Raw genomic sequence first — 70,490 nt, 5'->3', positions numbered from 1 at the left:
AACTGAACTTCTTTCTGTTCTCTCTTTCTCCCCTCATTGCCTTCCCAAATGCCAGAATCTGTCTGCTCGCCCTCCCCCGCTGCCCCCGGCCTACCCAACTCCTGTCCCGCTTCCCAGCACCTGTACCCAGCATAGGTAGGTTACAAGCCCTCACACTAAGGTTCTAAGTCCCCCGCAGTCATTGATACTTCCTCTCTGGTCACATTACTTAACCTCATCTTCCTCTCAAACTATAAGCAGCAGGAGGCCAACAATGGGCTTGTCCTGCTCATGTGTGTTCCCAGTGCCCAGCATAATCCTGGCACATAATGAACGTCCAGTGATACTTACAGAATGAATGCAAATGAATGAGGGGAGAGATGACACCCCCCCCCACCTTTGCTTGTGGCGAGGGTTTGGGGTGGTTAAAGAGCCAATGGAGCTGAATCTTAACCTTTTCTTACCACCACCAGTCCCCCCACCCCCCACCACTTCTTTCTTCCAAAGTTGGCTTCTCTGAGTCCCAACCAGATCCCAGAAGTCGCCGAGACAGAAAAGGGACTCTCCCTGCCCAACACTTAGAGTGGTCAACTTTATCCCCTTACCCATCACGTTAGCCAAATAACTATCGTTCATCTCACCATCCAGGGTAAGACAGAAGTACCCCCCTGCTGTTGTCAGAAACTCCTTTCGTTAAGGCAAAGTCCGGGATAATTGATGGAGTTAAAAATACGGTGCACCCAGAACAAGTAACTTAGATTCTCACTCTAGAATAAATTAACTTCAAAGAGGAGGTTCTGGAAATAGGAGTAACTTTTGCAGAGCAGAAGTTTACATTTGCATAGCATTATAACAACATCATCTATCAAATGGCGTCTCCCAGCAACCCGTTGAAGTGGGCCAACGCGGGTATTACTGACATCCCCATTTCACAGATTTTGAGAATAAAGGCTCAGGAAGGAAGATTACATCACTGGCTCAAAGCCACACACTTTGTACGAGTTAGATTCAAACCGAGCCGCTCTGACTTTTTCTGCCACCATCTGATCTCCCTGAGGCAGAGAGAAGAGCCGGTGTATCAAGTCCAGGGGTGTATCAAGTCCAGGGGTGGGCAAGGCCGTGAGAACCAGCACAAAAGACAGAACCGCTCAGGTCCTCTCCCCTCTCACGGCCCAGCCCTGCTTCGACCCCCCACAGGCGGCTTGTGGCGCTCATTTGCCTTTCTCCCACCTCGGGCCCTCGATTGGGCCACGTGGGGAGTTATGTTATAGTGCTCCCAGGTCAAATCCTGTTTTCTATCCTCCTCTAGAAAAATGTAATGAGGGATTTGCTTGTGAATTTTCAAATGGGGTATTTTGTTCCCGTGAAGGAGTGCAGGCTTTAAAGGCCGCCCTCAACCTCTGGGTCCACTGCTTACCTAGGGGTCTTGCCTTGATCTCCCCGCAACTCAACTTCTTGAACCTCTGTGACAAGAAAAGTGTGTGGTGCGAAAACATAGAAAAGGTCATTATTGTTATGTAGACTCCAGGATTAAAAACTCCTGGCAGGTCTGCTGAGGGGCCCTGGGAAATTATCTCCTTCTCCATGAATATAGACTGGGACGCCCCTTCCCGGGTTTGGGCAGAATGAGAAGATCTAAAACTGGAGATTCTTTGAAAACCTCTGAAAAATTGCATATCAAAGACTTCTATGTCCTTCCCTTGGAGCCTTTACAATAACTGAGGGGCGCCTGGGTGGCTCAGTCGGTTGAGCATCCGACTTCTGCTCAGGTCATGCTCTCACGGTCCGTGAGTTCGAGCCCCGTGTCGGGCTCTGTGCTGACAGGTTGGAGCCTGGAGCCTGCTTTGGATTCTGTGTCTCCCTTTCTCTCTGCCCCTCCCCCGCTCATGCTCACTCTGTCTCTCTTTCTCTCTTTCTCTCTCTCTCAAAAATAAACATTAAAAAAAAAAACTTTAAAAACAAGTAACACTGGGTGGGCATGGCTTTAGGTACTAGAGTGTAAGGAGGCATGGAAAGCCACTTGGACAGACCCAGTTTAAGTGTGTGATGACCCGAATTGCTCTTGGCATTCTCAAGACAAGAAGAGTAGACACCCGTGCTGGCTTTTTTGCCCTCCTTTGTCTAATACATTCCACTCAGACATAGAATCCCCAGAAACCCTCCTCCATTTTCCTGCGCCAGTCAAAAACGGAGATAAAAATGCCCCGCACACCCTGCCATTGTTTACTCTTCAACTAAAAGGTCGCTTCTTGATTCTGCCCAGATACTCCCCCAACCACTCCAAAGCCCTACAAATCTTGATATATGCCTCTCCTGAGATGTTGATCATATTCTTCCTTCCATTAGACCAACAATCTTAGTGCTATTAGAAAACAAAAGTTCAGGGACACCTGGGTGGCTCAGTCGGTTGAGCATCCAACTTCGGTTCAGGTCATGATCTCACGGTTCGTGAGTTTGAGCCCCATGTGGGGCTCTGTGCTGACAGCTCAGAGCCTGGAGCCTGCTTCGGATGCTGTGTCTCCCTCTCTCTCCAAAGCCCTCCCCCACTCGCGCTCTGTCTCTCTCAAAAATAAACATTAAAAAAAAGTTCAACTGAGTAAATTTTAAAGATCTCCTTGGCTTTATCTGATGATTTATGAACCAGGCAGCATCCCATCCAACAGAAAGGAGCTCCAAAGAGCTGTACAAAATAAAAGATATACAGGCAGAGGGGGCAGGAGGAGGAAGTTATTCACAAAAGCAAAGAATGGATTACTTGTGGCAAGGTCACCTTTCTTTAGGGGACAGCAGGGGTCTATCAGGCAGATACCTTAGAAGTGCTGACCAGGTAATTCCAAATTGACTGGTTTAAGAGTCCATTCCTGGAGGAGACTGAAATTATAATTAAGTCTAAATTTGGTGGCATGGGGCTTAGCACAAGTGACTCCATTTGGGGCCTGTTGTCTTTTTTTTTTTTTTTTAACAGTACTTCCCTCCTTTTCTAACTTATAATTAGGTTTTTCGACCTATCCCCCTGTCTGGCACTTAATAGATTATAATAGGTTACAGAGTAGAAATGAATGGCTGGGGGGGATGGAATGATTGAATTACTGCTCTAGGGAGAAGGAATTTCCCCATCCCAGTGGCCACAACAAAGGATACTAGAAAGATAGCTGAGGTTCCTGTCAGCACCAAGTGAGTCAGCCTAGTGAAGAAAAGTGAGTCCTTCCGTTGTGACATACTTTTATGTGTGATCCGGTCATTGCCGACCGCCCGATGATAGGGAAGATAGGGAAGAAGTATCTGGAAAGGACCCAGCCACTACCTGCCAGGAGCTTGAAGAAAGTGAAGACGCAGAAACAAAAATAGCAGAAATAATGTGCATATGGTGTTAAATTAAGTAAGGAATTAGACTGAAGTGGCTAATTCAGTCTAAGTTAAATTAGACTGAAGTGGCTCTAATGCTTTGGTGGCCGACGTGAGCAAACTGAGACCTAAGCCTGTAAATACATCAAGTTTAAGAAATCAAAACCTAGGGGCACCTGGGTGGCTCAGCTGGTTAAGCATCTGACTCTTGATTTCGGCTCAAGTCATGATCTCACAGTTTGTGGGTTTGAGTCGGGTTCCACACTATTAGTGCAGAGCCTGCTTGGGGTTCTGTCTCTCTGCCTCTCTCTCTGCCCCTCCCAGCTCATGTTCTCTCTCTCTCTCTCTCTCTCTCTCTCTCAAAATAAACAAATAAACCAAAAACAGAAAAAGAAATCAAAACCTAAGGATAACCCATCATAAATAGCCAACCAGGCTTTAGGCTGGAGCCAATCAACTAATTACCTTTTTTATTTTTTTCCTTCTGCACCTTCCCTATATAAGTATTTTCCCCGGCTCCCAGGAGCTCTCCTAACCACTTAACGTGTTGGTGCTGCCCAACTTGAGTTAACTTTTGTTCAAATGAACTCTTTTTTTTTTTTAATTTATTTTGAATGGTTATTATTTTTGAGAAAGAGAGAGAGAGAGCACGGGCAAGCAGGGGAGAGGCAGAGAGAGAGAGGGAGACGCAGAATCTGAAGCAGGCTCTGAACCGTCAGTACAGAGCCCGAAGCGGGGTGGGGGGGAGGGGGACTCAAACCCAAGAACCGCAAGATCATGACCTGAGCTGAAGTCAGACACACTTAACTGAGCCGCCCGGGGGCCCCCATTTTGGCTCCAAGAAACTCTTAAAATCTGTCCTATACCCCAGTTTATCTTTTAGCAACAGAAAAGGCTATGCTTTGAAAAAAAAGAAAGATGGTCAGTGGGTTTGGGGAAGGTGAACTGGGGAAAAGTTTTCACAGAACAAGCCGTTTTGAGCAGGGGAGTTTCAAGGGTGTGTCTTTGGACGTGTGGGGACTGGAGGGGGAGGCTGAAACTGCTGTTTCCAAGAGGAGCCGGAAGTTATTTTATGCATCTGAAGAGAATGAGGAAAGGCTTCAAGGGCAAAGGGTGGCGGCAAGGCAGGGTGTGGGCTCAAATGGGTAGGGTGGTGCCACACACAGGGAGGCTGGGAAGGCCAGGGGCAAGGTGTAGGGAGACCTTGAACGCAGTGCCTCACTGCCTTTTGTCAGCACCATTGTACAGGGTGGTCTGGGCGTGCCGGGCAGGCAGGGAGGCCTGAAGAGTGTCCTTCAATCACCCCTTTCACCAGGACCATGGCACATGCTCCAAACTGTCATTTGGTCCATCTACCTCCTGAGGCACCTGCTTAGCACATATGGGATCTTTCCCAAGGCACTAAGGATCCTACTCCTCTCTGCCTCCCATCCCTAAATCCGTCACAATTGAAATTCTGGGTGGTGTCATCAGCTGAATTAACACCTGTTATAATGATCATTCCTACCAGACTCGAGACTGCAAGCGCTTTTAATGAGGCCCCGCATAAAAAATTTTCTCTGAACCCTTAAACAAATTATATTAAATCCTCCACACCAACTACGTTATTGAAATGGTGATTAGCGTTTGGATCATACCAACTATCTGCTCAGAGGCAAACACCTTCTCATTTGGGGTTTGACACAATGCCAGAGTTAGAAAACTGCCTGACCACCTAAACCTGAGCGCTAAGTGAAAAATCCTTTCTCTGTCAGTGGTTATTTAAACAAGAACTCCAATGCTAAATTAGCAGTGGATTTTTTTTTTTGTATGAATTTTCTTTGCGTTCGAACATTATGTAAATGAAAACCCCAACGAAGTGCAAATTAAGACTATTCTTAATTCTAAAAGGCTGCTATTCTCTGATAATGACGCCATGGAATACCTCACAGTCTGCCAAGCACAGTGTGGGTTTCTGCCCCCCCCCCACCTGCCTTAGTCACCTGCCAGCAGGGGGACACCCACTGTGTCCCTTTTTCCCTGCCCACTGAAGTCAGATCTGACCCTACACCTCTCCTCCTCCTTAGGATTTCATCGTGCCGGGATCATTTAATCGCATAAAGGTAACAAGAGGTCGGTGCGCGCTTAACCCGCTTTGGGGAGCAGCGTGGGTAGACGTAAGGCATTGGTTTGGACATTCAGGAAAGAACTCACCTGGGTTTAAATCCCAGCTCTTACAGCAACCGGCTGGATCATCTCAGGCACCTTCTCAGAACCTAATTTTCTTCCCTTATAAATGAATTGCCAACCTTGGCAGGTTTAAAGGATTAAATGGGTTGGGCTCAAAACCTGAACAAAAGACTTGATCACTAAATGAGACCTATGGTTATTGTGAAGAATTCAGGTCAGGTATCGTTGCTAAATGAATCTGGGCCTTCGGCAATTGTCAGTGTTTTATTCGGGTTTCTGTGTGTCCCTTCGACCTCACCCCCAGGTGACACGTTGCTCTAAAGCAAGTCTCCGATCCGGCTCTATCACAGGCACGCAGGTTCTTAGCCAACACAGACAACACACACACCCAGATGGTCAGGCCCTGCTCTCTGGCTTCTCTCTCTCTCTCTGGCTTCTTCTTCTTTTCCTGCAGGAAAACCAGGGCCCCAGGAAAACGCAGCAGTGCTCTGAGGCCAGGGAGTCTACCAAACTCTTGGGCCACATCGGGCAACAGAGTTGCTCTTTAAGCAGAGGTACAAAAGACCAGACATCCCCCGGGCTGGAGTTAGCATGCCATTTGGATGCTGGATTCTTCTAGCTTGTCCGTGCAAGCCCATTCCAGCCAACCACCTTTCCGATACAGCACTGATTTCATCAGTGAAAAACTATTTCTGATATGCTAATTAGCGCATCATCTGATTCAGATTTAAATAATGATATTGCAAGTTCTTGGCGGAGGGAGCCTTCTCTGGAAGCGTGAATTCCTGCCCCGGGGCGGTGGTGAGGGGAGGTGGGGGGGGCTCAAACTGCTGATCACAGAGCACGGATTCTTGACTGGGACCCTTCAAATGTTAACTATATGTCCCCCACCATGGATTAAAGTTAGTTTATATACATGTACATGACGCTGTTTATGTTGAAGTATTTAAAAGTCAGTTACAGACAATATAGCGACTACGAGTAAGGAAAAGCTTCCAGCATCCATGGAATAGGAGAGCGATGTGAACGATTGTGATTTTATAATAAGAAATACATATTTGGGGCGCCTGGGTGGCGCAGTCGGTTGGGCGACCGACTTCAGCCAGGTCACGATCTCGCCGTCCGTGAGTTCGAGCCCCGCGTCAGGCTCTGGGCTGATGGCTCAGAGCCTGGAGCCTGTTTCCGATTCTGTGTCTCCCTCTCTCTCTGCCCCTCCCCCATTCATGCTCTGTCTCTCTCTGTCCCAAAAATAAACAAACGTTGAAAAAAAAATTAAAAAAAAAAAAAAAAAAGAAATACATATTTGATCTTCCTCCCGTTTCTGGCACACAGCTCCTAAAACCCTTGGAATTTCCGAAGTGATAGGAGCAGTAAATGTGTCTTTTGTAATGCATAACAAACGCCGTTCAAGCACCCCAAGAGTTCATGTTAATGAGATGACTTTTGGAAAGCCCCTAGGTAACCTAAGGACAGGACAGGGCTGGTTGCCGGGGGAACCATCCATCTAAAGTTAAAGGGTTGGAACTCTCAGTCCCAACCAGTGCGGGCCTGAAGATCAAATCAATCCCCAATGGCTAATGATTTAATTAATCATGCCTATTTAATGAAGCTTCCATGAAAACCCAAAAGAATGGGGTTCAGCAGCTTCCAAGTCGGTGAACACATGGAGATCTGGATGCACCCAGAGAGGACAAGGAAGTTCCACACCCTTCCCCCATACTTTGCCCAACGCCTCTCTTCCATCTACCTGTTCCTGAATGGCATCCTTTTGTAATAAACCGGTAACCTAGTAAGTGAAACGTGTTCCTGAGTTCCGTGAGCCAGTTAAGCAAATCTGAGGAGGGGGATGTGGGGGCCTGCAATCTACAGCCGGCTGGTCAGAAGCACAGGTGCTACAAACTAGACTTTTCGATTTGCATCTGAGGTTGGGGGTAGGGCTGTCTGAACCCTTGACCTGTGGAATCTGCTGCTGTCGCTCAGGAGATAGTGTTTGGACTGAATTAAACCCCATTGAACCACCAGGCATCACAGAATTGCTCGATGTGTGGAAACCCCACATAATCCGTGTGTCGTAGCAGTGTGTAGTGTGAAGTAACATATATGCGGAGTGTTTCTCCTCTAGAACTAAAGATCCTCCTTCAAGGGATACAGTCAGGCCTGTAATTTACTAAAGGTACTTCAGCCTAGACAATGAAATACTACTGTGTTAGTTTGAGAGCACCCTAAGGCAGTCATTTGCCCTAATCAGAAATTCATGCTAAAGGAGGGGGGGAGGGGAGGTGTCAGTTCCCATCCTAATCAGAAAGCCCATCCTGGGAGGTAGCTGTTACAAATGTTTTAGTTATTCTAATCTCAATCAATACAAGTGATTTTTTTCTCTTTTTTTTTTTTTTACTAATCAGCACACACACAAAATGTTAAAAATGGATTTTCATTACTGCCTTGCTAATTAGCTTAATGAGCATTAAAAATAGACTCTCCTGGGGCACCTGGGTGGCTCAGGTCCAACTTCGGCTCCGGTCATGATCTCACGGTTCAAGAGTCTGAGCCCTGCGTCGGACCCTGTGCTGTCAGCTCGGAGCCTGGAGCCCGCTTCAGGTTCCGTCTCCCTCTCTCTCTGCCCCTTCCCCGCTCATTCTCTCTCTCTCTCAAAAATAAACACTTAAATTTTTTTTTTTAAAAGGGGCTAACGTTAGTGAATTCAGAAGTATTCAAGAAAATGGCTTGTCACAAATATTTTATAGACACACCCATCCGTCGCACGAACAGGCAAACAGGTGTAGGGATACAAGTCCTCTCGCTCCAGAGACAGCAACAGAATCGTGTTCTGTAAATGGTCCTGTGTGCTTGCGTCTTGGGGATTCTCGTTGCCTGTTTACAGACCATAAGTTTAACTGAATGTTGCCGCCGGAATGTTGTCTCTGCACCTAGCAAAGCACATTCAAGTAAAGTATGGTGAGCTCTCCTAAAAAAGAGGAGAGACTTCATCTGCCCTGTTTCTAATAAATGATCAGTAAGTGCCTGCATGCATGGCAGAATCCATTGTGAGGTTTGCTGTCATTAAAATCTGGCAAGGAGGGAACAGGCAGGGTGTTAGTTTCCTTGGGCCACCTTAACAAAATACCACAGACTGGGCAGCTTCAACAACAGAAATGTATTTTCTCACAGATCTGGAGACTGGAAGTCCCAGATCAAGGGGGCAGCAAGGTTGGTTTCTTCTGAGGCCTCTCTCCTTGGCTGGCAGATGGCTGCCTTCTCACTGTGTCCTCACATGGCCATCCCTCTGTGCATGGCCACCCCTGGAGTTTCTTTCTCTTCTTATAAAGACACCAGACTTGGGGCGCCTGGGTGGCGCAGTCGGTTAAGCATCCGACTTCAGCCAGGTCACGATCTCGCGGTCCGTGAGTTCGAGCCCCGCGTCGGGCTCTGGGCTGATGGCTCAGAGCCTGGAGCCTGTTTCCGATTCTGTGTCTCCCTCTCTCTCTGCCCCTCCCCCGTTCATGCTCTGTCTCTCTCTGTCCCAAAAATAAATAAACGTTGAAAAAAAAAAATTTTTTTAAAAAAAAGACACCAGACATATTAGATGAGGGCTCACCCTAAAGGCCTTATTTGAATGTAGCCATCTCTTTAAAAACCTTGTCTCCAAATATGGTCACATTCCTAAGGTACGGGGAGCTGGGACTTTAATATATAAATTTGCAGGCGGGCACAATTCAGCCCATAACAGGAAGTAACTAACCTGTATACCTGCTCTACCTTGGCAGCTACCCTTTTCTATTAAAAAGAACTGATGATGAGGCAGAACCGAACTGACTGAGGTCAGTTTTAACGTGTGGTTATAGACTGGTCTGAAAACTAGGGTGAGGTTGGGAACAGCGGGTCACCCGATGTTCTCATGAGTTGTGATAAAACGTCAGCTGCAGGCCACGGAGACCCAAAACGATGCCCTTACGCAGACAGCTGAGCTCTCACCTTAGATGGTGTGCCAGCCTTGCTCTTGCAAAGTTGTCAGGAGTTCAGGCTTCTTCTGTGTTGTGGCCCTGCCATCCTAGGGTACCTCCTTCATTGGTCCACGATGGCTCACAGGCAGAGGCTCATTCCCGACAGTGGGAGGGAGAAAAGGCACAAAGCCGAAGCGCACACATCGCTTCTGCTCACACCCCCTTTGCCAGAGCTTGGTCATGGGGCCACACCTACCTGCAAGGGACGTCAGGAGGATCTGGAGGCCCACCTACAAATCAGAGGTTCTCTTCGCCGAGAAGAAGGCTGAGAATCCCCGGCCAACCTCCAGTACTGATGCTCTGATTCTAAAACCATTGAAATACTTGCATATCCATTGGCAAAGGGTCACTGCTCTAGCCTCTGAGCACCACCCCCAACCTCCAGTGTCCCAGTCCCCATGGACTTCCCCTAGGATCCAGTAAATAAAAGATCGATTAATGCTTGGTCCGCCACGGGCCCTGCAGATCCTGCCCAATGGCCTGTGTCTTCTCTTCTGAGAAGTCACTGCCCTTGTCTTACTGATTTTTTAAATATTTCAAATATAACTGGCGAGAGCAATGTCTGGAAATCATATTTTATGAAAAAGTTGAACAACTAGGGATATTTAACCTAAAATGGAGGTTTGGCAGGAACAGCTCAACCATCATCTTTAAATGTTTACAATAACAATCACTACCTTTAAACATTCTTTAGTGTCTATCATGTGCCAAGACCTGAACTGGGCTCGGTGCTTTAATATGTACTTTCTCGGATTCTCAGAGCAATCCTGTAGGGTGGAAATTATTTTCATTTCACCGACCAAGGCACTGAAGATCAGAGACATTGAGTTGTTTGTGGAAGACATAAAACCAGGGTCGACGATTAAACCCCTGGATGTCTGGCTCCAAAGGGGGAAGCTTTCTCCCCGGTGCTATGCTGCCTCCTCTGTGAAACAGGAAGTGAACATATTCACACGCCTCCATAGTAGAGCAAGACTAAGACATTACAGGAGAGCTGGGAAAGTTAAGTTCACATTTAAAAAGAACTTCTAAGAATCGAGCTATTCAAAAATGAAATGTATTGATGGGTTGATCGCAAATTTTTAACAGAAATGTAAAGAACCGAGAATAGCCAAAGCACTCTTGAGAAAGAACAAATTTGAAGGGCTCATACCACATGATTTCAAGACTTTCGGTACAGCTATGGTAATTAAGACAATGTAGTGTTGGCATAAATAGAAAAAAATAGAGAATCGAGAACTAGAATCACATATATAAACTGAGATGATTTTTGACAAAGGCACCAATGAAATTCAGTGGAGAAGAGGAAGTCATTTTTAAGTGGTACTTGTATAATTGATATCTTATATGGAATTAATGAACCTCAGCCCCTACTTCACATCACACACAGAAATTAATTTGAGATGGGTCATAAACCTAAACGTAAAGGCTGAACTATAAACTTTCTAGAAGAAAACACGGGAGAATATATTTGCAACAGGAGAATATATTTGCAAAGATTGGCACGGACAAAGATGCCTTAGAATACAAAAAATATATAGCAATAAGAGAAAAAAGGATTTAATGTACCTCATTAAAATTAAATTTTCTGATTATTGAAATAATTGTTAGTAAAAAGAATAGGCAAGGCACACACTGGGGGAAATACACATCTCTGACAAAGGACTCAAAAACAATAAAGAACTACAAATCCATAATGGTACAACCACTTTGGAAAACTGGCATTTTCTTACAAGGAGTCACCTGTTTTGTGATCTAGGAATTCCAAAAGAAATGAAATCTTATGTCTACAAACAGCAGTATGGGAATGTTCACTGTGGCGTTATTTCTAAAAGCCAGAATTTGGAAACCATGCCCACGTTCAGCTGTAGCAGAATGGATACACAAATGGAGGTAATTTAATTCATATAGTGGGATACTGACCAGCAGTGAATACTATTAATACACACAGCAACATAGATGAATCTCAAAAATATTACATTATGTGGGAAAAAAGCCAGACAGGAGTACAGCCACTGAATAATTCTACTTATGGGAAGTCCAGGAAAGGCGAAATTAATCTGTGGGAATAGAAATCAGAATTGGGTCTCCCTGGGGGAGAAGGGAGGCAGGATGGTTAACTGGAAAGGATCATGGGGAAATTTTCTGTGTGATGGCAATTTTCTGCATTTTGATCAAGCCATTGGACACACAGGTATATTTGTCAAAATGTCTCAAACTGTATACTTAAGGTCTGTGCGTTTTACTGTATGTAATTATACCTCAGTTGAAAAATTAATTTAAAGTTAAAAAGGACAGAATTAGTTGCCTCTCCCAGGATTGTGCTCCTTGGCATTGGAGGTATTCAAGCTATGTTAAATGCTTGTTGGAAATATGGCGGAGGGCTCAGATGTGAGAGTTCAGATTAAGTCATCACAGAAAAGAAAACATAAACTCAGGTTTCGAGACCCTGATGTACACGGTATTGAACTAATCATCTATTTCAGAAAAGAGAGTATGTGTCTTCACCATCCACTTTAGGGCACTCAACGTGGGTAAAGAAATTTGTGTTCCTAAAATGCTGAAAACATCTTTCAATGTTTGCATGACTTTCTTTTCTGAAATTCTTCCTATATCTAGCCTTATCTCAACTTCCCTCCTGACACCCAAGCCTTTAGCCATTCTATGTTCCTGTACCTTAGAACATGCAGTGTTTGCACATTTCCTTTGTTAAACAACCTCCCCTCCTCCACTTACTGTCAACTTCTGACCCTCTTTGAAGATTCTCTACAGAAGTGAACCACACCGAGAAGACTTCTCTACAAACGCTACTCCCTGCCCTTTGAGTTCTCTGCCCATCTTAGACTTAGCTGCAACGTTGCTTTTACCCTAGGCTAGATGATGCCAATGTTCCCTCCAGCTCAAAGATTTTAGCTTTTGGAACATGGATTCCAGACTCGAAGATTGAAGAGAAATAGGCAAGCCTTCAGTAATAGCATCTTCATCAGGTTCTATGTGAGGGAGATCGAATGGAAGAAAGAGACATGGGGCAACTATAGCTGATCCCTGAACAACGAAGGGGCTAGGGATGCTGACACCCTGTGCAGTAAAAACTCTGTGTGCTCCTTCCAGCTCCCCTAAAACTCAACTACTAATAGCCTACTGTTGACTGGAAGGAAGACTTACAGATAACACAGTCGATTAACACGTATTTTGTATGTTATGTGTATTCTGTACTGTGTTCTTCCAGTAAACCAAGCTAGAGAAAAGAAAATGTTATTAAGATAATGATAAGGAAAATACATTTACAGTACTGTACTGTATTTAAAAAAATCGTGTTTAAATAAACATTTAAAAAAATCTAAAAAAAAAGGGGGGGGGCGCCTGGGTGGCTCAGTCGGTTAAGCATCTGACTTCAACTCAGGTCATGATCCCAAGGTTTGTGAGTTCAAGACCCACCTAGGGTTCTCTGCTGTCAGCGTGGAGCCTGCTTTAGATCCTCTGCCTCCCTCCCTTCGCCCCTCCCCCGCTTGCATGCACTCTTTCCGAAAAATAAACATCAAAATATTTTTTAAAAATTAAAAACATGTTTAAGAGGACATGCGTTGTTCAAACTCATGTCGTTCAAGAGTCAACTGTACAATACTTTAAACTGGGTCAGAAATTGGGGCACCTGGGTGGCTCAGTTGGTTAAGTGGCCGACATTGGCTCAGGTCGTGATTTCACGGTTCATGAGTTCAAGCCCCAGGTCGGGCTCTGAGCTTGGAGACTGCTTCAGATTCTGTCTCCCTCTCTCTCTCTCTCTGCCCCTCCCCTGCTCGTTCTCTGTCTCGCTCAAAAATAAATAATAAAACATTTTTTTAAAAATTAAAAAATAATCGAATTAGGTCAGAAGCTACAGTATCAGCTGACTAGTGAGAGGTAGCTGAGACTGTGGAACTTGGGTAAAGCTGGAGACAGGCAGCTTTGGGGCTGGATACAAAAGGACTAAGCTCCATGGTTGCATGAGAATGGGTCTCTGTGCACATGCTGGGCATGGGGGCTTGAAAGGAAAGGATTAATAAAAAACTCGAGGCTAAATACAGAAGCTAATATTTATGGAGTACTTTCTCTGGTGCCAGGTTCTATCCTGAATACTGTGTTTCCATTAATCTTATTTAATCCTCATTATAAGTCTCTGCAGAGAGGTTAAGTGCTGTGCCCAAGATTTTGCAGCCGGTAAGTCAGAGAACCAGGTCTCTTTTCCGGGTCTCTTTGACTCCGAAATCCGTACTCTTCCTCACTGGGCTCTAACTGTACCCCGGAAAGACATTGCCCAAGTCCTCTTACCCTGTCTCTTGTTCCAGGAACCTCAACCGATCCAAACTGACAATCTCCTTCCCCGTTATTTTTTAGGTTATCTGAAAAGAAGCGTCTACAGCGTTCCCAAGTAACCTGGTCTGGGGTCTCTCACATCTTTATCCAGGGTGCTCATCTCTGTCTTTAATCTGAGTCCCCTCTTCTCTTGTTTTATCATCAGCACATGAGCTTGAGGCTCCAGTTATAATTTCAGTGGAAGAAGGGGGATGCGGAAACTGCTGGGGCGTCTGAGTTCTGCCAGGTTTCCCTACCAGCGTGGTCTAGAACCACAGAAAGGTGGCCGATGAAGGGACACGACGCGTCAAAAAGAAAACGCGTATCAAGGAGACTGCGAAATGGATTCCTTCTCACTAAGGGGTAAGCACAGGAGACCACGGAGTCTATCGTTACCTGAAACTGTGGTCTAGCCAAGGAGAACGCAAGGCACCACGTCAAGTAGTGGAAACCGTAGCAATGTGACGCTGAAGTTTTGCAATAGTCTTCTCCTCTTGGTCACTTTGTCTAAATAAACTAAAAACCGTGTCAGATAGACTCAGCCCTTGCTGGGAACTCATTTCTCCATCCTCTCTTCTTCCTCCTCAGTAGCACATGTGGCTGTATGACAGAGTAATCTTTGCTTCCGAAAACAGTGCCCTGAGAACCCAGGATACAGGTCCCGCTTGCTCAAGAGCCTGACCTCAGTCCTCAGAGATGCAACCCCAAATGACTCAGACCACTGAGCTGGTGAGTGGGAGGTTTTCAAGCTACGTTTCAAGAGCTAGTCGCAGGCAGAGCACACGTTGAAAGCCACGTCACTAACTTAGCAGCAATTAGGTTTTTCTTTTCATCTCCCCGTTTTTTCAGCCAGGTGTAAGAACTGAGACTAGAGCAGATAATTTTTATAGCGACGAGAGCAGAGAGAAACCAGCAACGCACAGAGTGTTAACCCAAGAGCCCAAGGCTGAGTAAGATGCAGTGGGACATCCTCGTCGAGGTGAGCTGGATAAGAACACACACGAGTAAACGAGTAAAGGATGAGCCGTGTGTGTGTGCAACCCCTGCGTCAAGTGGTTTCTCAGGAAGGATGAAGAAAGGAAATTGAACTGAGCCAACATGTTGACACTTTATCTCACCTGACAGCTTAAACAAACACGCTAGTTCCAACATCTCTTTTGGTTGCCTGTGCAGCAACCACACGTACTTTGCACAAGTCTAGAAACGGGAGCCAGAGTTTCTGGCTGTTGCTTAAACTTGTAACCTTTCCAAGCTTACCTCAGGGCAAGATATCTACTGAGCAGACCGGCGGTGAAATTTCCCAAGGAAGCCTTTGGCTTGAACAACAAACGGGGCCACCCCAGAGGTTGGTTCGAGGTGCGAATGCCGCGCTAGCCTTGAGCTGGGGGTGGAGGGGGACCTTCAGCACTCTGCACTCCACGGTGCCCGCCGATTAAGGAAGAACACCAAAGGAGACCAAAGCTGTAGGCTGGTCCCACTTGGGTCCGAGGCCATTTTGGACTGACACGACTGGAAGGAGGATAGAGACCAGTTACTTAGGCTGTTTCAGGGACCTACACTTGGGCAGGCTTGGAAATTCAGTTTTCTCAAGGCACGTACACTGATGTGGGCCATCATCAACTTCTTGGATGTTGTCCTTTTGCCTTTCAGACAGTCCCCACCCCCTTTTCACCCTGTCCTGTGCTCCCACATGCTGGCAGATTCAACAGAATCCTTGACCCTCTGGCTTTGGGATGGCTTTGAGGCACTGAAAGGAGATCACAGTGTAGCAAAGAAAGGCAGTCAGGGGGGGTTATTCCCCCCAGTCTCTTACTTTCCAGGTGGCTGTGGGTTAGCCACGTTGCTCTGATGAAGGCCCAGCGTGGGTGGGCAGTCCTTTTCCATACAGCTCCCCTCCCGGGGTTCCAGGAACTGCTTCTTTATGTACCTTCAAGGGGACAAGAGGAGGTCTAAGGGTTTCCTGCTGTGATTAATGCAGAACACCGCACTATTCCTTGCAGATTTGCCACACTTTGTAAATCGTAGCTTTATCAAACTCTCCTTAAAATATCTCAGAACACTTGTGATATTCCATCAACCTGACTTTCAATCAACATCCGTCAACTGACAGCATGGAAATTACGATGAGAATAACTGTCCCTAAGGGAAGTGTATATGCTGCCTATGGTTTTATCCTCTGGCTTCATTAGCTTGGATAGTTGCAAAGACAACTTTCAAAAACTCTTAATTTTATCCTGTGTGCCTTGCCTCCAATTTGAATAAGCTGCCTTCAGACAGATGATAGTATTGGGTAATAATCTTGTTAAATATGTATAGGCATTGGATATGCCTGATTTTGTTTTACTCTGTGAGAATATAAAACTATATTAGAACAGTAAGATAGTGAGAGTAACTAAATATTAATAGGCTATAGTATAGTGATTCCAAGTACAGGTTTTAAAGGCAGGCGGATAGGGATTCGAGACTTGGCTGTGTGGCCTTTGGAAAGCTACCTAACTTCTCTTGTTTGTTTGCTTGTTTTTTCATTCATGAAATAGTCATAGTAACTGTACCTGCTTTTTATGTCTGTCGTGAAGATTGAATGAAATATTGGACATAAAATAAAGGTACAGTGAGCACTTAAAAATGGTAGATATATATATATTTTAAGTTTATGTATTTATTTTTAGAGAGAGCATGAGTGGAGGAGGGGCAGGGAGAGAGAAAGAGAGAATCTCAAGCAGGCTTGACATGGGGCACAGAGCCTGACATGGGGCTCGATCTCAACGAACCCTGAGATCGTGACCTGAGTCAAATCAAGAGTCAGATGCTTCACCGACTGAGCCACCCAGGAGCCCCCAAAATGGTAGATATTATTACCAATGGTAAAATCCTGTTAAATTATTTTCAAGTATATCATTATTTTATCTCATTGGGTTGTTATAAAGGTGAAATGAGCTAATATCTTTTAAGTGCTTAGAAGGGTACCTGGCACATAGCTAAAAGTGACAGGAGTGTTAATTAATACTTAAATAATATTTAAGTGTAAACACCTAGGTATAATTTGATTCCTTTCTCTCTGCCTTTTAATTATTCTCAATCTCCTCGCAAACTACTTTTGGATTTCCCTCCAGGTTTAAATAGAAAATAACCTTCTAAGGTTACCCTGAAATTTCTCTTGTAGTCAAAAACCTTCCTGAGCACATGACTTCTTTTTTTTTTTAAGTTTATTTATTTACCTTGAGAGCAAGAGAGTATGTGCACACACATGAATGGGAGAGAGAGAGAGAGAGAGAGAGAGAGACAGAGAGAGAGAGAGAGAATATCCCAGGCAGGGTCTGAACTGTCAGAGCCGGATGCGGGGCTGGAACTCATGAACAGTGAGAGCATGACCCGAGCTGAAATCAAGAGACGGATGCTTAATGTACTCAACCACGCAGGCACCCCTGAAGTTCTGATTTCTAAGCATCGGGTCTGCTTAGGATCAGAAGTGATTTCAAGCCAAATTTTGAATATTTCGTTCCTTACACTCCTGAATGAGATCTTAGCTATCTTTTCGCCATGGACTGGCTGGATCAAGGTGGCAGGGGGGTAGGGGTGGGGTGCTGTTCCTATGACTCCCTCCTCCCGTTTGTTTAATTTCCTGGGACAGCTCACAGAACGCAGGAAAACAGTTTACTTGCTAGATTATTGGTTTCTTCGAAGGATATTGAAGGATACAAATGAACTGCCAGATGGAGATACATAGGGTAAGATCTGGAAGGGAGGGATCTGAGCACAGGAGCTTCTGTCCCTGTGGAGTTTGGGATGCACCACTATCCCAGAACATAGATGGGTTCTTGTTCACCAACACAGAAGTTCTCCAAACCCCATCCTTTTGGGGTTTTGTGGAGGTTTCATTAGCTCAAAGCATTAGCTGTTGGTGATTCAGCCTCTAACCCTTCTCTCTTCCCCGGAGGTCAGGGGGTTGGGGCTGAAAGTTCCAACCCCTTAATGACCGTGGTTGCTTCTCCTGGCAACCAGCCCAAATCCTTAGGGGCTTTCCAAAATCACCTCATTAACATAAACTCAGGGATGGTTTAAAGGAGCTTGTTCGGGATACAAAATACACCTTGGCCTCTCGTATTGCTTATGAAATCCCAAGGGTTTTAGGAGCTCTAGAAGCCAGAAATGTGGATGAACACCAAATGTACGTTTCTTATAATAAATCACAATTTTACATTCCTCTAAGCAAGAAGGCCGAGAGGTGACCTGAGTTTGACCCCAGCCGGGTCTTGGGGTTCAAATGACAACATAAGGACCACGGTTGTCACCACCTCTTACTTCTGCAGGCAGCTAGTTCTGTTGACTCCGGACAGATTTTCTCCAGGTGACAACGAAGGTGATCTCTGGTTCTCCCTGGTTTATATCCTCCTTAGGGGTAAAAAGAAGAGAGAAAAACCTTCCCTCCCTAGCATATCATTCAGTCCATATCAGTCCCTGAAGAGGACCGTAGTGAGGTCACATGCCCGTCTGTCTATATCCAGGATTGTTTAGCTGTAGAGCGATGTGCCCACCATAGTCCCACGGTGTGGAAAGAGCCCTTCTCCGAAGGAAGGCTGGGAGAACAGCGATCCACAACAGCCTCCAACTCCAGTTAGCTGGGACATTTTTTCTAAAATCTCCAAATGCAAAGCTGTTTTAACACTCGCGGAGCTCAGTCTATATTTGGTTTGGGAAGAGGGGCACTGTGGGTTTGATGACCTCGAAGGCAGGTCAGAGGTCATCCCTGCCTGCCCGGTCACTCTCAGAACTTTTTGTACTTCCTGGTGGACCACTGGTCGACGGTGATAATCTACCTAGCGATTACAGTCTAGATGTAAAACAATGAAACGGTCATTCCGTTGCACGGCCTCCCCAATTTACCCTCCTACCTCCACAGATAGTAGCTAAAGACGCACCTGTGAGACAGAAAAAGAAAGGGTCTTGGCACAGAATAGGTCACGAGCAACAGTCACGTTTATCTTTTCATACTCTCAGTTCCCCAATCTGCTTTTTCTTTCCGTTGGGGTAGAACCAAAAAGACAGAATGAGAAGACGTCCCCAATATCTATTCATCACTCCTCTGTGACAACTCCGCGATGCCTCCTTAGTTTTCAGCGAGGGGGCTTTTCTGACAGCTGGCTTTTGTAATTCCTTCACTAGATAGTTTCAATTTAACGATCAATTTTTAAAAATAACTTTTGTAGGCACCCTGACATTTCAGCCATTTAAGCAGAACATAATAGAGTTTTCCAAAGAAATAAATGGTGATTTCTTTATACAGCTTCTCCCATTCAAACACATTCGCAAGTATGGTCCACCTGAAAAGCTACAACTCACCATCTTAGACATGAGGTTCTCATTTTCCTCTTCCCAGAATCCCTGCCCCCCTTTATCAATACTCTTTCAAAACCTCATACAAATGATTCTCTCCAGAAAGTCTTCCTTGATTCATCACTGCCAGATCTAATTACATATTTTTTCATCATCTAAATATTCATTATAGGTATAGTTCTAATTAGATTCGCCTTCCTTTGTTTGTCTATGGATTTAAAGTTTCAAAAGTCTTGGGTTGTGAGTATAGATAGGTTCCACTTCTAGGAACACTTATAGGTTCCACGCATGGCGTGATCCCCTTCCCTTGGGAGTTGTAAGTAACAAAACGTCTTTCAAAGGCATTGACCTCTCTGTGTTGTCACTCAGTCACCTTTATAAATTAAGACCCAGTTGCAAATCATCTGCCCAAAACATTTTCCTCCCCTCTCCCTCTTCTTTCTTTGAGTCCAACATTTCCTTCCCCTTGTTCGTTCCCTAATGTTCTTGTCATGACTCACATATGGTTTCTTGGCTTGTGCAGGCTGACCCGTGTGTTTCAGGCTTTTGGAGCCTTGGAAAATGGATATGGGTTGGTTCTTGGTAGAACCATTTGTCTTTCTTGAAGTTCACTGGGTCTTAACACTGCACCTTGTAGATTGCAGGCTCCCTCTTATCTGCCTTTGGGTACTGGTTTGATTCTCCTTGCTTTTGATCGTCAGTCCTTAACACAAATCTAGAATATCTTCAGGCCACTGCTCAGTCTTAGAGATACATTTCCACTCTATTCGGTGCCTGGGAGAAGTCATCATGGCTAATGTCTGCACTTTAATGCTCCCTCTTGAGCTATGGTTCATCCAGCTAAGTCATGCTTTAGTGATAATTAGAAAAGAGGTGACCGACATGGGGATTAGATTCGAGGCTTAGTTTGTCTGGGAGATATATTTTTTTTTTTTTTTACTGCTAATTTATATGACAAATCTGGGAGGCACTCTTGGCTCGCATAATTTATTTTACTGGGATGAGAGGCTGTGTTTTTCTAACTCTTCAGCTGAGCTTGCTGACCTGTATAAAAGTCAGCAAAATCCGATAATATTGTTCAAGCATCCTTGTAGAATCTATGCTAAATACTAGCAATTGAGTTCAAGAGGAGAGAGTCAGTGTCCTTTGAATATTTATATTGCAAAACTGACACAAACATGAAACAGTTTAACATAATACCATGGAATGTGCTCACGTGTGGTAATGATGCATTCACACTTGCTTCCTAGCTAAACTTTTAACAACTAAGCGCTGAGCGCCCCCTCCTACCAGACCTGCTAAAATACACTAGAATTGCCTGTTGCTCGCCCAGTAACAGTGAGAATATTCAGTGACAGCTTCCCAAGTCCTAGGCTTGGTCCTCCAAATGTTTTTACCCTGGACTTCCCTCTTGGTGACTTGTAGCTTGGTGTTTTGTTTCGATATTAGGTTTCAACTGGCTAGAATGTGTTAAGGAGCTTGGTTCGCCACAGTGTACTTTAACTGAGCCTCTTCTTATCCTTCAGATATCCTTAAGAGGCCCTTCAATGACATGGAAAGGCCATCTGGTTTTGTGACACGTAGCTGCCTGCCTCCCTCAGGAGAGCTGTAGCCACAGCCTGAGCCCCTCCGTCTTTCCATAAAGCCAGTTGGAGCAGATCTTAACAACTTCATCCTGCATTTTATAGGTCAATTAGCATTTATCTGAGTAATTAACAAGGCCAGTTCCCCACTGTGCTAAACTTCTCAAAATCATACAAAACTGGACCTACAAAATCCTTAATAGGACTTCTGCATCCTGGCACAGAGCTCGGTGTCATAGCCACCCCGTGTGGGTTTATCCTTCAGGGCACAAGGGGAAAATCATTCGGACCTCCAAGAAAGAAATCTCAAGACAAGAAACCGAGGTTGGCAGAGAGAGAGATGCCATTGGTGCAACCACCAGAGAAAAATTTCAGGTTGCCAACTTCAGCTCTACAGGGAAATGGGGACTGAAGCCAAAGAGAGACAGATTTCAACCCCGTGTCAGCTGACATCTAACATGCAGTCATTCATTTGAACTAGGGCTTGAATTTATTTCTATATATTTGTGACTTTGAAGATCCAGTATCAATCCTGGTGCTATTTCTCTTGGACGTGGGGCAAAAGTACTTGAGAGGAAGGTTGCCCGTTACTACAGTAACATTTCAGGGAGGGGAGGCTGGAAGAGAGAACAATATGTTCCCACATTTGGAGACTTTCTCTCCTCCTTGTAACTGCTTTTTCTTACTCCTGTATGTAGGGATTTTGCAAATTAGCCATGGGGGGAGGTGGGGAGCCTATCTCTTACTCAGCTGTCAACTCGCACTTTGAAAAGAGGGAAAGGGGCGCCTGGGTGGCTCAGGCGGTTAAGCGGCCAACTTCAGCTCAGGTCACAATCTCACGGTCCGTGAGTTCGAGCCCCGTGTCGGGCTCTGGGCTGATGGCTCAGAGCCTGGAGGCTGTTTCCGATTCTGTGTCTCCCTCTCTCTCTGCCCCTCCCCCATTCATGCTCTGTCTCTCTCTGTATCAAAAATAAACGTTAAAAAAAAAAATTTAGAAAAGAGGGAAAAAAAGGGCTTTTACTAGTTTGACATTAACGAATTTATTTTTCTTTGTTTATTGGTAGATGACAGTACTTCTATAGATCGCGTATCTCCACCGTGGATCGCAAGCTTGGGGAAGAGCATTAGCTCTGTAATGGTTATAGCCCTACAGGAGCCGTGCCCATGAGTCTGTATGCAAATGAGAATTGACATCACCTCCCTTAGCCTGGGAGGTGATAGGCACTCATTCCCAAGGTGCTGCAATTGCTCAACTGATTTTGGAACTTTGCAAGGTGGCGGGGTGGGGGCGGGGGAGAGGGGTGGTTTCTAGCTCTCTCCATGTACTGCATTTACTTTGGATCTGGTTCCCAAGTCACCCCCACATCCGTAGGGATATTTTACCATCCTCACACTTCATTTTTAAAGTTTTTTTTTTTAAAAGAATTGTTTCAAGAAGTTTTTTAAAGAATTCTTTTTTATGGAATGATTAAGGTATAATTTACATATAATAAAACTCACCCATTGTAAGTGTGCATTTTCAATGATTTTTAGTAAAGTCACAGAGTTGTGCAAAAGTCACCACCATCCAATTTTTAGGACACCTCCATCACCCATTTCCACCCTTAGCCCTGACAACCTGTAGTTGACTTTCTGTCTCTATAGACCTGCCTTTTCTGAGTATTCCTTATAAATGGGATCATACGATGTATGATCCTTTGTGACTGGCTTATTCCACTTAGCATGATGTTTTTAGGGTTCATCCGTGTGGTGGCCTGTATCAGGACCCCATTCTTTTTTGTGGTGGAGTTATTAGTCACCGGGTAGATATATCATAGTTGTTTCTCCATTCATCGGTGATCCACACTTGAGCTGTTTCTAGTTCAAAGCTGTCTGAGCATTCACATACTGGTCTTTGTGTGGACTTGATTTCTTCTTTATCAGACAATACATCTCTGTTTTATCTTGCCTCTACCCGCACTAGCTTTGCAACATTGAAAATATCCAAAAGAGGGGCGCCTGGGTGGCTCAGTCAGTTGGGTGACCGACTTCGGCTCAGGTCATGATCTCACAGTTTGTGAGTTCGAGCCCTGCGTCGGGCTCTGTGCTGATTGCTCAGAGCCTGGAGCCGGCTTTGGATTCTACCTCTCTCTACCCCTGCCCTGCTCACGCTCTGTGTCTCTCTGTCTCTCGATAATAAATAAATGTTAAAAAAAAAAATAAAAAGAAACTATTCAAAAGACTATGCCATGGGATCTAGAGGTGATGCCCAAAGAAAAGATTTTTCGAAAATTCTTTCTACGGACAATACAACTGGACTAAGAAGGAATTGTTCTGAGGAAGAGCATATTCATCTGATATATAGGCTCAGGCGTATTGGTTAGGAAATAGTTAATCTCATGTGTATGGCTAAATGATACCTCACTCCTGTGAATTTGCAACAGGTTAGTTCGCACAGTACTTTGCAGATAGTAGCTGCTTAATAAATGTTGCTGATTGGTTTTTTAAAAAGCCCTCAGTAGTTCCCTTTGGAAAGTGACGTATCAAAACCTTTTATTTTTACCTGTTTTTCCATTTTGTGTAAACAACCAAAGCCCTCTGAGAGAACAGGACAAGCTATCTGAAGAGCCCCAGGTCACGATTATCTCCTGGGCAGCCATGCTGACCTTTTTTCAGCTCAAGGAGGAAGAGGAATTGTTCTGTGGGCTTGGAGAAGCAGGACGCATTTTTGCTGGGCCAGTGGGAGCACTTGGTCAGCCAATGCGTCATGTCTCCATGAGAAACCGTCACAGGAGACAAGCTTTCTCTTGGCAAGGGTCTCCCCTGCCCCCTTGCTGGCACATTTTCTTAGAAGGTTTCGATCCAACATTGGCTAACTTCCTCCCACTGGCTCTCTTGCACGCTGTTCCAGGCCTGTGTGGTCAGATCTGGGCTGTTAACTCAACAGATTCCAACCGCAAGGAAACTAGAGCCACTCCGTGGTCCTGCTTGGTGTCATTTTAGCTGTCTTATTAGCTCTGGACAGCCACTAATGCATATATGCCTTTTGGTCTGCGGGCTCTGGGGTGGCGCTTAATGAAAGCCCATCTTTAATTGGACAAATGAAGTGTCCCTCTCTGGGTTTCCCCAGTGCTCAAGAAAACAGTGCATTAGAAATGCAGTGCGAATGTCTGCCCACAGCACATGCCTCTTCCCAGGGAGCACTGCCAAGGACAGGAGAATGACAGGGTCTTTCAGCCAGGTTCTCCCACCTCAGCAGTCGGCATTGGTCCACTTTCAAGTGGTCGCAAGTTGTTTCCGTTTGAATTTTCAAAGCACCTTCTTACACCTATGAACTCAGCACGGGTTTTAGAACCTAACAAAAGATGTACTTACATGACTCTAATTCTTTTCCACCACAAAATCCTAAATTTCATTTTAGTACGTATCAAATAAGAATTCAATACACTCAACATTTTATTTCATTACTTGTTTACCTTAAAAAAAAAATGTATCTTATCAACTCTATTCTTATATCGTCGTTGTCTCTACTTTTCCTCTATTGGAATTTTTGGCTCACCCACTGTAGGGCACATCTGTTTCTGTTTGCCCAGCAACTTTCCCTTCTGGGAGGAATATTCACCTTCCTCCTGGTAACGCTCTGACCCACTCCTCCAGCTGTGTGATCCAAGTAGAGCTTTCCTCGTCTGACCTGGACCCAGAGGTAGGCAATGACCCAATTTGACCAATCAGAGCCCTTTCCTGGAACTTTTCCAACTGGAACTTAAGGAGAAGAGAGAGGACTTATTGTTCTTTGATCAACATATGCTCATATTTGCTGAAGCTACTCTCAGTTGGGTATTCTCACTTGCAACCAAAAGCCTGACTTAGACACATACTTCTCTCCTACAATCTTAGCCAGTCTTTCTGGTCCTAGAACCTTATCACACACTTTTTAATCAGCAAATTAAAATAAAACAAAACACACACCATGATACTTTTGCTTTGCCCTATTTCCGTTTCATAACCCAAGGATTTTGTTTGTTTTTATTAGTTTTAAGTTATTATTATTTTTTTATGAGGCAAGAAGGGATTAATGGACCCTAGGTTTGGTGTGTGTGTGTGTGTGTGTGTGTTTATTCTTAAGTTAGTTAACATACAGCATAGTCTTGGCTTCAGGAGTAGAATCCCACTTTTTTTTTTTTTAACCTTTATTTATTTTTGAGAGAGAGAGAGAGAGAGAGACGGAGTGCAAGCAGGGAGGAGCAAAGAGAGGAAGACACAGAATCTGAAGCAGGCTGCAGGCTCTGAGCTGTCAGCACAGAGCCCAATGTGGGGCTCAAACTCATGAACAGTGAGATCATGACCTGAGCCGAAGTTGGACCCTCAACTGACTGAGCCAGCAGGCGCCCCTAGCATCTCACTTTTTAATGGCTCTGAGGTTAACAAGACGGAACAGATGAGGATAGGAAGGCGCTTAGAAACTGCTCACTCTGGAGCATTGCAGACGACTGGGTGTTCAACTAGAAGAAAATCCAAACAGCCTCTGGGAAAGGCGTGGTGAAAGTAAAATTAATTGCAATTACAGTAAAACCTTGGTTTGTGAGCATAATTCGATCCAGACACATGCTTGTCATTCAAAGCACTTGTATATCAAAGCAAATTTCCCCATAAGAGATAATGGAAACTCAGATGATTCGTTCCACAACCCCAAAATATTCATATAAAAACAATTATGATACTGTAATATAATGAAAAATAGTAAAGAAATACAAGGTATAAAGAAAAACAAACTAACCTGCACTCACCTTTTTTTTTTTAATTTTTTTTTTTCAACGTTTATTTATTTTTGGGACAGAGAGAGACAGAGCATGAACGGGGGAGGGGCAGAGAGAGAGGGAGACACAGAATCAGAAACAGGCTCCAGGCTCTGAGCCATCAGCCCAGAGCCCGACGCGGGGCTCGAACTCACGGACCGCGAGATCGTGACCTGGCTGAAGTCGGACGCTTAACCGACTGCGCCACCCAGGCGCCCCGCACTCACCTTTGAAAACCTTCATGGCTGGTGTGAGGGAGACAAGAGAGGGGAGGGTTTAGTGTAGGACGAATTTCACTACCACTACCGGAATCACTGCTATCTATTGGCTCAACGGAATCCTTTTCTTTTCATGCAAACTTAATAAGGAATCTATCCAATGACACTTGCTATTGCCTCCTTCTGAAGATTTCCTGGAAATGCGATATTGCATTGTCAAACAGATTCGTCACTTGCACTGCTACAGCCTTATTCGGGTGGTGCTTTTCTACAAAATTTTGCACTGTTTCCCACATTTTACGCATCTCCCTGGTGTCACTTGAGGTGAGGGTTTCCTCCGCCTTTTCCTTCTCCTCCTCGGCAGATGAGATGTACATGTAGACGTATTACAAAATTGTGCAATTTTGGCCACTCGAATACACTCAAATACTTCTCGGTGGTTTCCTTCTCAACTTCCACCGTAATCCTCTCCTTCTTCTTACCGCCTTTCTTTTCAGTCTTTTTCTGCACGGGGGGCCATTGTATACGCTCCCATGGATGTTGACTACAGTACAGTATTAATAAACTCTTGTCATATAGTGTATTTAATGTAACTGGCAATAAGGCAGCAGAGGAAAGGGTCTATATCTGCAGGAAGCTGGACCTAGAATGAAATAAAATATTCCTAAGCTCACTCTTGTTTGGAAAAGCAAAGGACTGTCCATTGATGCTTCGAAGTGACAAAAAATACACTAGTACCCATTGTGGACACCCTCTAATGGTCTGAAAAATCACCAGTTTCTGCCAAATACTGCAGCCTGAGACCCAGCATCTGAGCATGGGAGATGATTACCCACAATCCCACAGAAAAATAGAGAGAGAGAGAGAGGGAGGAACCATTGGCTCAGTTGAGATCATGTGATGTTCGGCATCACGTACTACTCGTATTGTAAGAAGACATCGCTCATTTATCAAGTTGAAATTTATTAGAAATGTTTGCTCATCTTGCGAAACACTTGAAGAGCAAGTTACTCACAACCCGAGGTTTTACTGTATTTGAAAAGCTGTTATGGGCAGAATGGATAAGAAAACAAGATCCATCTGTATGCTGTTTACAAGAGACCCACTTTAGACCTAAAGACACCTTCAGATTGAAAGTAAGGGGATGGAGAACCATCTATCATGCTAGTGGTCAACAAAAGAAAGCCAGAGTAGCCATATTTATATCAGACAATCTAGACTTTAAAATAAAGACTGTATCAAGGGATGCAGAAGGGCATTACATCATAGTCAAAGGGTCTGTAGACCAAGAAGACTTAACAACTGTAAACATTTATGCACCAAATGTGGAGGCACCCAAATATAAATCAATTAATCACAAACATAAAGAAACTCATCGATAGTAATACTTTAATAGTAGGAGACTTAAACACCCCACTCACAGCAATGGACAGATCATTTAATCAAAAAATCAACAAGGAAACAATGGCTTCGAATGACACACTGGGCCAGATGGACTTAACAGATATATTCAGAACATTTCATGCTAAAGCAGCAGAATATACATTCTTCTCCAGTGCACATGGAACGTTCTCCAGAATAGACCATATACTGGGACACAAATCAGCCCTAAGTAAGTACAAAAAGATCGAAATCATACTGTGCATATTTTCAGACCACAACGCTATGAAACTTGAAATCAACCACAAGAAAAAATTTGGAAATGTAACAGATACTTGGAGACTGAATAACATCCTACTAAGGAATGAATGGGCTAGCCAAGCAGTTAAAGAGGAAATTAAAGTATATGGAAGTCAATGAAAATGATAACACCACAACCCAAAACCTCTGGGACGCAGCAAAGGCAGTCATAAGAGGAAAGTATATAGCAATCTAGGCCTTCCTAAAGAAGGAAGAAAGATCTCAGATACATGACCTAACCTTACGCCTTAGGAGCTGGAAAAAGAACAGCAAATAAAACCCCAAACCAGCAGAAGACAGGAAATAATAAAGATTAGAGCAGAAATTAATGCTATCTAAACCAAAAAAAACAAAAACAAAAACAAAAACAAAAAAACAAAAACCAAAAAACAAACAGTAGAACAGATCAATGAAACCAGAAGCTGGTTCTTTGAAAGAATTAACAAAATTGATAAACCACTAGCCAGTTTGATCAAGAAGGAAAAGGAAAGGACCCAAATAAATAAAATCAAGAATGAATGAGGAGAGAGAGATCACAACCAACACAACAGAAATAAAAACAATAATAATATTATGAGCAATTATATGCCAATAAAATGGGCAATCTGGAAGAAATGGACAAATTCCTAGAAACATATACACTACCAAAACTGAAAAAGGAAGATATAGAAAATTTGAACAGACCCATAACCAGTAAGGAAATTGAATTGGTAATCAAAAATCTGCCAAAAAACAAGAGTCCAGGGCCAGATGGCTTTCAAGGGGAATTCTACCAAACATTTAAGGAAGAGTTACCACTATTCTCTTGAAACTGTTCCAAAAAATAGAAATGGAAGGAAAACTTCTAAACTCTTTCTGTGAAGCCAGCATTACCTTGATTCCAAAACCAGACAGAGACCCCACTAAAAAGGAGAACTATAGACCAATTTCCCTGATGAACATGGATGCAAAAATCCTCAACAAGATATTAGCCAACTGGATCCAACAATACATTAAAAAAATTATTCACCACGACCAAGTGGGATTTATACCTGGGATGCAGGGCTGGTTCAATATCCACAAAACAATTAACGTGATTCATCACATCAATAAAAGAAGGGACAAGAACCATATGATCCTCTCACTAGATGCAGAGAAAGCATTTGACAAAATACAGCATCCTTTCTTGATAAAACCCTCAAGAAAGTAGGGATAGAAGGAACATACCTCGAGATCATAAAAGCCATATACGAACGACCCAACGCTAATATCATCCTCAATGGGGAAAAACTAAGAGCTTTCCCATAAGGTCAAGAACAAGACAGGGATGTCCACTCTCGCCACTGTTATTCAACATAGTATTGGAAGTCTTAGCCTCTGCAATCAGACAGCACAAAGAAATAAAAGGCACCCAAATCAGCCAGGAGGAGGTCAAACTTTCACCCTTTGCAGATGACATTATACTCTATATGGAAAACCCAAATATTCCACCAAAAAGCTGCTAGAATTGATTCATGAATTCAGCAAAGTTGCAGGATATATAAAGTTGCAGGAATTCAGCAAAGTTGCAGCAAAGTTGCAGGATTCAATGCGCAGAAATCGTTTGCATTCCTATACACCAAAAATGAAGTGACAGAAAGAGAAATCAAGGAATCGATCTCATTTACAGTTGCATAAAAAACTATAAAATACCTAGGAATAAATCTAACCAAAGAGGTGAAAAATCTATACACTTGAAAACTATAGAAAGCTTATGAAAGAAATTGATAACACACACACACACAAAAGAAGAAGAAGACACACACACACACACACACACACACACACACACACACACAAATGGAAAAAAATTCCATGCTCCTGGATAGGAAGAACAAATATTGTTAAAATGTCAATACTACCCAAATCAATCTACATATTCAATGCAATACCTATCAAAATACCACCAGCATTCTTCACAGAGCTAGAACAAATAATCCTCAAATTTGTATGGAACCAGAAAAGACCCCGGAAAGCCAAAGCAATCTTGAAAAAGAAAACCAAAGCGGGAGGCATCACAATCCCAGACTTCAAGCTATACTACAAAGTTGTAATCATCAAGACAGTATGGTACTGGCACAAGAACAGACACTCAGATCAATGGAACAGAATAGAGAACCCAGAAAGGGACCCACAAACGTATGGCCAGCTAATCTTTGACAAAGTAGGAAAGAATATGCAATGGAATCAAGACAGTCTCTTCAGCAAGTGGTGCTGGGAAAACTGGACAGTGACATGCAGAAGAATGAACCTGGACCACTTTCTTACACCACACACAAAAATTAACTCAAAATGGATGAAAGACCTCAATGTAAGACAGGAAGCCATCAAAATCCTTGAGAAGAAAGCAGGAAAAAACCTCTTTGATCTTGGCTGCAGCAGCTTCTTACTCAACACATCTCCTTAAGCAAGGGAAACAAAAGCAAAAATGAACTACTGGGACCTCATCAAAATAAAAACCTTCTGCATAGCAAAGGAAACAATCAGCAAAACCAAAAAGCAACTGACAGAATGGGAGAAGATATTTGCAAATGACATATCGGACAAAGGGTTAGTATCCAAAATCTGTAAAGAACTTATCAAACTCAACATCCAAAAAACAAATAATCCAGTGAAGAAATGGGCAAAAGAAATGAATAGACACTTCTCTAAGGAAGACATCCAGATGGCCAACCGACACAGGAAAAAATGCTCCACATCACTCATCACCAGGGAAATACAAATCAAACCCACAACGAGATACCACCTCACACCTGTCAGAATGGCTAACATTAACATCTCAGGCAACAATAGATGTTGGTGAGGATGCAGAGAAAGAGAATCTCTTTTGCATTGTTGGTGGCAATGCAAGCTGGTGCAGCCACTCTGGAAAACAGTATGGAGGTTCCTCAAAAAACTAAAAATAGAACTACCCTACGACCCAGCAATTGCACTACTAGGTATTTATCCAAGGGATACGGGTGTGCTGTTTTGAAGGGACACATGCACCCCCATGTTTATAGCATCACTATCAACAATAGCCAAAGTATGGAAAGAGTCCAAATGTCCATCGATGGATGAATGGATAAAGAAGATGTGGTTTATATATACAATGGAGTATTACTCGGCAATCAAAAAGAATGAAATCTTGCCATTTGCGACTACGTGGATGGAACTGGAGGGTATTATGCCAAGTGAAATTAGTCAGTCAGAGAGAGACAAAAATCCTATGACTTCACTCATATGAGGACTTTAAGAGATAAGACAGATGACATAAAGGAAGGGAAACAAAAAGAATATAAAAACAGGGAGGGGGACAAAACAGAAGAGACTCTTACATATGGAGAACAAACAGAGGGTTACTGGAGGGGGTGTGGGAGGGGGGATGGGCTAAATGGGTCAGGGGCATTAAGGAATCTACTCCTGAAATCATTGTTTCATTATATGCTAACTAAATTTGAATGTAAATTTTAAAAAAGAAAAAAGAAAATTAAAAGAAAAAAGAAAAGAAAAGCTGTTATGGGTAGAAAGAGAGTTTTTTGTCATTTTGTAGGGGATTAATTCCCATGTTTGGCATTAGCAGAGCCGATTTCTGTTCTTTATAAAGAGGAAGTATTTTCTTTCTTTCTTTCTTTCTTTCTTTCTTTCTTTCTTTCTTTCTTTTTTTTTTAGTTTTTATTTATCTATTTTAAGACAGAGAGAGCGCGAGCAGTGGAGGGGCAGAAAGCGAAAATCCCGTGTAGGCCCCACACTGCCAATGAGGAGCCTGATGCAGGGCTCAATTTTCCAGAGTCTGTGGTATTGAAATGGAGATGGAAAAACAGGGGAGAGAGGTTGGGGACATGGAACTCTGCCTGCAACGAGACCAAGGCTCCATCTGAGATAGGAACCGCCCCTTATCCTGTATCCTGCCCTAACTTCATTCATTCAAATTATTTAAGTGGTGGCTGGATGATCTTGTCTCCCTGGATGGTAGTTTTCTCATATGCAGAATGGGAAGCGTGGACTAGCTTAGAAGTCTCCAGACTTTCCTACTAGAGATTGTAGGGGGAGGACTGAGAGGACATCCCAAAGGTTGGAGAATTGAGAAAATGCAACCTCCAGTATTGTTATTGCAGTTGGGTTCTTGAACCTGAAACGAGGCCAGACCCAAAAATCAAAGGCAGGGTGGTTACAGACAGAGGTGAGGGGAGACACGGCTCTACCAGAAAGTACCTAGGCCGGCCACCCGTAGCAATGGGGAGGCCCTGCTTGTATAAAGTTCCTGCCCAGGTTCCCCCTCCCAATATGCCAATGAAGGAAAGAAAAAAAATGCTTCATCCTGATTGATTGGTCAATAATGCAACTCAAGCAGCTCATGGGTGAGTTTGGAGCTGGACCCCTCTGTTTTAATCCGGCTTGTTCACAGCGCCCATTCTAGCAGCATCCTGGATTTGCTCTGATAAGAGCAGCCGTTTAGCTATAGCAGCCAACAGAAAGCAACCGGGATGCACAGTGTTTTTTCCCTTGGGGCTTGTTCCTGGTTCCTAACTGTCTCAGGATTCCACGTGCTTTCCAGCTCTCTCTAGCCATTGGGATTGCCTTATAGCTACAGAAGTGCATGGAGGGGAGGGAATGGTGGAGAATGAGGGGATATGTGCAGGTCTGGTAACATAATTTGCAGGGCCCTTTGCAAAACGAAAATGTTCAAAGTTAACGAGACTTTCGAGACAGCAAGAGTAGAGCATTAAACCAAGTACAGGGCCCTTCTAAGTGGGAGACCCTATGTGACTGTATAGGGCGTATGCCCATGAAGCCAGCCCTGAATATATGATAACACCCCGTATCAAATGAACAAATATAAAACAATAGATTTGAGGCTCTTTGTATAGTCAGTTTCAAAACTCTCCTTTGGCTGTAATAGACAATAGTAGAATAAAAAAGAAAAACAATTTGAAGCTTCCCTGAACATCTATATACTAAAAAACTTTGTAATTCTATAAGTAAACAATAGAAGAAACAAATAAATATCCAACAAATTTCTCTGAATTCCCTAAAATTGGAATGATTGCGGGTTTGGTTTATTACGACAATCTGCTTCCGAAGAAGGCTGCCAATTAAGGGGAGTTGCCTGCATTGTTTAAACACACATTTTATCTCCGTTTGTCTTTACTCTGAATCAAATGCATCCATTTATTCTCTCTTCTGGGATTGGTGTCAGTGAACCATTTTTCTTCTCTGGTTCAGTCAGCAACTACTTATCATACCTTAAGTACTTAAACTGCCCCACACTGTACTAAGTATTTTAAGTTGTGGGAACCAGTCCACGGCTAAGGATGGCTGGTGGGGTGGGGTGAAGAGTCATCTAAAAAGAAGGGAATATCACGAGTCAAGACGTGAAGGTCAAAACCTTAAGTGAGTCACTGGGCGAACTTTGCAGGCCATTTGGCTGTGGGGCTTTGGAGTGGCCTGAGCTGTTGGTCCTATGCCAGGATGCTTCAAAACCTTATTTAAAATGTCTGGATCCGGTGGCTCAGTCGGTTGAGCATCAGACTCTTGGTTGCATGACTCATGACTCAGGTCATGATCTCACGGTTCAGGAGATCAAGCCCCATGTTGGGCTCTGCGCTAATGGCACAAAGCCTGCTTGGGGTTCTCTCTCTCCCTCTCTCTCTTCCCTTCCCCCGCCTCAAAAATAAATAAACATTTGAAAATAGATACATAACATATCTGGATTCTGATGAAATCCTACTAAACCCAAGTTACCCGGAGATTTGGGGAATGCTGGGGTTGATGGGGTTCATTGTTTATAAAATCAGGAGTGCTGGTAAAAGAAGGAAATTTAGCATTCAAAGCTTGGAATCCTGAGAAGCTCCTGGTCGACATTAACCACTTTTACTTGGAGTGCACATCAGGTAGGACATCAGTCTGGCCGTAAATGTAAGCAAGCTATGTTAGATGGGAGCATAACCATCACTGTCCGCTTGTATCAAGTGTGGCTTCCTTCGTGGCGTGAATACGTGTACCTGGAAGATGGAAGAAAAAAAAAATTCTTCAGTTGCCTGGAGAATCCAGTGTGGCTGGAGTATAGGATGTATGTGTGGCAGAACGTGGGAGGTGAACATAGAAAGGAATCTCGGAGCTAATAGTGGACGGCCTGTGAATACCAGAGGAGTTTGTCATTGATCCTATGAACCAGAAGGAGTTTCCCGGAGGAGAAGAGCCGAGAGCTGCCCTTTTAGGAATTTGTTAGTCACACCTGGCACTAACAAGTGGTAGCTATTGGTAGTATCCTATTATTATGTAATAGCTTAAACAGTATTTAGAAAAAGTAACCACAAATAACGTGCAGCAATGCCATTTCCCCAGTCCCCCCAACATGGTGAGTCATCTGCCATCATGGTCTCTCTCTCCATTATGTAAGCCTTTCAGTATGTTTTTTAAGTTTATTTATTTCGAAAGAGTTTATTTGAGAGAGACAGAGAGAGCACGAGCGGGGGAGGGGCAGAGAGCGAGGGAGAATTCCAAGCAGGCTCCCCACGGTCGGTGCAGGGCCTGACTCAGGGCTCAAACTCAGGAAACTGGTGAGATCATGACCTGAGCCAAAACCAAGAGTCTGATGCTCAACCGACTGAGCCACCCAGGCTCCCCCATTCAGGCCTTTCAATTCTCAATAGTTCTCAATGCAGAGATCATGCATGTCGCTCATTAAACTGATCCCCAAGGATCTTTCTTAATACTGTTATAATAGTTTGAAAAGTTATCTCCAGTTGTTTATTGCTAGTATATAAATATTCATTAGAGGTTTTTTTTTTTATGTTGATACCGTATCCTCTGACCTCACTAAATTCCCTTATTTCTATTAAGTTTGAGTTTTGGGGGTAGATTTTTAGAATCATTTTCCAAGCGCATTATCATGTTGTCTGTGAATAAAGGACTTTTACAACTTTCTTTATAATCTGTAAGTCTTCTCTAAGATTTTTTGTTAATGTTTATTTATTTTTAAGAGAGGGAGAGAGAGAGAGAGACAGAGTGTGAGCAGGGGAGGGGCAGAGATGGGGGAGACGCAGAATCCAAAGCAGGCTCCAGGCTCCAAGCTGTCAGCACAGAGCCCAACACGGGCTCAAACTCACAAACCACGAGATCATGACCTGAGCCAAAGTCAGCCGCTTAATCGACTGAGCCACCCAGGCACCCCAATAAGTCTCCTGTTTTGTTTTAAAATTTCTTTCCACACCTTTTCCACTAGCTAATACTAATAGAATTGTAAGAACAGACAACCTTGCTAGTTTCCAGTCTTTGGGGGAAAGCCTTTAGTTGTTTACCATTAAGTATGATGTTAACTATGGGTTTTTATAGTTGCCCTTTATCAGATTGAGGATGTTCCCATCTTTTTCTAGTTTGCTGAAAGTTTTAGCTGGATTTTGTCAAATTCTTGTGCTGCATCTATTGAGCTAATCTTATGATTTTCTCCTTTATACTTCTTTTTTTTTTAATGTTTATTTTATTTTTGAGAGAGGGAGAGAGAGAGAGAGCGTGAGTAGAGGAGGGGCAGAGAGAGAGAGAGAGAGAGTGGGAGACAAAGAATTCGAAGCAGGCTCCAGGCTCTGAGCTGACAGCATAGGGCCTGACATGGGTGTCAAACTCATGAACCACGAGATCATGACCTGAACCAAAGCTCGTGCTTAACCGACTGAGCCACCCAGGCGCCCCTCTCCTTTACTCTTCTAACGTGGTAAATTACATTGATTGATTTCAATTGAACCAACTTTGCATGCCTGTGTACAACCTACTTAGTCATGACTTATATAGTGCTAGATCCAGTGTGCTAATATTTCATGCAATGTTTTTTCTCTTATGTCTGTGAAAGTTACTTATTTGTCATTTCCTTTCATTGTAGTGTCGTTCTCTTATTTTGATGTCAGAGTAATTCTGGCCTCATAAAATGAATTGGAAAGTGTGCAAAATGGGTATTCTTTTTTGTTTAGATCACTCGATGTTGTCTATAATGAAACGCCAAAGGCTCTGTTCATTTTTTTTTCACTTGTTTTCTCTTGGTGACCCCCACCTCCACCTTCAGTCTCTGTTTCCTCCATCTTTTCTTTCTCCGTCTAATGCTACAGTTTGTAAACAAATCCCACGCAGAAAGCTGTAGTGAATATGGAGCCCACCTGATGTGTTTTTATTCTTCAAGGGATCAAATCCCTCCTATATATCTTGTCTAAAGCTTGAAAAGTGTTGCTTCATACATTTTGTTCAGATTTATCATTGTTTACAATATAAAAATGAGTTTGACAGCTGTACCCTATCACGGTCAAAACCACAATCCAATATTGCTGTGTTTTTTCAAGCTTGCTATTGACTGAGCATTTGTGTGGGAGGATAAACATTTTACATGCACTTTCTCATGTGACCATCACGCAGCTCTCTGGCACATTCTATGGTGTTATCGATTGGTAAATGAGACTTGACAAGGTTAAGTAACTTTTCTAAGCTCACAGCCTTTTTAGGCGGTATGTTCGAAATTTGAATTCATCTCTACCAGAATAAACACCCAAGCTCTTAACTCTTATGTAATCGTGTCATTCTGTAAAGATTAACTTAATATACATTTGAAAACCTCCAAGACCCACGTCTGGCAAGTAGGAGAAATTCGATGAATCAGTAAAGCAGACCTATTCAAATTTCTGGTAAAGCAATACGCAAGTGCTGTGGAGTAGCTGGCCAGTCATTTGCCTGTTTGATTTCACCCAATTCTCCGTTTTTCCCTTTGCTGCTCACTGTTGCAAGAAACCGCCCTCTTCCAGGTTTCCTTCCCCTCTGGATTCAAGAAATAATAAAGGAACTTCTTCAGGATGAAAGCAAGTGACCCCAAGCAGTAATTCAAATCCATGCAATGAAAACAAAGAGCATCTGTAAAGATAATTATGTAATTTTATTTATTTAAAAAATTTTTTTTAACATTTATTCATTTTTGAGAGACAGAGAGAGACAGAGCATGAGTGGGGAAGGGGCAGAGAGAGGGAGACACAGAATCAGAAGCAGGCTCCAGGCTCTGAGCCGTCAGCCCAGAGCCCGACGCGGGGCTCGAACTCAGGGACTGTGAGATCATGACCTGAACTGAAGTCGGCCGCTTAACCGACTGAGCCACCCAGGCGCCCCAAATTATGTAATTTTAAAAGACAATATCAATGCCTCTGTGTTCTTTCTCCTCTTAACTGACTTAAAACGCACTTGTATAAACTGGTATCTATCAAATTGTATGGTTGGGCCTATAACATATAGAAATACAATGTACTTGATAATAACAGCACAAAGGAGGCTGGTGGGAGCAAAGCTGTACGATAGTAATAAAATGACACCAATGGATGTTCTGATCCACAGAAAAAAATGAATAAGGCCAGAAATAGAAAATAAGGCTAATATAAGAAACTGTATGAATATATAACTGATCTCTTTTCTTTTATCAGCCTTTTAAATAGACATAAAGTTATATAAAATAGTCATTACAGCAATGTATATTTGGGTTTGTAGCACGTATAGGTGCAACATGTATAACAATAATCACCAAAAGTGAGGAGGAAGGAATAGTTCATACAGGAGTAAGTTTTTTTCGCTGAAATTAAGTTAATAAAATTAGTTCTGATAAGTTATGATACATATGGTAAGCCCTGGAGCAACCACCAGCAAAATAACTCAAAGCAGTATGGTGAAAAAAATTAAAGGAACCAAAATGTTAAATTAAAATATATTCACTGAACATAAACGAAGTACAGAGGAACAAAAAAGATATGAGACGGGGGCATCTGGGTGGCTCAGTCGGTTAAGCGTCCGACTTCGGCTCAGGTCATGATCTCACAGTTTGTGAGTTCAAGCCCTGTGTCAGGTTCCATGCTGACAGCTCAGAGCCTGGAGCCTGCTTCCAATTCTGTGTCTCCCTCTTTCTCTGCTCCTCCCCTGCTCACTCTGTCTCTCTCTCAAAAGTAAATAAACACTAAAAAAATTAAAAAAAAAACATATGAGACGGATGGAAGACAAAATGTAAAATAGCAGATGCAAATCCAACACTAAATATGAACAAACAATCCAATGAAGAAGCAGAGATTTTCAGATTTTATTAATAAAGCAATACGTATCAATGTGCATCTACGGGACCGATACTTGAGATTCAAAGACACAAGGAGGTGGAAAGCAAAAGGACGGAAAAATATATGTCATTAAGACAGAAACCATAAGAAGGCTGAAGTGGCTATAATACAATCAGGCAAAATAAAATTTAAAACAAAAAAGCATTACCAGAGATAAAGAGGAACGTTTTATAATGATAAAAGCATCAGTCGATCATCAAGGTACAATTACAATCATTTGTCCACTTGAAAACAGACCCTCAAGATACATGAACCAAAAACTGAAGAACTAAAAGGAAAACAAACAATTGAATAATAATATTCAACATCCCGCTTTCCATAATGGATAGAACAACTAGTCAGAAGATCAATGAGAAAAGAGAAGGCTTGAGAGCAATCCTATCAATGAAACAACCCTAACAAACATCCATAAAACAGTCGACCAAAATTAGCAGAAAGCACATTCTTCTCAAAGTACATGAAACATACTCCAGGAAAGCTTATATGTGAAGCCATAAAATGGGACTCAACAAGTTTAAAAGTATTGAAATAATAACCGTATAGTGTACATTCTCTGACCACAATGGAATGGAACTAGAAATCAGTGACAAGGAAATTTGAGAAATTCACAAATATGCAGAAATTGAGCTATGCACTCCAAGTAACGAATGGTTCAAAGAAGAGATCAAAAGGGAAATTAGAGGGGTACCTGGGTGGCTCAGTTGGTTAAGCTTCCGAGTTCGGCTCAGGTCATGATCTCGCAGTTTGTGGGTTCAAGCCCCGCGTCGGGTTCTGTGCTAATGGCTCAGAGCCTGGAGCCTGCTTGGAATTCTGTGTCTCCCTTTCTCTCTGCTCCTCCCCTGTTCATGCTCTGTCTCCCTCAAAAATAAATAAGCATTAAAAAAAGAAGGGAAATTAGAAAGTACTTTGAGGTGAATGAAAACAAAAACACGACATTCCAAAACTTATGGGATGCAGCTAAAGCAATACTTGGAAGAAAATGAATAGCTGTGAGTACCTACACAGATTCAACACAAACCCTATCCTACTTCGAACTACTTCTTTGCAGAAATTGAGAAGCTAAACTTATTGTTCATATGGAAATGCCAGGGGCCCAGAATAGCCAATTACAATCTTAAAAAAAGAAGAACAAAGTTAAAAGAAAAACAAAGACTTATGCTTTCTTATTCATAATAACCCCAAAGTGGAAACAACATTAATGTCCATCAACTGATGAACAGATTTAAAAATGTGAAAGAAGCCAGTGACAAATGACCGTAGATTATGTGATTGCATTTATATGAAATTTCCAGAATGGGCAAATCTGTAGAGACAGAAAATAAATTGAGGGCTGCCTGGGGCTGAGGGACTTGGAAGGCAATGATAATTGGCACAGGGTTTCTTTTGGGGGTGATGAAAATGATCTAAAATTTATTGTGGGGATGGTGGTACAACTGAGTTTACTGAAAACCATTGAATTCAAATGAATGAATTATATCGCGTATAAATGATATCTCAATAAAGCTGATTATATATTTAAAAATTCTATATATTCATTTAAATCTTTATTTTGGGGGGGAGAGCACAAGCTGGGAGGGCAGAGAGAGGGGGACAGAAGATCTGAAATGAGCTCTGCGCTGACAGGCTGACAGCAGCAAGTCCAATGTGGGGCTCGAACTCAGGAACCACGAGATCATGACCTGAGCCGAAGTCGGACACTCAACCAACTGAGCCACCCAGGTGCCCCTAAAAATTATGTATGTTTAATGTATATCTATCTATCTATCTATCTATCTATCTATCTATCTATCTATCGACTTAGCAGATACACAGGAGTTGACTTACCTTAATGTAAGGGATGGGTAGTGTTTATGTAGGACATTTCAAATGATAGGGTCCCTTTCCTCAACCACTGTAAAGGTCCATTCTATAGTATCTCTGTATCTTAGTAACTGTAGCATCTGTAGTTAGCCAAGCTCTGCTACACTACTTCCAGTGAAAGATCATTCTGCAAACATTTGTTGACATATATGCTAAGCTCTGAGATAACTACAAACCGGACAATTCAGGAATACGGTGTGTTAAGCATTTAACAGTGCTACAAACAAGTGGCAAGGGGATCCGTCTATAGCAAGGGCACCAAACCCAGTCCTAGTAGTCAGTGAAGTTTTCCCAGAGAAACTTGCATCAAAGCCCAGGCTGAAAAGGTAGTAAGACAAAGGAGAGAAGGCAAGGGGCAAGGAAAACGATCATAGAAAAAAAGCATAAACTAAGGACCCTGCTTGTTGGGAGCTACAAATCATTGAAAAGGGATGAAGCATAGACTGGAGCATGCGTTCAATCACCAATTGTCAATGATTTCATCAATCACGCCTATGGAATAAAATCCCAAAGGGACAGGGTTCAGAGAAAGCAGGGTCTTGGTGACAGATGGAACAAGAGAAATAAGCAAGGGCCAGGTGATGAAAGCCATCTGTATTGGTCTTCTATGACTGCTAGAACAAATCACCACACAATGCATGGCTGAAAATAACACAAATGTACTATCTTATACTCCTGAAGATCAAAAGTCCAAAATGAGACTTTTGAGGGCAAAATCAAGGTGTTGGCTGCATTTCTTCTAGAGGCACCAGGGGACAATAACGTTCCTTGCCTCTTCCAGCTTTGAGGGGCTGTCTGTACTCCATGAGCTGTGACACCCTCCTCCACATTCAGACCCCATCACTCAAAACTCTGTTTCCATCTTCTTCTCTGACTCTCCTCACTTCTGCTTTTCTCTTGTAAGGAGCTTGTGATTACGTTGGGCCCACCCAGATAATCCAGGAGAATCTTACCATCTCAAGATCCTTACATTAGTCAACTTTTGCAAGGTTCCTTCTGCCATGTAAGGTAACATTCACAGGTTCTAGGGATTAGGATAGGGGCATCTTGGGAGTGGAAGGCATTGTTTTGTCTATCACACCATCTTAAGACTTTACTTTTATCTTGAATATTATGGGAAGCGATTGGAAAGATTTTAAGAAGAGAAATACATAATAAGACTTAGGTTTAAGAACTATCATTTCAGGGGCACCTGGGTGGCTCAGTCGGTTGAGCGTCCGACTTCGGCTCAGGTCATGATCTCACAATCTGTGAGTTCGAGCCCCGCGTCGGGCTCTGTGCTGACGGCTCGGAGCCTGGAGCCTGCTTCCGATTCTGTGTCTCCCTCTCTCTCTGCCCCTCTCCCACTCATGCTCTCTCTCTCTCTTTCTCTGTGTATCAAAAATAAATAAAAAACATTTTTAAAAATTAAAAAAAAAAGAACTGTTATTTCAGATATGATAGGAGAGGTATAGAGGATATCCCAGGGACTGAAGGGGAGGGTACTGATTGGGAAGTTTCTCCAGCAATTGAGGCCAGAAAGATGGCAGCTTGATTCAAGGTAGTAGCAGTAGGGATGGAGAGAAGTGGCTAGATTAGAGAGATATTAAGATAGTAACTGACTGGGGCGCCTGGGTGGCTCAGTCGGTTAAGCGTCTGACTTCGGCTCAGGTCATGATATCGCAGTCCGTGAGTTCGAGCCCCGCGTCGGGCTCTGGGCTGATGGCTCAGAGCCTGGAGCCTGCTTCCGATTCTGTGTCTCCCTCTCTCTCTGCCCCTTCCCCGTTCATGTTCTGTCTCTCTCTGTCTCAAAAATAATAAAATAAACATTAAAAAAAATTTTTTTAATAAAAAAAAAGATAGTAACTGACTGAGTAGAAGCATGATACTGTGATTTATAATAGGAAATACATATTTGGTCTTGGTCCCCATTGCTAACACTTAACTCCTCCAAACCTTGGAATTTCCTAAGCAGTAAGAATAATGGAAGAATCTTTTGTTATAGTGTTTGGTCTTTTGTTCTTGGTTCCTGAAATAGCTCCACAGCCATCACGATGACAAGAGTGTCTTGTTATTTATAACAAACCCCTTGCAATCATGTCTGAGTTTACAAGTTCAATCACCAATGGTCAATGATTTCATCAATCATGCCTATGTAATGACGTGCCCATAAAATCTCAAAAGGACGAGGTTCAGAGAGCTTCTGGGTTGGTGAATACGTAGACGTTCTGGAAGGTTGGCATGCTCAGAGCACAGACACTCCATGCCCTTTCCCCCATATCTTGCCTTACGCAGCTCTTTCATCTGGCTGTTCATCTTTGTTCCTTGTAATAACTTTTATAATAAACTGGTAAATATAGGCAAATGTTTCGCCTCAAGTCCCGTGAGCTGCTCTAGCAAATCCTAAGGAAGGGGTATGGGAATCTCTGACCTATAGCCAGAAGCACAGGTGACAGCCGGGACTTGTAACTGCCATCTGGAGGGGAGACAGGCTTATAGGACCGAGCTCTTGACCTGTGGCATCTGATGCTAACTCCAGGTAAAGAGTGTCAGAACTGAGTTCATTGCTCAGTGTTGGAAAAAACAGTGCGATAAGAGAAAAGAAGGACTCAATGATGACCCCCTAGAGACCACTGCTTAAAAAGTATCTCTATTATTACACCCATCCCTCCAGACATATCTTGATGCATATGTATACATACAGATGTAGAAATAAAAATAATCTTTCACCAAAGGGATCATGAAAAAAGTATCTCTTATTTAATCTATAGGGTACAACAGTATAACATAGATCCAAATATGTGGCTTAACCAGGTAGAAATTTTACAGATGGAAAGTTTCTCTCTTAGTTAACAGTTCCAATAGTCCAAGGCTGAGGGGCACCTGGCTGGCTCAGTTGGCTAAGTTCCAACTTCAGCTCAGGTCATGATCTCACAGTTCACAGGTTCAAGCCCCCATCGGGCTCTGTGCTGACAACTCAGATTCTGCTTCGGATTCTGTGTCCCCCCCCCCACCCCCACCCCTCCCCTGTTCATGCTGTGTCTCTCTCTCTCAAAAGTAAATAAACGTTAAAAAAAAATTCAAATGGTCCAAGGCTGAGGAAGGGGTGTTGAGTATCGATATTGGGAACTCAAGTTCCTCCCATCGTTTTTGCTCTGCACGTTTACCCACAAGATTGAAGAAGACTCATCATGACCACATTCCAGACCACAGGAAGGGAGACAGAGGAAGAGGGCACACTCCTTTCCTCTTAAAGGCATCAATGGGGCACCCAGATGTCTCAGTCAGTTAAGTGTCTGACTCTTGGTTTCGACTCAGGTCATGATCACATGGTTTTGGGAGCTGGAGCCCCGTGTCAGGCTCTGCACTGATTGCAGAACCTGCTTGAGATTCTCTGTCTCCCTCTCTCTCTGCCCCTCCCACACTCGCACTGTTTCTGTCTCTCTCAAAATAAATAAACTTTAAAATAAAATAAAATAAACTTAAAATAAAATAAAATAAAATAAAATAGGCATGAGCAAGTGGTGGCATGCATCATATCTGTTTATATCCCAATGATCTGAACCTAATTGCAGGGCCATACGAAGCAAGAGTAGAAAATATAATCTTCAGCGGACAGCCAAGGGCCCAGTCTAAACTGCTATGACCAAAGAAACAATGCGAGAACGGAGGCTGGAGGGACAAGGGAAATGTCTACAAGTGATCTGGTTGTTAGAAAGTTCTATCATCGTTGAGCTGAACCTGCCTCCCTGACACTCACCGATTGGCCCTACGTCTATCTGACCCGGGAGTCAAGCTGCGTATCAGTCTCATTTTCTACATGAAAGCCTTGCACGTATTTGGAGACAACTGTAATTTCCCCCGAAGTCATTTCCAAGCTAACAATGTCAGTTTCCTCTTTATTTCTCACATGGCATGTTTTTCAGATTCTCATGACCTTGTCCAATGTAACTCTGTACACCCTCTGGTGGAACTCGTTATGCAACGTGAATGAAATGGGACCTCCATCTTTCCTGTTCGGAAAGTGTATTTCAATTAATAGAGCCTTTGATTGTGTTTTAACAAGTGAATCTACTACTGACGTGTGGGGTTTGAGATTAGTGAAAGAACACGACCCTCTATCTCAGACTTCGGTCAAGCGAGGTCCCCATCTTATAGTCACACAACGATTTTATGAACTTTCACGTACTACCCTGTCTATATATCCTTATTACTTTTCATCTTATTACTTTTAGCCCAAGGTTCTAGAATGTCAATAGGATTTCAGCTCTTAATCTATTATTACCGATAACTTGCAGCATGGATTAAAAAAAATTCTAAGCAAATTAAATAACCAAAAGAGGGGCGCCTGGGTGGCTCAGTCAGTTAAGCTTCAGACTCTTGATTTTGGCTCAGGTCATGATCTCGCCATCTGTGAGTTTGGACCCCACGCTGGGCTCCGCGCTGACAAGGTGGAGCCTGCTTGGGATTCTTTCCCTCCCCCTCTCTCTGCTCTCAAATTGTAAGTAGGCTACTAATAGTATATTTGAGCACAAGCTTGCGTGCTCTCTCTCAAAATAAAAAAAAGAAAACAATTATCAACTCTAGAAAAAAACACAAAAAGTTGTACAACAAAGGAGGCAATGATAGTATACTATTCTTAATTCCTAGTAGTATTCTACGAGTATCCTATCATGAATAGTAATGAGTGTTATTTACGTAGTGATAATGATGTAAGTACTGAACACAAACGAATAAAGATTGAGATGAAAAATAATGCAAGAGGTGAAAAGAGAGGAGTGTAGGAGCATGAACTCCTCACCTTCTAAAACAGAAGGATAGATATTAACTAAAATTGGGGAACCAAGATGTAATAGTATAAGGAAATTCTTTATAAACACAGCAATAAATCCTAGAAGAAATAGCTTATCATTTGAAAGTAGATGGATCCGAGGAGTGGGGCTGTGGACACGAGGCAGGCAGGCGGGAGGCAGCTGCCTTTCCTTCTTTCCATTCAGTACCATTTGACTTTTTTTTTTCTTTTTACTATGTGCATTTATTACTCTGTTAAAAATAAACATTAATTAAAAAAAAAGAAACAGTTTAATTCGACCTGCTCCATAAGCCCCAGACTAGGAATCTATTAATTACTTTTTATGTGTCATTATCTAACATTTTAGAACAGGAAGGGGAAAGATGCCATTTCCTACACAGTATAACACTGCATTTGGTATGGAGTTATCACTTGTGTCAGGGAGATAAATTTAATCACCCCTTTGGTGTCCTATTGTTACGAAGTGACAAAGTTAATGCGATTTGCTCAGTACACTTGTTCCATTATTAATGTGTCACTCAGAATGAGGCTCTAATTTTGTGAAATGACTGAATTTTTATTCTAGCTTTTGAAATCATCATTTCTGTCAGTTTACTTCCAAAAAAAAAAGAAAAAAAGAAAATAAGAAATTTGAAAGAGAAGTAGTTCAGATCCAATTCCCTAAATTGTCTTAGCTCATGGGGAAAAAAACAACTTTTCTGGGAGAAAAATTCAGTTTCATTTACTTCTCCTAAAAATAATATTTCTTTTTTTTTTTTAAGTTTATTCATTTATTTTTGAGAGAGAGTAAGTGAGCTGGGGAGAAGCAGAGAGAGAGGGAGAGAAAGGATCCCAAGCAGGCTCTGTGCTTATAGCGCAGAGCCCCATGTGGGGCTCGAACTCACGAATGGTGAGATTGAGCCCTGAGCCGAGATCAAGAGTCGGATGCTTAACTGACGGACCCACCCAGGTGCCCTTGATATTTTACATTATAAAACCCAAGTGCTAGGAAACTTAGTGATCATCTAATCCACACTCTTCATCTGTCATTTAAGTAAACTGAGGCAGGGAGAAAAGTCAGAATATTAACCATATTGTAGTGATGCTCAAAGGAGCCAGTTTTTGTTTTTTTTTAATGACCCAATTTTCTGACTACCTATCTTATTTTGGTACTTTGGGTTTCGGTTCAGGTGGTAAGAGAGGCTGGAGCCTGTCTTTGGTTCGCCCCAAATGTTATATGCTAAGTAGTATTCATTCTTTAACACATCCGATATTTGACTTGTCTAGTGTATGCAAGACTTGAGGCACCTGGGTGGCTCGGTCAAGTGTCTGACTTCAGCTCAGGTCATGATCTCGTGGTTTGTGGGTTCGAGCCCTGCGTCTGGCTCTGTGCTGACAGCTCAGAGCCTGGAGCCTGCTTTGGGTTCTGTGTCGCCCCTTCTCTCTGCCTCCCCCCCCCCAAATAAATAAACATTAAAAAAAAAAGGCAGTGGATTAACTAGTGAACCTCATTCACTCCTTTGAGAAAGAGAACATGGGCATTTATAGAAGACCTGGGACCCTTCATTCCTTTGCTGGCCTTTGCTGAGTGTACAAACACCCCACGCGCCCAGGTAGATCAAGGTGTTCCTAGCAATCTGCACATGCCCTCCAGCCTCTGGGGAGGACAGCAATTCCCCAGAGCAATAGACCATTTCCCCCCAGATGAACTCCCATTCATTCAAAGCAGCTGCAGCTGTGTGGGAAGGGTAGGTTTTCACAAGAAGTCCCGGATGAGCAAAGGTAGATGTATGCCCTTGGGATCTTTGCAGCTCGTTCTCTCTTTGTGAGCATGCAAACCAGCCGAAGCCAGCTGCCTGTGATAAAACTTCTCTCAGCCATTACAACGTGTAGTGCAGAAGGAGGTAAAAAATGATCAGATGGACGGCGATGCACTGAGCGATGTGGAAAGTGGAAAGTAATTCCTGTGATCGAAACTTGCTCTTTGCGGTTATTACCGTGTTCCTGGGGAAGCATCATGGAAAGAACCCATGCTTTGGGACCAGACAAATCGGGGGTTCAAGTCCCAGCCTCACACCTTCACCCCAAGGACAGTGCACACATCACGTGAGGGCTCTCAGCTTGCCTTCTTCCCTTCTCTGAGGCAATGATACTGTCCACCTAATGTGCTGTAGGTATGGAAAGCTTCTGAAACACAGCAAGCATCCAATTAATGGGAGCTATTACAGTGATGTTTGTGGAACACCAGCAGGATTCAGCAGAAAGCTTGTAGATTGGGAAAATGTCATCACAATTCGTTGGGGGAAAAAATGTATTTTTATTTTTTCTTATTTTATTTTTTTTTTCCCCCCGAAGACGTGATCATTTTCCTAACTCTGCTGGTGAGCTCTCGTTCCTAAGCAACTTGCAGGCTCGGCCCAGATTTCTGGCAGGGGTCTCTGAGTTGTCGTTGCCAGGAGGAGATCATGCCCCATTTTATCACCCATCCCCAGGGCTCTATCACCTAGACAAATGAACACCCTGCATGAGCTGGGGACCAAGAGGGGGTCAATACTCTTTCTGCCTGTGAAGTACTTTTTGATGGTCTCTAATTGGCATTTATCCTAAACCGAATCAGTATATAGCATTGTTTAGTTACCTGTCTTCCCTAACAGGCGGCAACCCACGCTTACCATGGGATAGAGAAACAATATCCAGGAGACCCGAAGGCGGTGAGGGGTCCCCGGGGCAGGGAGAGGATCTTGGACTGGTTCTCGAGGGCAGGAAGGGCTAGGGGACAATGACATTGTTGTTCAACTGGCCTATAAAGTGAAACTGTCCTGAACCTTCTTAAGAATCGTACATGGGGGGCGCCTGGGTGGCTCAGTCGGTTGAGCGGCCGACTTCGGCTCAGGTCATGATCTCGCGGTCTGTGAGTTCGAGCCCCGCGTCGGGCTCTGTGCTGACAGCTCAGAGCCTGGAGCCTGTTTCGGATTCTGTGTCTCCCTCTCTCTGACCCTCCCCCATTCATGCTCTGTCTCTCTCTATCTCAAAAATAAATAAACGTTAAAAAAAATTTTTTTTTAAAGAATCGTACATGGAAAGAGAAAGAAAGCAGACATCCAGAACCTGTCCATAATGGGATACAAAGGGCATTTCAGCTTATCCAGGTGTGGTGGTCTTTCCAAGCTGCTGAAAGTGCCCCTGCTACTGGGAACCCAAGGTATTCCTGTGCTCTCATCACTGGTGATGCTGGCATCCCCAGCTCAGAGTGCACCAACACCCCCCAGGTCAGCCCCAGAGAACAATTATGGTGGCTCTCTAGCATTCATGAGGGTCCTGGGGGCCTCTGGGCAGGGGATTTGGAGGCAAGGACTTGAAGCACAGGCAAGATCGGCATCCCCTCCTGCCTTGATGGAGACCTAGGCTGCGGTCCTGGACCCGCTTAGGACACTCGTGCATTAACCCCCACCACGCTTCTTCTTGGGGTCCACGGCCCCTAGCACTTTGGGGACCATGTCCACGTGGGTCCAGTCTCAGGAGTAGATGCCCTCTAGACTCAGGGCCCCTTTCCATATCTCCTCCTCATTCCCTTTTTTCTCCTCGTTCTCCAAAGCCCTTATTCTTCTCATTCACTTTTATTTTTTTAACCATAAAAGGGCTCAGTGGTTCCCCGAAAGAGTTCGATGGTTGATAGATGGAGTGGAAAGTCTGTAGAGTCCTTAGCAACACCCAACACTTCTTTGCCTTCCCTGTGGGGTTGGGGAGGACCCAATTCCTGGAGACACAAGTTGATTTTTTGCCAGGGTAAAATAGTATTTCCAACACTTTCTGATGAGTCATCATCTACCAGGGGTGGACAAAAGGACCTTCGGCTACCGCTGACAAAACGTAAACAAAATAGAAACTGACAAAGGAACCCCCATGCTGTAGGCTCTGGTGCAAGCTGAGGCTTTGGTGATACCTTGCATACATTTATATAAATGCCTCATCTCCCCCATCAGAAGAGGGCGAGGAAATGTGTCCTTCTCGTCTTTTCTATCCCACGTCACTTAGCATCGTACCTTATACCTAACAAATGCTCAGTCTGAAGGCCCTGCTCCTATCTTTATTGCTGCTTTTTCAACTCTTGCTCATAGTCTTAAGTCCCTTCACCAGTGTGTTGTGATCCCTGAAATACCATCCTATATCTGTAGCCCTCTCCAAGAGGCCCCTGTAAGAAAATTAAACATCTCAGCTATAGTCTGGACTGTCCAGAGCAAGGACTGTAACAAGGCCATATTATTAAAAGCTCTGTGTAGAGATTAATACCAACCCATTAATCTGTACCCTTATGGTTCCTCAAGCAGTTATAAACCCACCTAGTTGTTGGCTTTAACCCATATTTCTCCATCTTGAGCGCACGGATATCAAAGGAGACCTTGTTAAACGCGGCTCGAGTTCCGAAACACTTCGTCAAGTATAGTTCCGAGGCCTACTAGTATAATGCATTAAGTAGCACGGAGTTCTGTCTGCAGCGCTGTAACAAGATAGCAGTTTATGTTTCTCTCGTGTGAAAGTCCAAGCTGGTAGGCTGGCTTTGCTCCAAGAAATTATCAGGGACATAGGCTCTTGTTTCTGAAACACTTCCAGGTACTGCCCTCATCTGCATGGTGTCAAAGGACTTCCTTATCGACATTTTAGCAAATACCATGCGTCTTCGGTTTAGGGCATGACTCAAAAAGGACACACCTCACTTTTGCTCATATGCATCGCCAGGACTTGGTCACAGGGCTGGATAATTCATTTCTATTTCAGGTAGCTCAAGTAGGCTGAATAATCCCTATGATCCCTACCCTGCTCTCCCCCACCCCCAGCCACCAGCCAAGACACTCATGTCCTAATCTCTAGGTCCTATAGATTACCTGATGTAGCAAAGGGACTTTGCACACGTGATTAAGTAAAGGCTCTCAAAATGTGAGATGATCCTTGATTATCTACAGGAATCCAATGTAATAACAAGGGTTGTAAAGGGGAGACAGGAGAGTTAGAAGGCAGAGGATCAAAGAGAGACAGAGAGACGTTTGAGACTGTGCTGGTGGCTTTGAAGATGAAGGACGAGGCCACAAGTCAAAGAAAGCAGGCGGCTTCTAGAAGCTAGAAAAGGCATGGAAAAAGATGGTCTCTTAGAGCCCCCAGAGAAATGCAGTCCTGCTCATGCATTTTAGACCTCTGGCCTCCAGAACTATAAAATATTAAATTCGTGTTGATTTAGGTCACTAAAGTCTTGGTCATTTGTTATGGCAGCAGTAGGAAACGAATACAGCAGCCATTTACTCTGCTGAAATGGCCCTTCCTGTGGAAAAAGCTAAGAAAAGATATTGGGGGATGGTTAGCAGTCTCTACATGACTTTTTCTCATAGTGGTCTTAACGCCTGTTCCTAAAGATCGCTCCTTCCTCTTCAAGTTGCTCGCAAACACTCTTTTGAAAATCCCGTGGTTTATCTTGCTGGGGCTCATGGTCAAACCCACGGGCCTCTCTGGTGCCTCGGAGGTAACCGGTGAGGGACCCACCAACTTACTCATGCTCAGTCTAAGCTGCAAGGGCTCAGGACCTGACGTTTAAAGCGTTAGGGCGGTCCCCCGGTTCCTTCATGCATCTCAGATCACCGGTCCCCATCTATGAATAGTCCCTTGCCCTTTCAGTGGGGAGATCACGCTCCTTGAGACAGAATCCAGAAACGACTCGGGTAGGTGCTGGAGGAGTTCTGCTTTCTTAACGGCGCCCATCAGCAAGCAGCATGCCGTGAGCGCTCAGCAGAACTTTGACATCCTGCCTTAGATAACTGTTGAAGGTATCAGATCGCCTCCATGGGGTTGACGGAGGCCAGGGCCGTTGTGGCTTTCTGGCCCAATCGGAAGAAGACAAAGGATTCGGGCTTCTCCACGGGCCTCTTGGCATGGCTTCATTGCCTTCCAGGTACCAAGTGCCCACGTTTCTGGGCCTCCAACCCTCTCAGGCCTCTGCTCCCCACCATAGTTCCAGGGTTGTTCAAAATGATGTATCTGCTTACCTCAGTTCACCCAAAATCCACAGCTTCTTCTAAGAGCTATTTGCTCCCAGAGAAACAGCCTTTGGGACGACAGCCAGCATAATGGGGAAATCAAATAATTCTGGGGATTAAAGTTTCCAAGAGATGAGCGCATCTCTCTGTTTTGTTCTCCTCACCTGCTCTGTGTTCTCTCTGCCAACAAGCTCACTCTGCCCCAGATTCATTGGCAGTCAAGGCAGGAGCCAACTGCCTACCAGAGGCGTCCTCATTAAAATGCACTGCTCTTGCTAATTAGGAGCCAAGGTTCTCCCACGGTGGGCTTGGCCTGGGTATTGCCATTATCTTCATAAATAGACTCTTTACTTTGCAAATGGTGCTGTCATAGCCAGGCATTCCCGACCTGGCAAATGCTCTGTGCATTCTTAAGTGGCGGAGGGAGTGTGTTAGCTCGAGAAGGCAGAGGCATTCATGCTGAAGCAGGGCTCTGTCCTGACTTCACCCCGCTCTGTCTGGGCAGCAGGCAGTCAACACAACGGCTGAATCTGAGTGCACAACCACGATGTGAAGGAACCATATGGCCCAGATTTTCTGGGAGATCTTCTTTCCCATCATTTTCATCTTTACGGTAAAGGCGACTTGTTAATGCATAAACTGCATAAATATTTTTTAAAGGGCTCTAGTCGTTTTACCTTTTAAATGGCAATATGGGGCGCCTGGGTGGCTCAGTCGGTTGAGCGGCCGACTTCGGCTCAGGTCATGATCTCGCGGTCTGTGAGTTCGAGCCCCGCGTCGGGCTCTGTGCTGGCCCCTCGGAGCCTGGAGCCTGTTTCGGATTCTGTGTCTCCCTCTCTCTGACCCTCCCCTGTTCATGCTCTGTCTCTCCCTGTCTCAAAAATAAATAAAACGTTAAAAAATAAAAATAAAATAAAAAAAATAAATGGCTATACCTACCAATAAATTCACAAGTCAGGGGCGGGGGGCGGGGGCGGAAATGAGATGAGTTCTTGGTCTCCTTATGTAATCTCTATGAGAACGAGTTTGCTTACTTAAGTTCTTTCACCTACAAAAACTCTACTAGCCTGTCTCATGCTTACCTGTACTCGTTCTTTTGCAAGGCCTGTTCTGATTCCCTCAATGAAACGTAACCTCTCCCTTTTCTGCATCGTCAGCGTATGTGTTTATCTCTCTTTCACGCCACCTGTTTGTGGAATACCGACTCTCTGCCAGGTCTGTGCTGAACACACATGATCTCTAATCCCTGCAGTGAACTTGCAACTTAAGTGTTATCCCCATTTTGCAGATGAGAAAACTGAGGCTCAGTGCCGTCAAGAAATGGGTCCAGGGATCTTCCTCCGCAGGGAGCCGAGTGAGGCTTGAGGATGTGAGTTGCTGTTCACAGTGAACTTCTCTTCTTACTAGACTGCAGACTCCTACAGGGAAGAGCCTGTCTGTCCGTCATCTTGGCATTTCCTTTCTGCCCGAGGCACTCAAGAGTGGTGCATCGAGGAAATGAAGTTCTTGGTTACCATTTAATTAGGGAGATAAAACATGCCTTCAAGAGGGGCGCCTGGGTGGCTCAGTCGGTTAAGCGTCCGACTTCTGCTCAGGTCACGAACTCGCGGTCTGTGAGTCTGTGAGTTCGAGCCCCGCGTCGGGCTCTGTGCTGACGGCTCAGAGCCTGGAGCCTGTTTCGGATTCTGTGTCTCCCTCTCTCTCTGACCCTCCCCTGTTCATGCTCTGTCTCTCTCTGTCCCAAAAATAAATAAACGTTAAAAAAAAATAAAAATAAAAAACATGCCTTCAAGAAAAATAGCTGTATTTGAAGACAGTCTAAAAGGGTAGTTGGGGGGCGCCTGGGTGGCGCAGTCGGTTAAGCGTCCGACTTCAGCCAGGTCACGATCTCGCGATCCGTGAGTTCGAGCCCCGCGTCGGGCTCTGGGCTGATGGCTCAGAGCCTGGAGCCTGTTTCCGATTCTGTGTCTCCCTCTCTCTCTGCTCCTCCCCCGTTCATGCTCTGTCTCTCTCTGTCCCCAAAATAAATAAACGTTGAAAAAAAAATAAAAAAAAATAAAAAATAAAAGGGTAGTCGGTACAAGTAATATACCGACTGCTGGTGAACCTCCCTTCTGCAAAACTTACCCATAAAAGGTTCTATGGCTGAAGTTACAGGGCAAGTTGTTAGCTTCCCCCCTAATGCGAGTGTTATAGTGAAAGAAACACTTTGCAAACTTTAATCTGCCTCTGAACCACCGAGGGGGATCTTGTTGAAATGAACATTCGGTTGCATGTTTGGGGTGGAACTCGAGAATCTGCATTTCTAAATAGCCCCCAGGTGATGTCACCGCTGCTGTTCTGCTGGCCCCACTTTGAGTAGCAAGGCTCTAGGAGACTGAACCATAAACTAAAATTGGGGGAAACGGGAAGAAAAAGAAGCAGGGGTGAGGGGAGGGGTGGAGGTTAGAAAACCAGAAGGGTTTCAAAATGGGTGAAAAGTGCCTGCCCCCTTACCTCTCCCTGCGTTGTGCTCTTTGCCTGGAAATGCCTTGTACATTCTTTCACTGACAAACGTTTATTTATCCTTTGAGACAGTTCAGAGGTCATTGCCAGGAAACTTTGCCGAACCTCCAGGCTGGGCTAGTGTACCTCTCCTGTGTGATCAGGATAATCAGTGCATACTTCACTCCGGTCGGCTTCCCCACCCTGATGTGGGAAACAAAGGCAGAAGGAAATGGCAGATAAAATTAAATTTCCTTATAACCTGCGGCCGGTTGGCAAATAAGTGAGGCAGGCAGAGCAAAACGTGTCTCCGGGACTCCCTACTGTCTTAATGCTAATGATTGGCTAGAGGGAAAAACAACCTTGGCTTGACAATAGCTAAACCTCCCGTAATCTGTGAGTCTTCTTTAGCATATGAAAATCTCGTGGGCAACTTCCCCTTGACTTTACCTCCCCCAGCTCCCAAGAATATAACCAGTGTCTCTTCAGGGTCCTGAGGCAGCTCTTTTTTGCCCAGGGGTCCTGGCCCCGAGCTTTAGGAAAATCACCTTTCTACACTGAAGACATCTTCAAGAACTCTTTCTTGGCTGTCGGCTCCAGACCCCACGAACCCCACCATCACCCCAAAACCTCATCAACCTGACTGTCCACGCCTTGAGGTCAGGGACTGACTGTGCATTAAAGGTCTGACACCTGATGGTCGCTCTTTAATGAGGTGAATTTCATGGAGACTGAGGAGCGGGTAATAAGAAAGCAAGGCAGGACGTTTTGTACCTCAATACCCTGGATTTGTTGTCTCACCTCCTTGAAGAGTGAAGAGGTGGACACAAGGAGCAGCTGGCAAAAATTTATTAGAGTATAAGATTAGGAAGTAAGAATAGTAGGAAAGCTCTCTTTACAGAGAGGGGGCATTCGATGGTGAATACCTACAGATTATAGGCAAGGGTCCTTGTTTCATAAGGTTCTTGTCCGCCTTCACTTCCCCCTCGTTTCTTGCCAGGCTCGACCCTTATTGGCTGGATGGCTCTGGGTACTGGGTTGTCCAATCCTGATTGGCTCGTTTCCATTGTGTGAGGAGTCAGACTGGTCCTACTGTCCCTCATGTACCGTAAGTTTTATGGTTTACTTTTTTTAGTCAGGTATTTTGATTGTCAAATTCCCGAGGGGAACCTGAGGGGGAGTAGGCGGTGTCTGTTACATTCTTAAGGGGAACCGTAAACCCGAGGGGGGTTTGCTGTAGTCTGAGGCTCCTGGCGTTGTTCCAAAATAGGTGTTTTCCCCCACCCAGGGATCTCAGGTTCTATCCTTTCCCTCTCTGCCTATTTTATCCTATCCTTTCCAATCATAAAAGTAACGGTAGCCTACTAGAGATGGAAAGGAAGCAAAGCCAGGACAGCAAAGAAGTTCTGTGCCAGTCATCTGCTGTCCCAGTAAGGCTATGTAAGAAACAACCAGAAAACTCAGTGGCTTAAAACAAGTGGCTTGTATTCAACCCATGAGGGTAGGAGTCAGATGGACAGCTTTGATCCCAGGTTAATCCTCACGTGTCTACCCTCAGTTGGCAGATTGGCTCTGCTGATCTTGGCTGGGCCTTCCTGCACACCTGGAGCTCCAGCTCAGGGCCGTCACCCCAGCCGCTAGGCCAGGTTCGGGCTCACGTCCGTGGCAGTCCTCCAAGAGACGGAGTGAAGTGTCGGAGGTCTCCTGATGCCTAGGCTTGCGTGTGGCACAATACTACTTTTCCTTCATTTTGATGACCCAAACTAGTCAAAAGGCCAGTCCAGGGTCAAGAAGGGAGGAAATAGGTTCTATTACTTGAAAGGAAGAGTTACAGTTCATAGAGTAAGCACGTGACTGCATGGGGCAGCGTAACTGGGGCCATTTTTGCAATCAGCTGCCATAATTTTAGATTGACTCAGACTCTTTGACTCTTAGTAAGAGTATGCAAATTCCAGGGCACGCCACTAGTGGATCGTGACCTTAATGCTGTCACCTTCTGGAGACAACTGGGCTGCAAACCATAGCCACTCTTTATTATTTGCACATCAGTCACCCAAGGCAAATGTTCTTTCCCAGACTGGCTTCTTAGCTGTTTCCTCCCACTGTCCAGCTGGTGTGTGTTCATATAACTCAGGCTTGGTCTAAAATTAGGGTGAGCAAAACATGATTAGAGAGGCGAATTTGTGGCAAAAAAAAAAAAAAAAAAAAAAGTGAAATCGAACCAAAACTAAATATAAATACCTTTACATGTAGCTTCATTCAGATTACCTGTTCCCGCAATCAATAGAGATCCTTAAGAGTTGTTTTCCCTCCTATGTGGAAGAAACCAAAGGAACAAATAAAAAATTAAATTAAAAAAAAAAAAAAAGGGACAAGCGAAAACCAGACTCTTAAATACAGAGAACAAACTGGTGGCTGCCAGAGGGGAGGTGGGCAGGAAGATGAAGGGATTAAGAGTACACTTATCCTGGGGCTCCTGGGTGGCTCAGTCCGTTGAGTGCCCGACTTGGGCTCGGGTCATTATCTTACAGCTCGTGAGCTCAAGACCCACACTGGGACTCACCACTGTCAGGGTGGAGCCTGCTTCGGATCCTCTATGAGCACCAAGAAATGCATAGAATTGTTGAATCACTATATTGTACACCTGAAGCTAATGTAACGCTGTATCTTAATTATGCTTGAATTAAAAAAAAAAAAAGAGTACGTGCGAACCCTCCCCTCCCCGTCTGCCACACTTAGTTCTCCCCAGAGGCAAACAATGGTATTTTTTAAACATGTCCTCCCAGAAATGCACATATAATCAGATATAAGCAAATGCATACATATGTCATCTCCTTGCTTCTGCGTTTTTGCATTTATTTGTTTCAATTAACATTACACTTACAAAGAGTTTTCCAAATCAGGGCATAAACACTTTCTCATTCTTTTGTTAGGGCTGCATAATTTTCCATCGTGCGGCCATATCAGAACTCCTGTCCCCGGTCCCCTACTGACAGCCACCTCATTTGTTTCCCTTTTTCTGCTATCGTGTGACCTCAGCTCTAGAGGACTTGAGCGAGCACAGCCATGGATTCCAGACTTTGGCCCTGTGAAGGGATTAGTGACAATGGCTACTCTATTATCTTCTGATTGGAGACTTTGTCTTAGTTTGTAACCTTGCCACGTGAAAAACAAACAGAAAATTCCATGAAGACCTTCCACTTGGCCTGTGCCCAGCATCTTGGGAACTTTATGTTCTCAGTGACCTCCAGAGGAAGGCGTCCGGGAGAGTGGGGAGCCAGCAGGCAAGCAGAATATGATTAAAACTACAGTTGGCTCTGTTGCATTTTTAAAGGGCTGTTGAGAACTGTTTAGGAGAAGGCCAGTTTGCTCAAGCATCTCTCCGTGCTTAAGAGCTTTTCCACATTACTTACCTCTGCTTTGCTCCCGTCAGCACTTTCTGTCCTGGAGGCAAGTTAGAGATGTGCAGAAACAGAGTTCGGGCAAAACTTCAGTACAACGGCCATGGTAAACTGGATGCTTGGGGATCCCAGAACCCCTCGGGGTAGTCTAAATGCCACAGTCACCATCTAAGATTCAGAAAGGCCAAATCGGTTCGTATCTTAATTTGTCCAGAGGCAATCATGTACACCAATCGTTTCCAAATGCCAGCTCATGCTGCCTCAGAATCACCCCTGTGGGTTGTTTAAAAAAAAAAAAAAAAAAAAAAATTGCTGGGCCCCACCTCACAGACCCAAGGAACCAGCCTGTCTGGAATCTATAACAAGCTGCTGGGTAACTCGGAAGCCTCGTCAGGATTGGGAACTCTACCAAGGCAACAGTGCAGATCAACATGACTGCATTTAGAAACCAGGAAGCTCAGGCCTTACAGACTCGCTGTGTGGGACACACCAAATGTTCCGGCACCCTATCAGCCTGATGCTCGGGCATGGAAAAGACTTCACATTCTCTCTGGCTTCAATGGCTTCAAAGGTGAAACTCTATCCCTCTATCCCTATCCTACCTCCTGGCCAGTCCCGTTTCCGACAGGGGACCCTGAATGTCACTTTGCAATGGTGATCTACGGAGAAACATGGGGTAGGGGTAATGCGGAGCTGAGGACAAGTCCGGTGATCCCCTTCTGGCTCACGTGGATACACGCAAGTCATCATGGCACCCTAGACGAGGCCCTGGGATTGATCAGGCTGACAAGGAAGCTTGTCTGAAGAGGGATAGTAGATAGAAGGCTGGACCACCGTCCCAGGCAGGGAATTACTGCCATGAGGTGGTCCCACCCAGCTGATTTTTTTTTTTAATTTTTTTTTTTTTTTAATTTAGTTTTGAAGGAGAGAGTGTGAGCAGGGGAGGGGCAGAGAGAGAGGGAGACAGAGGATCTGAAGCAGGCTCTGAGCTGTCAGCACAGAACCCGACGTGGGGCTCAAACCCACAAACTGTGAGATCATGACCTGAGCTGAAGTCGGATGCTTAACCGACTGAGCCAATCAGGTGCCCCAAGCGACTTTTCCAAGGGAGTTGTGAACTCTGGGGCCATTGGGTAGTGTTGGTGAGAGGGGAGGGAGGTGGATTCAGGTGCCCCTGTACTCCAGAGAGAACTGTCTTGTCTTTAAGTCCAGGATCAATCTGGGAAGCTCTGCTTTTCCTAGGGGAAACTTGGCCTCCTCACCCTCTCAAGGTCCTCCTCATTGGTGGCCATGGTCACACCCACATATGTGGCCATTCACGGGGTCTCAGGTGGGGCCTGTGCCTGACTGCAAAGGGGGTTGTTGATTCTGGGGGGGGTGGACCATCAGGGGTGGCGACTCTCTGCTAGACCTAACTTGCCCTTTTACGTAGGGACGACAGATTTTCCTGTAAGTCTGTATACCTGTAAATTTAATGTCAATGCATTACGTGTTTAATGTCCAAAGCTTCAACCAGGATTCTAGAAGAGCAGACCAGTAACGCTTTGCTATTTCAGGATGTACCTGTGCAAATAAATCCCCTTTTAAAAGTCAAAATCTGTTTCTCAAAGTCTGAACAGTGCTTTGTACATAGTTGGTTCTCAGTGAGTGGATGGTAAATTCATGACGATACATCAGTTATCATCCTGAAATTAAGTGATATCTACATATAAAAAGATACCCTCTGCTGTGGTCGAAGGGCACGACAATGTTCTTGTATTTTTCAATGAGCCTGAGCCGATACTAGAATATTTGCCCCCAGTGACTTGTAATCATCACTCATGCTTTGAAAGTGTGCCACTTCCGTGAAGGAATAAATGGAAAAAGGATTCACATGAAAATGCTTTCATGGATTAAGGAATTTTAGGTAAATACTTCAGAGGGAACAAAACCCCCTTTCTAAAGCCCCTTTGTCTAAGTATCAATCCATGCCTAAGCCCAAGGCAACTGGAAGCACCTTTACTCCTACACACACCCTATGTCCTTATAGTTGACACAGAGCTTCCCGAACTGAGGCTCCAAGCACAGGCCTGAGCAGTTACTCGTGTAAAGATTTTGATCCATGACAAGCTTTTTGTCTTCCTGAGTTGGATTCAAAAGAGATCTGGGGAGACGAGGCAGAGGGGGAAAGGAGAGAAAAGACAGAGGAACCCAGAAGGAAGAGAGTTTGAGGTACCTGCGGGCGCCATTGCTGTCATTGCCTCCAGCACCTCAGGGTTGTCTGGGACTTGGGCACAACAGAACAGAGAAGAAGAAAAAGAAAAACGGACCAGTTTCTCCATTCCTCCTAAGCATCTGGAATCTCCTTTCTGCTTGTAGAGCCAGAAGTAGAGGGCTTTCGCCTGGAATTTTCTCTATCCATATCTGCTTCTTGCTTCCAATTTTGGGGCTGCCTTGAGTCCAAGCCAGGAAACATCAGGGAGAAAAAGGGGGGCAGGCAGGGGTAGGGCAGACAATGCTGGTTCTCTGGCATTTCACATTCTGGGCTTTCCCAATCCACCTGCTATCACTTATTTTTTAGAGTCCTCAAATAGCTACCCTGTGCATTCTTGCTGGTTTGTAGGGCTGCATTCACTCGGAGAGAGTGAAACTAGGGTTTTAACCTTTCTTTCATTCTGAGATGAGTTCACAAAGGCAAAAGTCACCAGGGAAGAAGTTTATCTAGTAAGGAAAGTAACCTAAGTTTGGTTTCTTAACTTTTTAGATCACTTCGCTTCCTCTTCAAGATCAGGAGCAAGAAAAATCAAAGCTAGAGCCTGATTATCATGCAGGATGTGCACCTGCTGAGCAAAAGGTCTACAACGTCTTAAGGTACTCAGAGCACAAAGTAAGCATGAGACCTTAAGGTCAGAGTTGTAGTTTAAGAAAATAGGCTATATGGTCCATACAGAGAGGTCTTTCATATACGCCTCGGGATTTAACTGCAAGAACGCTAACAAGCTTGCTTTCTCAAAGCTTTTTGAAAATATTCATCGAGTTGCCAAGACCAGGGTGTTCTTCATCAAGGACTTCCGAGCAGATAAGATTTAATTTGCACTTCTGTTGGCCTTGTTGGGGAGGGTGAATTCCAGGGAGTGATGTACGTTTTCTGTAAACTCAGCAAGCCATTGTTGAACAGGATTTCTGCAGATATTGTCAGTGGGAATATAATTTGGGTCAATGAATCATAAATTCTATTTTGGTAATTTGCCGAAGACAACATCGAGAACATAGCTATCCCAGTGGGGGAAACTGGAAAGAGACATTCATAACTTTAACAGCATGGCAATAGGGCAGGGAGGGGGGAGGCAAGAAGGGAGACACATTCTGCTTAACAGATTGCAGACTTGTTTTCAACCAATTAGTCACCGAGCAGGTAGGATACTGTTTTTCCTCCAAGCGCTGGGGGTGACTCTGAAGCAGTGACCACGGTCTGCCCAGCCACAAACAAACAGGAACATGACACTTGGGGTAAGTCCCCTAAGGTTCTCCGGTGACTACCTCTGTTCAGTTGATCAACCCATGAACTTGTCCCTTGGAACAAATCCACAGACATTAAATGCGACAGCCTCGTGCTGCTGGTGTCCTAGTTTCTGTAGGTTACAGAAAAAGAGCCAGTTCACACACTGGCTTTATCTTTCCTTCCTTTTGCTTCACAAACTCAGGTGGAGCTATGGGTTCAAGGAGACTCCGGTGGGGGGAGGAGCAGTGGAAACGAGTGCGAGGAAGAATGAGCTGTTCGTTAGATGTGGCCTTTCCTTAACACATTTTTTTTTTTCAGTGTAGGCTCCACCCCCAGCGTGGAGCCCAACGTGGGCCTTGAACTCATGACCCCGAGATCAAGATCTGAGCTGAGATCCAGAGCCAGCCACTCAACTGACGGGGCCACTCGGGTGCCCCTCAGTACAATTTTATCTGCTTTATTTAAAAAAAAAAATTTTTTTTTACATTTCTTTATTTTTGAGAGACAGAGAGAGATAGAGTGTGAGTGGGGGAGGGGCAGAGAGAGCGAGACGCAGAATCCGAAGCAGGCTCCAGGCCCTGAGATGGCAGCACAGAGCCCACGAACCGCAAGACCATGTCCCGAGCCGAAGTCGGACGCTTAACTGACTGAGCCACCTAGGCGCCCCTACAATTTTATCTGCTTTATAAGTGAAGAGATGGGAAGACTAAAAATAACAAAGAAACCCCAAGTCATCCTTATTCATCCCAGGAATTAAATCGAGGACCCTCGGGGCACCTGGGTGGCTCAGTCGGTTGAGCGTCTGACCTCTGCTCAGGTCATGATCTCACGGTCTGTGGGTTCGAGCCCCACATCGGGCTCTGTGCTGACAGCTCCGGAGCCTGCTTCAGATTCTGTCTCTCTTTCTCTGACCGTCTCCTGATCATGCTCTGTCTCTGTCTCAAAAATAAATAAACATTAAAAAAATTTTAGGGGCACCTGGGTGGCTCAGTCGGTTAAGCGGCCGACTTCAGCTCAGGTCATGATCTCACGGTCCGTGGGTTTGAGCCCTGTGTCAGGCTCTGTGCTGACAGCTCAGAGCCTGGAGCCTGTTTCAGATTCTGTGTCTCCCTCTCTCTGACCCTCCCCCGTTCATGCTCTGTCTCTCTCTGTCTCAAAAATAAATAAATAAATGTTAAAAACAACAACAAAAAAAAATTAAAAAAAAATTTTTTTAAAAATAAATAAATCGAGGACCCTCAACCAGAATGCCCTTCTTCTTAGCTCATCAGGGTCCTGGAGGAAGAGACGAATCGTACCTGAGGGCGGATGTAAAACCAAGGTCAGACAATTCCGCATTTACCCTCTGTTGGCAGCCTCCTCACCAATCAGTCCTCAAGAGCTTTGCTCGAGTGAGAAAGCTGCCCTTTGTTTCTGACAAGGACAAACAAGAAAACTGGAGTTTGCAGTAGGAGGGATTTGGATTAGATGTGAGGAAGGATTGTTAGACTCCAAGTGTTGTGAGGCAGAGGGATGAGTTATGAGAGAGAGAGACAGAGAGAGACAGACCTGCTAAAGATTTTAGAGACAGCTCTCTTCATGGGGTGATCAAAGTCCTTCCAGGAGGACCAATGAATGACATGGGGAAGGGAAAGAGAAACGACCTTCTTTCAAAATAAGCAGTGGCTGGGGTGCCTGGGTGGCTCAGTCAGGTTGAGCGTCCGACTTCGGCTCAGGTCAGGATCTCCCGGTTTGTGGGTTCGAGCCCCGCGTCCGGCTCTGTGCTGACAGCTCAGAGCCTGGAGCCCGTTTCGGATTCTGTGTCTCCTTCTCTCTCTGCCCCTCCCTGACTTGTGCTCTGTCTCCCTCTGTCTCTCAAAAATAAATAAACATTACGGAAAAATTTCAAAATGAGCCCTGGCCGCCCCCCCCCCCGCCCCCCCCACTGGGGAAGAGCTATGTCAGTTTCTTAAGGGGGACGGAAAACCACCTCCCCAAGTTTAAAAGACATTCTTAGTGACAGAACAACAGCAGCATCCCGGAGCGGGGCTTCCCAAACCCGGCTGCCTGTTAGAATCACTGCGGACTCCGGGAGCCATCCCAGTCCAGTTAGATCAGAAAGTGTGGGTGGTAGGGCACGGGCATTGATATTTCTTTCAAAGCTTCCCAGGTGATTGGAAAGTGCATCCAGGGTTGAGGAACGCCACGTGAGAGGTAGAGCTGATAGTCTGTACTCTCTTTGAGGTCTTTCTAGTGGTCCAAACATTCATTTGGCTGGACCAAGGAAGTACAGGGAGTCTACTTATAGGTGTTGTGTTTTCGATTTGATTTGATTGCTGTGGCGGAGGACCAGGGCCCCGGGCATTACACTGTGAAGGCAGGTGCCGCTGTGAAGGCAGGTGACACAAGGGAGCCACTTTAACAGCCTTGTGTCAAGAGCCCAGGAAGACGGCACCTGTGACTCAGTGGCCGGGAGGCTCCCTACAGAGAAAGGCTGTGATTCTGTGCTGGAATAAGGGGTCTCCAAGGTGCTGAGTACAAGCTGCTGGTTCATCTTCAACGATCACAGGGCAGAATGCGTAAAATTCCCGAAACACGGTGAATCGGTCGTCTGCGGTACAAAGGAGACACGTCGTGAAGCTTAGCGACCGAGTAACATAAAGGCAGCAAAGTGGGGCACCTGGGTGGCTCCGTCAGTTAAGCGGTCTGACTCTTGATTTTCGGCTCAGGTCACGATCTCACGGTTTGTGGGTTCGAGCCCCAAGATAGGCTCTGCATTGACAGCTCGGAGCCTGCTTGGGATTCTCTCTCTCTCTGCCCCTTTTCCCTGCTCATGCTCGCTCGCTCTCTCTCCCTCTCTCTCTCTCAAAATAAATAAACATTAAAAAAAATAAAGGCAACAGAGTGCAGGGGTTAGGAGTTCCAGTTCCAAATTCGGACTTCCCTAGGTTCAAGTCCTACCACATACTGACTTCATGCCCGTGGGCATATACTTAATTTCAGTTTTGGTTTTCTTACCTGTAAGATGAAACCAGTAATGATAACTGTCTCCTATCGTTGTGGTGATTCAGGGAAATGATAAATGTCATAGCTGGCGTTGCGTTCAATAAAAGCTGCCCGCGTTTAGTTTGTTGGGGCGGGCGTTTTGCCCGCAGTCGCTGCGGTGATAGCGGGGAGATGGAGGTTTCCTGGACAACAGGGCGGTGGCATTGGAGACCGAGGAAGAGGTGGGAGAGAAAGGCATCAGCCGGGACACCAGGCTGGTGCCGGCCGCTGCTTCTCCCGGCCATGGGGCACCCTCGCTCTGCCTTCACAGCCCCTGTACTTGGTAGGGAAGGAGGGCACCCCTACTCAGGGTGGCCCTGTATCTGCTCAACTTTAAGAGCAAATGAAGTCAGGGACACCTAGGTGGCTCAGTCGGTTGGGCATCTGACTCCTGGTTTCGGCTCAGGTCACAATCTCATGGTTGGTGAGTTTGAGCCCCGCATTGGGCTCCGTGCTGACAGCGTGGAGCCCGCTTGAGATTCTGTCTCTCCCTCTCTCTCGGCCCCTCCTGCATTCTGTCTCTCTCTCTCTCTCTCAAAATAAATAAATAACAACGACAAAAAGAGCAAGTGAAGCTGTCACCTGGTCTTCAGGCATATCATCCCTGGAGATTCTGAGTAAGAAATTTGAGGGTGCAACCAAGGAATCTGTATTTTCTTAAGAGACCTCTGGGCGATTTGGCCACACAGACGGGTTTGAGACATTTAGTGCAATCTGCTCAGTCCAGTTGGAAGGGGTCAGGAAAGCCCCTCTGCCCGAGCTCGCGGGCTCGCTCTTGTGTTTCGCGGCCAGAGATCAGCGGCGCAGGAGCCCCGTGAGACAGACAGCTGTGTGATCAAGTACCTTCTGTTCAAGAGCACTTGGGCCTTGATGTGAGATCGCAGAGACCTAGCACTTGAGATCGAATTCAACAAGTATACAGAATACTTAAGAGGAAGAGAGGCAAGAGGTGATTTGGGGACAGGGGTGATGTGGGAACAGGAGGGGGCTTTTGGCGACATAAAAAAAAGAGGCCATCTGGGAGGCGGACAAAGGGAGGGCATACACCTGGAAGGTGGAGAAAGGGCCCAAGGTGAAAGGAGGGGGGGTTCCCAAGACAAGCCTGCTTCCTTCACCATCTAGTTACAACCCAGAAACTGCTGGGGACAGGGCACCTGCTGGGATGACAAGTCTTGTGCCAAATAGTTTAACACCCACTTGATTTTCACAGCTGCCCTACAACAAAGGCTGTTATATGTATTCTATACCGTATTCTTACAACGAAGTCAGCTAGGGGAAAGAAAATACTATTACGAAAATCATGAGGAAGAGAAAATACACTTATAAGACTGTACTTATTGGGGAAAAAATCTACATATAAATGGACCCGCACAGTTCAAACCTGTGTTGTTTGGGGATCAACTGGGTAAGCTCCTAGAGAAGAGAGCTGGGGAGCTCGTCTTGTGGACGAAGGGGGAATCTCTGAGGGAGTGTATTTAAGCAAGAGATGGGGAGGAAAAGGATTCCAGGCCTAAGGAAGACTATGCATGATGACTGGAAGTGAGATTGGGGTGTGGCCACCGACGAGCCTGGGAGAGGTTCAGCAGGGCTAGGGTGTTGAGCATGCATGATGTGTTCCTTTTTTTTTTTTTTTTTAAGTTTATTTATTTATTTTTGAGAAAGAGAGAGAGAGAGAGAGAGAGAGAGAGAATTCCAAGCAGGCTCCACACCATCAGCGCAGAACCCGACGTGGGGCTCAAGCTCACAACTGTGAGATCATGACCCGAGCCAAAATCAAGAATCAGGTGCTCAACCAAGGGGGCCAAACCCGGTGCCATGATGTGTTACTTTTTTTTTCTTAACACGTGTCACATTTTTGCGTGAATATCTGCCTGCCTCTCTCTCCCCACCAGCCTGTGAGCTCTGTGAAGTCCCTGTCTTTATATTCTCAGGGGCCAGCCCAGAAGACAGTGCATAGGAAGTGCTCAGTAAATGCTGCACTGAACTCAGGGGTACCAGAGCTCCGGCCTCGGCCTCGTCTGGTGCCTTTCCCTTCCCCAGCAGTCTGGTTCCCAGCTTGTGTCCTGAACTTGCTTGAGTCACGGCAATGCTCTTCTACACGAGGAAAAGGCAGCAACATCTGTAAGGACCTGTGAGTATCTTGATGCCCCAATCGTTCAGATTGTTGGAGCTACAAAGTTTGTCTACGCAAAACCCTTGGGAACAAGGTGGGATCGTGTGGACATTGAAACCTGCTCTCTTTCCTTACTTGCCAGAAAAAAAAACTCTGTAGGTCATCGGGGGTTTTTTAGGTCCTATTTCCCACAAGACCTAGATGCAATTCATTATCTAATTGTTCTCTCCTTAAAAAAACAAAAAAAAAACCCAAAAAAAAACCCAACCTAGTATTTTAAGACAAGTCATGTTTTTTTTAAGCCATTAAGTAAATCACATGCTTAATAACTAGTTTCTAAAAAAAATCTGTTTTCCTCTAAGGTTCTTCTTGACTTTCAGGGGAATCTGAGAAAATCTGGAGCAAGGCTGTGTTCAGTCCCTCAAGTTGCCCCTGCTTCTCTGGAAGAAATAGCCCACGTCCTTTCGCTCCTGCACTCCCCATGTTGGGGGATCCCCTTATTTTTGGACAGTCTCTGGTTTCAGTGGCCAGTGTCCTTCTGCCCCTGGGTCCTACTCACCCTTCAGGAGAGACAGTCCTGGTCAATCCTTCCCTTCAGTACTTTTCCTTCCAGGTGTCCCATGCTTCAGTCACATAAATGACTTATTATTTCACACACTCGCAGATGCAGTCACAGTCCCCTTAGAACCCGTCTACCATTCCCAACTTCCTGATGGACGCACACAGAGGAAACCCAGCCCGCTACCAGCAGATGTTTAATCAGCACTTACCGAAACTAATTCACATCATCTTCCGAGGCAGGTACATTATCCTTCCTTTAAAGACGAGGCAGTCCGGTTCCAAACTGTGCTCTTAAGCATCCCATTATGCTGCATTCTGTGAACAATTCCTGCAGTGGAGTAGACAGAAGGTGACCTTTGAGGTTGGAAATTTCCTCGGCTTTGACATTTATTAGTTGAGTGATCTTGAGCAGGTTACTTGGCTTCTCTGAGCCTCCGTTTTATTATCTGTAAAAGAAGAAGAATTTCTACCTTGTAGTAATGAAGAAATAAAATCAGAGGCTCTCATCTTTTGAGTCAGCTACGGAGATTTATTCCTAAATGTCTACTCTGTGTCTTTCTTCCCAACCCTTGCTTGGTGCCATAAGCCTGAAGTCCCTGAACGTCCAAGGCCTCAAACCCCAAAGGCCACAGATCTGAACATCCCTGGAGGACCAGCATAGCATCAGAACTACAGCTATTCCAAAGTAGGCCTGTTAGTCTGGGTCCTCCCAGAAGTAGGGGTGGGGGCAAAGTGGGATTAAATGTGTGAGGACTTGGTTAAAGGAAATGTCCGCATGAGAGAAAGGAGAGAGGAGGCTAAGAAGGACTAAGAAGGAGAGTTCTTTGATCACGAATCAAGTGTGAGCAGAGGGAGGAAGGTTGGGAAAGGCATCCTCGACTTCTGTGCAGTCTAGAGAGGGTTTGGCAAAGCAGTCTGGGAGTCTCTGAGCCAACACTGTTGTCAAGGATGGTCAGCGTCTCTCAAGAAGGGTCTGCCCCATTATCCCCACCCCACACAGCCATTACCTGGGAACAGCCCCTGGGAGGCATGTCCTTTTTGCCCACTGGATGTCAGAATATGGTAGCTGGGGCCCTGGTCGGTGATGCTGAGTCCCTCCTAAATCAAAGCCAGGCAGGTAAAGGGAAAACATGTACTTCCTTGTCTTAAGGGTAGAGTACCATTCCGCGACTTTCCTAGCAACCGGAACGTTTCTTGAAAATAAAAGGTTGGGAATCTTTGGGTTTTATTGTTGAGTGGTCCCATCTTTAATATTCTAGTACTCTATACTCACAGTCTCAGAGAATTCTAGAAAGCCAGCTGGTATCAGATTTTAGAATTTCCTCTATGTCTCCGTGAAAGGGAGTCCGTGGTAAGGGTCAAGAGGCAGTCACTAGGTCCCTGTTTCTGGGAATGAAGAGTTGGAGCCTCGGAAGCCCTAAGTTAGTGGCCTTGGGTCTACCCTTGCCTGTGAGCCTCAGCTTCCTTCCTGATCACGGGTTTGCTGCATCATTATCTACTAGCGTGATTCAACCTAGCTGTGAATTAGCTAGAATTACCCAAGGAGCTTTTTAATAATACACAGCACAGACCTATTTAATCAGTGTCTCTGGGGGTGGGGCACAGAAATCCGCATTTTCCAAAGTTCCCTAAATGATTCTCATGGTTAGCCTGGTATGGAAACCCTGATGAGGCACACAAAACCGTCTATTAAGGAAGACTGGGAAGCCAGGAGGAAGAGATTTACCAACTGCACTTGAATTCTAAGCCATATTTTGTTCCTTGCTTGGGAACTGCCCTACATCTAGGCATTCACCTACACTGGGCCCAATCGTGTGTCTTTCATGGTTCGGTCTCATTAGCATGTGTCATTGCCAGGCACACAATGACAACGTTGGATGGTTCCTCTGCACAGACCTGACCCACGGCACTCCCAGAGGAAGGCAGTCGAGATGGCTCTCTTGCATTGTTTTCAGAGGAATTTTTACTAAAGGTCCAAGTGTTCAGAAAGCTCGTTACCCTCTCTTAGTGGACGAGAGCCATCTTGGTCACGATGTCAGTAGAATGGAAAACCCAGACACTCGTAGAATCAGACACAAAAATCCATCTTGCAGATGCATAGTTAGCTCTCCCTCCCCATGCCCTCCTGTGGTTATACTTCTGCCTCGCATGTGCCCTGCAAAACTGACCTCAGCTCCCTGAGAGCTGACGGCTTACTGCTACTTAATACAGAGATGTTCTCTGGATCGGATGCCTATCCTATGCAAGGGTGTGATTGGGTGTGACCAACCTTTCTGCTGCCTTGTAGGTTCGAGTTCCCGGCAATAGTGCCTGGAAGGAAGGTGCTCGAAAAGGTTTATTGAACAAAGGATAGTTGGTTCTTGTTTTGGGCCATAGCCTTTGCCAACGTGCTGAGCCCTGCTCAACACCGATACCCACCTGGGATTGCAAATAAAGGAAATAGTGACACTGAAAATGCAGTACTTGTTAGGCACAGTGCTCAGTGCTTTCCATGAATCATCTCTTTAATCCCCCAACAACTCCATAACGAAGGGACTATTGCTGCCATTTTATGGATGAGGAGGTAATGAACTTGCTCAGTGTGAAAGGGAGTGAGTGCAAGAGTCCATACTCAACCGTCAACATCAGAGACTTGCAAAGGCATTTTCTTATCGTCCCTCCTCTTTATAAAAGGCTGTTTTAATCAGAATAACCCCATTCACTGAGAGTTTCTCAAGGGGTCTCTACTGGGAGCCCTCATTTTCCAGGCCCCTTCAAAATCCTTGGAGGTCTGGCTCCACGTTCTCCCCAGCACAACCCCCTGGACTCTCAGCCCTGGGCCCCGATCCACCTGTGCTCCCCCACCTCCTATCCCCTCTCTTTCCTTCTCAGACCTCCTGGGGGCCCTGCCTTCTCTCTTCCTGGGGGCCTGGAGAAGGTGCTGGCCCAGTGAGTTCGGTGACATGACCACCCCCCCGCTTCATTCCTCTCCTGCTCCCTGTGGGCCTTGTCTGTCGCCCACGTCACAAGCACTGTCAGTTGATGACAGAGAAGAGGAAGGGCAGTCTTCTTGTGGAGTCTAACTTCGTTGTTACTCTTCAATTTAGTGACCTTGTAAAGTTAGTTTCTTTGCAAAACTTTTTTAACCTTTATTTATTTTTGAGAGAGAGAGAGAGTGTGAGCAGGGGAGTGGCAGAGAGAGAGGGAGACACAGAATCGAAGCAGGGTCCGGGCTCCGAGCCATCAGCACAAAGCCCGACGCGGGGCTTGAACTCACAAACTGTGAGATCATGACCTGAGCTGAAGTTGGGCACTTATCTGACTGAGTCACCCAGGCGCCCCCACGAAGTTAGCTTTTTTGGATGCAGCAACAGAAGTGTTTCACTTACTTGTATTTACCATAATATAAAACGCTCTCTTTTTCTTCCTGTTTTGCCCGATGTTGCTCAAGTTCCCTCAGGATCCACAGGGTCAGTGGATAATATATTGTCCATCTCAACACAGACCCTCTCCCCTGGACCTGGTTAGAATCCCTGACCGGGCTGGCACACAGTGAGGTTCTGCTGTCAGGGCGAGCCTCTTCTGGTCTCCTAAGGATTGACTCTGTGTCGTCTCCCTTCTCTGACAGTGTGTCAGCCCAACCCGAATGCCAGCTGCCTCCCTAGATCAATCCTTAGGTGTTGTCACCCGGAAAGGTAAAGAGAGCCAGTTTTCGCGAACGGTGGTGCAGCCTGGCTCTCTGGATTACGACTGAACAGACAAGGTTGAAGTCAGAGGCTGAGGGCTCAGCTCTTGTTGTGCTTGAGCAAGGCGGTGGCAGTCATTGTCATTGTCAGTCAGTCATTGACTGAGTCAGCCATTGTCAACAGGCTTTAGAAAACAGAATTATGTGTCTGGCTAGAGAAAGATGAGATATTGGGCTCACTCAAGATGCTGGCATTCTGTTGCTGCTCTGCCTTGGACGTGCGATCTGTCAGTCATTCATTCATGCAGTGTCATCGTCGTCTTCTTCTTCTTCTTCTCCTTCTTCAAGCTTATTTATTTATTTTGAGAGAGTGAGAGCAGAGGAGGGGCAGAGAGAGAGAATCCCAAGCAGGATCTGCACTGTCCACACAGAGCCTGATGCAGGGCTCAAACTCAGGAACCACGAAGTCACAACCTGAGCCAAAACCAAGAGTTGGACGCTTAACCAACTGAGCCACCCGGGGGCCCCCACGCAGTACTCTTCTAAGTGCCTGGGCCCATCACCATGAAGGAGCCATGCGTGGCCCTGGGCCTCATGGAGCCAAGAATCAGGGTACACTGACTGTCTCTGTGCCATTTTTGCCCTCCTGAGAATGATGTTGAATGACGAAAAGCCAAGTAAGTGGCTTTTGTCTAAAATGTTTTGAGTATGTGGGAGATAAACTTTGATTTTGCTTTATCAGTTATCCCTTCTCGTGCCCTCCGGATTGGGACAGCACAATGTCAGGATGGAAATGGAGATGCCAAAGGAAAAGATAAGTGTGTAAATGGTAGGGCTGACTTGTCCCAGATGTGTTTAAATGGGATTGTCGACATAGCCTCCCAGAGCCATGCCATCCTTAGGGTACACTCATGATTCATTCATTCGTTCGATCATTTATTAAACATTCTCAGTACGCCTACTGTATGCCAGGCACAGAGCTAAGTGCCAGGAGCTCAAAGTCAAATAAGACATAAGCCTTGACAGCCTTGACCTCAAGAAGCTTGGGTCCAGTAATCGAGACTGCCGTGTTAAATAAGCAAGGGCATAGACAGAGGGACGTGCACTGCAATGAAGGCACGCACGGGACGTAACAGGACACAAAAGAGAAATTGGCCAGTTCTACCGGAAGGAGTCAGCATCTCTCGAGCTGAGTTTTGAAGGGTAGATATGAGTTCCCTTGGCAGCCAAGAAGTAGGGACATGGGAAAACATGAGCAAGGAGCAAGACATGCCAAAGAAGTGACCGGTATGTTTGTAAAGCCAGAGTATGAAGAGTGACGATAGAATGTGAAGTGTAGAGTAGGAAGTGATAGATGTGAAGGGATGATAGTGTTTAGGGGCATAAAGAAGGCATGAGAGGAAACGATCAGAGGCGAGGATTGAGGAATAGTCAGCAATCAGACCTCAGGAGACTAACATGCCATGATAGGGAGTTTGGAATTATCCTGCAGATCATGTGGAGTCACTGATATTTCTTAGATAAGGAAATGACATAATCATGTTTGTAGTTTATAAATGTTTTATACA

At 44.8% G+C, this 70,490-nt stretch overlaps 2 long non-coding RNA genes across 2 annotated transcripts; both read right to left on the bottom strand.

The window, feature by feature from the left end:
• Positions 1-33,265: 33,265 nt before the first annotated feature.
• LOC123602367 lies at positions 33,266-40,363 on the bottom strand. The gene is made up of 2 exons (XR_006714463.1): positions 39,365-40,363; positions 33,266-33,418 (listed from the first exon to the last, which is right to left on the bottom strand). It is a non-coding gene; the product is annotated as an uncharacterized LOC123602367 (long non-coding RNA).
• A 13,821-nt stretch (positions 40,364-54,184) lies between these two features.
• Positions 54,185-56,347, bottom strand: LOC123602366. The gene is made up of 3 exons (XR_006714462.1): positions 56,092-56,347; positions 54,920-54,990; positions 54,185-54,819 (listed from the first exon to the last, which is right to left on the bottom strand). It is a non-coding gene; the product is annotated as an uncharacterized LOC123602366 (long non-coding RNA).
• Positions 56,348-70,490: the final 14,143 nt, after the last annotated feature.

The sequence above is a fragment of the Leopardus geoffroyi genome, chromosome D1 (genome assembly GCF_018350155.1).
Source record: "Leopardus geoffroyi isolate Oge1 chromosome D1, O.geoffroyi_Oge1_pat1.0, whole genome shotgun sequence".
NCBI classification, from domain to species: domain Eukaryota; kingdom Metazoa; phylum Chordata; class Mammalia; order Carnivora; family Felidae; genus Leopardus; species Leopardus geoffroyi.
Note: the sequence above shows the minus strand (reverse complement) of the source record. Positions and strands in the feature narration are given on the sequence as shown.